At 35.7% G+C, this 72089-nt stretch overlaps 1 pseudogene; it reads right to left on the reverse strand.

Annotated features, from left to right (window-relative positions):
* Positions 1-12035: 12035 nt before the first annotated feature.
* Positions 12036-51149, reverse strand: LOC122210588 (annotated as a pseudogene).
* Between the last annotated feature and the right edge of the window lie 20940 nt (positions 51150-72089).

Here is a 72089-nt window from a genome sequence, read left to right on the forward strand (position 1 = left end):
TGCAGATTTGAAGGGGCACATGCACACCCCAATGTTTATAGCAGCATTATCAATAATAGCCAAATTATGGAAAGAGCCCAAATGTCCATCACCTGATGAATATATAAAGAAGATGTGCTGTATATGTGTACAATGGAATGTTACTCAGCCATCAAAAGAATGAAATCTTGCCATTTGCAGTGCTGTGGATGGAACTAGAGTGCATTATGCTAAGTGAAACAAATCAGGGAAAGACAAATACCATATGATTTCTCTTATATGTGGAATTTAAGAAACAAAACAGATGAACATAGAGGAAGGGAAAAAAAGAGAGGGAAACAAGTCATAAGAGTTTCTTAACTATAGACAACAAACTGAAGGTTGATGGAAGGAGGTGGTTGGGTGATAGGTTAAATGGGTGGTAGGTATTAAGGAAGGTACTTGTGTTGAGCACTGGGTGTTAGATGCAAGTGATGAATCACTAAATTCTACTCCTGAAACCAAAATTACACTATATGTTAACTAACTAGAATTTCAATAAAAATTTGAAAAAGAGAAAAAAATACACTGTGGTATATATGTACCATTCAATATTTTCAGCACCCACACAAAAATGGAACAACTGTAATTTGAGTGGGTGTCAAAAGCATTATGCTGACTGAAAATGACAATCTCAGGAATTCATATACCTATGGAGAGGAGCACTCATTTATACAACATTCTTGAGATGGCAAAATTGTAGAGATTAGAAACACATTAGTGGTTGCTGGAGTTGTGATGGAGACACGTGATAGATGTGACTAAAGAGGTGTAGAATGAGGGAGATCTTGGTTGGGATGGAAGAGTTTGTTATCTCAGTTGTGGTAAGGATTACAAAAACTACATATGAGATAAATTCACATAGGACTACACACACACCCACACCCACCCCCCCCCCCCCCCCACACACACACACTAAACCAATATTAATTTCTTGTAAAACATTTTTGAGTATAATTGACATATATTACATCAGTTTTAAGTATACAACATAGTGATTGAGTATTTCCATACATTATACTGTGCTTATCACAAGTATATAGCCATCTGTAACCATACAACACTATTACAATACTATTGACTATATTCTCTATGCTGTGCCTTTTGTTCCCGTCACTTATCCATTCTATAACTTGGAAACCGGTATCTCCCTCTCGCCTTTACCCATTTTTCTCATCCCTTTATCCCCTCCCCTGTAGCAGCCATTAGTTCTCTGTTTATAGATCTGATTCTGCTTTTTGTTTATTTATTCATTTGTTTTTTAGATGTAAATATAAATTAAATCATATGGTATTTGTCTTTCTCTATTTTGCTTAGCATAATACCCTCTAGATCCATCCATGTTGTCACAAATGGCAAGATCTCATCCTGTTTTGTGACTGCATAGTATTCTTCTGTGTGTGTGTGTGTGTGTGTGTGTGTGTGTGTGTGTGTCTACACATTACATTTTCTTTACCTTAGGCTGCTTCTATATCTTGGCAAATGTAAATAGTGGTACAGTAAACTTGAGGTACATGTATTTTTTTTCAAATAAATGTTTTCATTTTCTCTTACATTTAGGTCTTTAATGTATTTTGAGTTTGTATTTGTGTGTGGTGTTGAAAAGTGGTCCAGTTTCATTCTTTTGCATGGTGTCATCCAATTTTCCCGGTACCGTTTATTAGAGAGACTTTTTTCCTATTGTATATTCTTGCCTCCTTAGTCATAGATTAATTGACTATATGAGCATCAGTTTATTTCTGGGCTTTTTGCTCTGGTCCATTGACCTATGTTTGTTTTGGTGCTAGTACCATACTGTTTTGATTACTACTACAGCTTTGTAGGATATCTTGAAATCTGGAATTGTGATAGCTCAGCTTTTTTTCCTCAAGATTGCTTAGCTCTGCAGTGTCTTTTGTGGTTCCATGCAAATTTTAGGATTATTTGTTCTAGTTTTGTGAAAAAATGTTGTTGGTATTTTGATAGGGATTGCATTGAATCTGTAGATTATTTTAGGTAGTATGGACATTTTAACACTATTAACTTTTCCAATCCATGAGCATGGAATATCTTTCCATTTGTTTGTGTCATCTTCAGTTTAAAAGTCATCATCAGTGACAGTTTCATCAATGTTTATAGTTTTCAGAGTACTTTTACAGCACTGCACTGTAAAAAACCCACGTATAATTGGACCTTCACAGTTCAAAACTGTGTTTTTCAAGGATCAACCATATAATGAAAACATGCTTACAATTTTAGATAGTACTTTATAAAGTAATATTAACATTGAAAAAATGCAGTTTGTTTTTGGTTAGCAATGCTCATTAGAATTCTATATTTTTTGTTTGGGTTTTGGTATGATAATCAAATGAAACTCTTACAACAGTCACTGTTTAGTAGAATTAAAATACTATAGCAAGTGAAATGAGTTTCAGAAGAAAGGTATTTTTAAGTTCTCCCAGGAGAAAAGAAATCCTTCCAAATTTTGACTTGGATAATACTCTAATGGATTCTCACATAAAATAGAATATTTGGAATATTTCCAGTTATAATCTCTAATTCACTTAATGGAACATAAAATGTTTTATCCTTATTTTAGAGGTATGGTATGGACAGTGACTAGTTCCCTATTATACATACTTGCATCTTTCTCTCTCCACACTTATGATTTTGAAGGAATGAGACACTGTTATAGCCCAAGTCAATTCAATTTGCAGAATGTTTTTTGAATCTGTTATTGTACTACATCAGTAACATCAATATCATTTTGGAATGATACACATAAGAATTTTTTCCTTGTGTCATATCTATATATGAAATACATGATTATGAATATTTTATATAATATACAAGAAATAATGAAAAGTATGAAAAAGTTTTAGGACAATTCACTCCCCATCTAAGATTTATTTTTGCCTCAGAAATACTTCCTTGAGAGCTTTAACATGTTGCCTCACTTATGATTTAAGAATATAATATATATAAAATGTATTTTATATATATAAGAATATAATATATAATATATTTATAATAATAAAGTTTCGTTGAGAATGTTATGAGACTATTCCATGCTATCAGTTTCTGCCTAAGTTACTATTAAGAGGACACTAAATTTATTCTTTAAAGAGTATTATATAATCTTCTATTGTCACTAATGTCATCAATGATAAAGCAAAGATAAAATCCATTTTTAATTTTGTTTTAATGTTTATTCATTTTTGAGAGCCAAAGACAAAGCACGAGTGGGGGGAGGGGCAGAGAGAGAGGGACACAGAATCTGAAGCAGGCTCCAGGTTTTGAGCTGTCAGCATAAAGCCCAATGTGGGGCCCAAACTCATGAACCATGAGAGCATGACCTGAATCGAAGTCAGATGCTTAACCAACTGAGCCACCCAGGTGCCCCGATAAAATCCATTTTGAAGCAGAAATCTGATCATAGATTTTTTCCTGCATAAAACATCTTATCTTTATCTTTCTATTATTTTAATATAATATTCTCAATTCCAGGCCTTTCATGCTTTGGCTTCTACTGGCCCTTAGACATACTGGACTGCAGAAATGAAAAATTAGAAACCCCTAATGCAACCATTATTATGGAATTTTGATGGGAATTACGGTTGAAGAGAATTAGAAAGCAAAACAGAGAAAGTATATCAGACAAGAGATTTAAAAGTATTGCAAATAGTTGTAAGATTTCCCTTTCTTTGCCTTTCTCAAAGTAAGATGTATCTTTGTTTCTCCAGATGTCTGTAACTATAGAAATATCCTAAGGCATTTCAACCAATGTACTTTTCCCATATCCTTGGACCTAAAGAAGCTAGAATAACTCAGGTAAGACTATGGCTGCCATCGTTTAGCTATGAAGTGGATATTGTTTGGAATGTTTTCCTAAACAATATGTCTATTTAATTACTAACACAGACACTAACCAGGGAATACCCCTTGGAATCATATTTTTATATGTTAAAATTGAAATACTAAAAACTATTTTTATGTATACCGTTTTAACGAATGTTTTACAAAACAAGACGTATACAATGTATGATTAACTTCTATTAAAGTATGCCAGAGTCTAGGGGCGCCTGGGTGGCTCAGTTGGTTAAGCGTCCAACTTCGGCTCAGGTCATGATCTCATGGCTTGTGAGTTTGAGCACTGCATCAGTCTCTGTGCTGACAGCTCAGAGCCTGGAGCCTCTTCAGATTCTGTGTCTTTCTCTCTCTCTGCCCCTCTCCACTCACACTCTATCTCTCTCTGTCTCTCAAAAGTAAATGAACATTTAAAAAAATTTTAAATATGCCAGAGTCTAAAAATATTTAAAACAATTGTGGCTGCCAATATGAAATGATTAAATTAGGGCAAAAAAACCCGAAAAAAGTGGAGAGATGAGTAAAGAAAGCAAAAGGATGAGGAAGGAGTAGAAGGTACATTGATCTGCATGTAGCTGCTGCATGTACTTGTGATATTTTAGGTCCTAGGGAGATTTTCTAAAACCTGGCTCTGAGCTCCCTCGTGTTTGCCTAATATAGTATTCCCTTATTTTTCTCAAGTTAATTTTAAATAAAATGTAGTATAACCAATTTTTTAACATAGCAAATTGATAAAACCGAAGGTCAACTTAGAGTAATTCAATATAATCCAATTTTTAAAATTAACCCAGGATTTGATAGTTTCTTCAACTCTCATAAAGTGATACTGCCTGAAATCATCTCATTAATATAAGTGTTATTATGCTATTTGAGCAAAACTATGGAGACAAGAGAAAGGATGAAGTAACCATGCAATGATGTGGATAACTTAAATATATGATTTATAGATTCAAATTCATTGCCTTAAAGTCACACCTCTCTCCATATATAACATTTGTTATCAACAAATAAAGCAGAAACTCATATTGAATCTTAAATAGTGATAAATGTAATTGCTATTATACTGCTTGGCAATTAACTCTCAATATGTAAGCAGCTCATGGAGATGACAGCAATTATTAGTGTCACCAAACATAATTTCAGTTCCTCTGGCTTTAACTTAACTTGTTAGCTCCCTGTATCTGTAATCAGGTGAATGCTATTTTCTCTCACTAGAGGAATATTCTGAGAAAAAGTCAAAAGATAAATTTAGATTTCTAATAGGAATGGTCACCTAGCTCTAGTCTTTCTTGCCTTATAGCCTAAGAATTCTTGAACATTACCTAATAAATAGGTCATTACCTATGGAATCCTTTTTTAAACCTACTGTTCCTGACACTCCCTTGTTCTCTATTGCTCCCTATTTGAGGATGTGTAAATATAAAAATTTTTAAGAGAGTTACTGTTCAGTGTCCCATGTTTCCAATGTGTCCTTTGAAGTAGGATAAATATTCTAGTCATAGAATTATGGATAATTTGCCTGTGTGTTTTGGCAATATTGAGGGTTAGAGGTGGGATGGAGACCTTGTCACTGTAGGAAACACAGCATGTCTGCATAGTAAAAATGAATGAGAGTGGGAAGACTCAGATCGTTAATGGCTGATCAAATGAGGAAAAAGCAGGTTAGTATTTGATTCTAAATATGTTGCATCTGGATTGTGGTGAAAAATTGATGGAGAGGTACACATATTCATAAGTAAAGAGCAGGACAGAGTTTTGGCTTAACAAGATAGGAAAGTACACTAAGTTTCTGTTTGTTTGTTTGTTTTCAATTTCCATCATTCTGAAATAACATCTGCCCAAGTGTGATTAGTGGCTTTAAGGGAATTGAAATCTATCTGCTATACCCAGAATTCACATAAGTTTCAGTTAAATTTTAAAGTTTAACAAACCATCCAAATCATGTATTTAGCCTACAATTTGCAGACCAGTAATTTGGGGTGACATGGGCTGCTCTTTGAGCCTGGGCAAGTTGACTCATCAACTTGCAGTCAGCTGGTGATGGTTTATGAAGGATTTGGCTTGGATAATTATAGAACAGGGCCTCTCCACTTAGTCTCTAATCTTCCAGGAGGGTAACTCAGGCTTGTGTATGTATATGTATATGTATATGTATATGTGTATGTGTATGTGTATGTATATGTGTATAGTGGCAACATTTCAAGAGTAGCATGAGAAGACAAGCCCAGATGTACAACTACTTTTGAAGGTTCTGCTTTTGTCATGTTTGCTACTACATCATTAGTCAAAGCAAAGCATGAAACCAGCCTGAATTCAAAGGATGAGAGGAGATACTACTTTTTTGATGAGAAGAAATTCATTTGCTAGTATGGCTAGCAAGAGGAGGAAGTTTTATGGGCACTTTTGCAATCTATCAAAATATCATAGAGACCTCTGGTTAAACTTGGGTGAGCAATTAAATTTGACCTGTTCTCTTCCTCTAATGCTATGCATAAAACCAAAACTCCTTTATCATAAAGGTCAATCTTACATGAATATTACTTCAGGAGTACTGAGAGAGCAGATTAGCCATAGAAAATTTCCTCCATTTGCTTACTTCTTTGTCAAAAGTTAAATCATTTTGATCTATAATTAGATAAAATAGTAAACATAAAATAGGAATAAATGGAGGAGGGAGAATCAATTATTGTTGATATATCCCTCAAAAATAATTAACATTTTTTAGGGAAGTTACAAGCAAAATTGTAATACTTTGGCAAACTCCTTAGAACCATCAAGAAAATAACTTGCAAGAACATTATAAAGGCAGTTTCCCAGACAGATTTCCCATTCAGTAGAGGAACATAAAAAAGGGGGGAAAAGATACCTACCCTTACAAGACAGAACAAATTCCTTTGAACTGTGCACTTGTTTTATTAGAAATGTTAACCTAACTGTGCATCTAAGCAAATAAATTGCCTACTTTTCCTCTTGCACTCATAGTCCCAGGACACCTAGGCAAAGTTTTGTTGTTGTTGTTGTTTTTACACCAACTTCAAAAATGTTCTTGTTCTGGGGCGCCTGGGTGGCTCAGTCGGTTAAGCGGCCGACTTCGGCTCAGGTCATGATCTCACGGTCTGTGAGTTCGAGCCCTGCGTCGGGCTCTGTGCTGACGGCTCAGAGCCTGGAGCCTGTTTCGGATTCTGTGTCTCCCTCTCTCTGACCCTCCCCTGTTCGTGCTCTGTCTCTCCCTGTCTCAAAAATAAATAAAAATGTTAAAATAAAAAAAAATGGCCTTGTTCTAAGCCAGTTCTACAAGTCAGAAATCTTATATACAAAGCAGAAATTGGAGGTAGTTCCAAAGCTGGAATATCACCAATATATTATAAGTATATTGTATCTTTTAATTCCAAAATAATCTTCCAACTAGGCGAGAGGAAAAGAGAGTGAACACATGTAACCTGACTATTGGCAATAGATTTAAACACTTCTGATGATTGAAAGGAATGCATTACTCATTCCAAGAAATGTTTGCTTATGTTTTTAATTCTGTTAACTACAGACGGCCCATATGAACCAAACTTTGGCAAATCGGCTGAGGCAGAGAGTGACTCATAAATATCCACTTCTATGACTTTGTTTTCTCTAGATATAATCCTTTATTTCACTGGATTTGATGAAAATTTGTTTAGACATTTTTAGACAACTTTCCCTTAGACAGAATTTTGGGAGAAAGATCTGAGTATTTTTCTACTCAAGGGGAATTTTTTTTTTTCTGAGAAAAAATTACTCTTGAAGAATAAATAAAAGACCCTATAAGTCATTTACATCTTATTGATAGTTACTCTAAGTTGCTTTATTTCTTGAACCTATGTCTCTGGAGGCTGGCTGGGTTAACTGTGTTTCTACTCATTTGAAATAACTATCATTAAAGTAAAATGTCTAATCTCAGAACCAAATGATAAGCCAACTACACAATGTACATGGCATCATGGCTGACATCATTTCTGGTGCAATGGGAAATGCTAAGGCAGTGAGGAGCCAAAAATCCTCAGAAGATGCCTACCAGACTGACTGATCCTGTCCCTTACCATGCTCAGTATAAGTGTGTATGAGATGCCAATATAAACACCAGCTCTAGTGCTATTCTGTATCTTTTCAAATCTCATTTAGACAAGTGTCTTCAGGGTTTTGTTAAATAAGTATTTCCCAAAGTATAAGACAGTACACTGATATTATTGGACATTAAATGGAAAATAAGTTTACTGTTGTCATATTTTTGGAGCGTAGCAGGATTCTCACTCAGAGAGACAGGACACTAAGGCTTTTCTGTCCAGGAAGCAACTTGATTCATCGTGCCGGGCATGGGCTCAGCGGGTTCATACCTGAAAAATTGAGCATCGAGCGCAGCAGGATGTAGTCTGTTATGCAATTTCTACTCCTTTGTCTCCCATATATGATGACATATAGTCTGATTGGACACAGTCCAAGTTAGAGTCATGTCAGAGCTATATATACATATATAGGAGTTGATTGGGCCATGTGGCCTTCTTTTGTCTGCGGAAGCCTCCACTACATTCCTTAGGGAAGGGCTCTACCACATTACCCCCTTAATGCTCTGACCTCAACCCCCCCACCCCCGCTTCCTTTGGGTCAAAGAGCTTCATCTTGATTTAGAGGTTTATATTTCCATAACATCACATGTGTGGCCATTTTCCTTTCGACCATTGCCTCAAGGAGGCTGGAGACAGACCGTATAACCAGGGGAGCTAGGCAAGGTAGGATTAAGCAAGCCCCCCAAATCAAGAGAATAATACCTGTGAGGTTTTGAATCCCCTGAGAATTACAACCATCCTCCAAATAACTCTCCAGGGTCCCAACATTTCCAGGTCCGGACTGGGACACCAGCAACCTTTCTCATTCAATCTGTGATCTCCTGTATGACTTTTCCCTCATCATCCATCTGTAGGCAGCATTTGCTCAGGTTAAACTTTCCACAGACTCCTTCCTCTGGAGCAAGCAAATAATCTAAAGCTAAGCAATTTTGATAGATAGCATTGTGCATTTTGTTTTGCTGCTTGGCTAGTAAGTTAAGAGCTCTGTCAGTTTCATTGGTTATAACTGTTTGCAGCCTGATTATCCAGTTTTGTATGTAAATGGGAGTGCTATAGCCCCAGGACCCATCCTCTGCCCAGGTGGCAGGGTCATAATATTGGATTATACACTCAGGAGGCCATTCATCATCTTTCCAATTGCCAATTTGTGGAGCACATCGTTTCCTTTGAGATATTATCCTTTGGTTCATTTTGCCCTCACGTGGAGGGTGGCTCTGAACTTCTAGCCATTCCTCGCTTGGGAAGTATTGTGGGTTAAACAGTATATTGATTCTCTCATTGGGAGATAGAATAAGTGGTATTATTGGTCCCCAGGATCTTTTCCTGGCATGAGAAGTGGGTATGGTACAATAAGTTCCAAGCGATTCCCTGGCCTGACCTGGTTATGCAAACACATGGGTCACATGATGGAGAATCAAGGTCTACAGAAGGGGTCCAGATTATAAGCAGCCAATACGAACAAAGCACCCTATCCACAAAAGGAAAGTGAGTGCTAACGGAAACCTCTCACCACGCTTCCAGCTGGCTGGGGCAGCCTCTGCCAATCCTATGGTGAAAAGTGGAGCAAGAATCACAATAATAGCAAGGAATACGTGGTGACAGAGTGCATCACAGTAAGGAAACAGATATAGAAAATAAGGACAGTCTCTTTGTTCCACCAGATTGTTTATTCCTCAAGCTTCTGCTGTGCATAGATTAGTCAGTTTCCTGAGTGACTAAAGCAGGGCTACAGTCTCCTAGAGCCTCTGGAGTTGCAGATTTCTTCTTTCATATGGTCAGCTTACATAACATTGATGGATCAGGAATGCACTCCCAGTTTCAAGATGCCAGCCTCGCTCTGCTGTGATGAATTCAGGGACCCACTTCAGCTACCTTTACTTCAGTAGGGGTGCACAAAATGAGAGAGGGAGACACAGAACCTGAAGCAGGCTCCAGGCTCTGAGCTGTCAGCACAGAACCGATGCTGGGCTTGAACCCACAAACTGTGAGATCATGACCTGAACTGAAGTTGGACGCTTAACCGACTGAGCCACCCAGGTGCCCCAGAGTCTGTGTATATATTAACATGTAATCTTGGCACCAGTTGGAGGGCAGGGTTAGCACAATGAGCTCTGCCTTCTGTGCCGAAGTCCCCTTTGGCAGGGGTTTGGCCTCAATGACAGAAGTAAGGGTCACCACAGAGTACCCTGCAAGCATTCTCCCTCTTTCACAAAACTGCTACTGTTGGTGAAATACTCAGCATCAGGGTCCTTGAGGGGCTGGTCCCTCAAATCTGTTCCACTGGAGAACACCTCATCCATGACTTCACTGCAGTCATGATCTGGTTGACCTGGACCGACAGGCAGTAGGGTTGCAGGGTTTAGGGTCCACACTACTTCTAGATGAATATGCAGGTTTTCACATAGCATCCCCTGATATGTGATCCCGGTCAGGGCTTGATACTGAACCCACCAATGCTAAGAGGTGCCTGAAATATCTCTGAGAGGAGAATGGCTGGAAGCAGAAGCCGGGCACCGCTATAGGCTGGTTCAAGACCTGTGCCTTGTCCCCTGTACTCCATTAATGTCAATACTGAATGTGGCACTTGGACTGTCAGTTCTTGTCCCATAGTTAACTTGTTGTAGTTAACTCTCAGATACTAAGAGGGCCATGGCTACAAGTGCCCAAAGGCAGGGTGGTCAGCCTTGGGCCACAGAGTCAAGCTACTTGAAGAGATATGCTACCAGGGTATGCCATGACCCCCACATCTGGGTGAGGACTCCCATCTTGATGCCAGTACATTTATGAATGTACAAGAAGGGCTTGGACATGTCTGGGAGCCCCAGACCAGGCACGTTGGTGAGGGCCCTTCAAAGGCCCTTTGTTGTACTTGCTCCCGTAATACAGGTTCCCACTCTCCCTACTTTGTGGCCTCATAAAGGGGTTTTGCCGAGACTGAGAAGTTAGGTATCCAGATTCTACAGAAACCTGCAGCTCCGAGAAACTCCTGAACCTGATGTTGGGTCAGTGGGACCGGAATCCAACAAACGTCCTGTTTTCTCTCCCAGCCAAGTTGGCACAGCCCCTGGGAGAGGAGAAAGCTAAGGTACTTGACTTTCTTTTTCCAATTTGGGCCTTTTTCCTTGAGACCTTATAGCCACTTTCCCATAGGAGGGTAAGGAGCTGCTGGGTTCTTTCCATGCAATCTTCCCAAGACATTCCAGCCAGCAGTAAATCATCTATGTACTGAAGGGCACAGCCATGTTGATCTGCTGGGAAGTCTCTTAGGTCTGAGGCTACTGCAGTGTTGAAAATAGTTGGGGAGTTTGTAAACCCCTGAGGCAAACAGGTCCAAGTCAAAATGGCCCTTGTCACCATTTTCAGGATTCTCCCACTGGAAGGCGAAGATCAGTTGACTCTGGGAGGCTAGGTGGATGCAGAAAAAGGCATCCTTGAGGACTAAGCATGGAAAAAAGGCAGCTTTGGCAGAGATAAGACCAAAGAGAGTGTATGAGTTTGAGACCACTGGGTGCAGGGTGACAGTGGCCTGGTTTACTGTGCACAGGTCTTGAACCAGCCTATAGCAGTGCCCGGCTTCTGCTTCCAGCCATTCTCCTCTCAGAGATATGTCGGGCACCTCTTAGCATTGGTGGGTTCAGTATCAAGCCCTGACCAGGATCAGACCCCCGAGGAAGTCTGACGCTGCCCTAAGCTGTACGAGGTCACCACAGAACAGTGAATCAGGACTGAACATTCACTTCAGCCCATTGGTCAGGTTGGAAGCTTTCTGCTGTCTCATTCACACACAGTCACACAGCGACTCTAACCCACTGCCCAATGCCCAGAACCCTGGAATTGTGGTTTCATTCCTGATGAAACTACTCAGGCAACTCTGGGAGGTGATCAGGCTCCCCTTCTGCCTCTTAGGGGCAGGTCTACCAAAACAAACCCGGGTTCTTACCAGTCTGATGGGTGGTACTCCCAGAGCTGGTTCCCGGGCCTCACCAGGTTCCTTTGTGCATCCGAGGTCCTTGCTCCCAGCCTGCCAGGAGGGGCTAGTCTCCTACGGATCAAGCGGTCTGCTGGCACCAGGCAAAGTCACTTCTCCAGGTCCTCCAAGGTTCGCACCCCGATGACAAAGGTGGAAATGCACTTTCCCTGAATCCTGGACAAGCCCCCCACAAAATTAACAGGAATCTCGCACAAAGACAGAACACCAAGGCTTTTCTGTCCAGGAAACAACTTTATTCGTCGTGCCAGCACGGGCTCAATGGGTTCATACCCAAAAAACTGAGCCCTGAGGACAGCAGGGTATAGTCTTTTATGCAATTTCTACTTCTTTGTCTCCCATACCTGGTGACATATAGTCTGATTGGACACAGTCCAAGTTACAGAATCTTGTCAGAGCTATGTGTATGTGTTAGGTGTTGATTGGGCCACATTACCTTCCTTTGTCTTGCAGAGGCCTCCACCACATTCCTTAGGGAAGGGCTTTACCACAGGAGGATGACTTGTTACTGCCAAATTTATCAGTAAAAATGATTTAATGGATGATATATAATTTTGAAATGGGAAAATTACAGCCAAAAGTAAAGCTATCAAAGCCTTTAGTTTAGCTCCTCTTCTCACCATCCCCAACCATGCAGTATTTCTAGGCACAAAGAGACCATATGGCAAAGACCTTTAAAATTTAACATTTGTAACATCTATGGCTAAACTACAATCTGGGAAACTGTGGTATATAAATTAATATAGCCTATTGTTAAAAATAAAAAGATACGGAAATTTAAGTTAGTGTATATCGATACTGTCCAATAGAACTCTTACTAATGATACAAATGACATGAATATATGTATATATGAATACAATGTCATAATTTTAAACAGTTTTCCTTCATAGTTATATGCTTAGTATCTTCAGTAGTTCTCTTGTATTCATAGAATCAACAGACTGCAAGCATCAATATGAAACCATTTCTATTCAGACTCTTATTTTTATTTTTTTAAATGTCTATTTTTGAGAGAGAGAAGGAGAGTGTGTGTGAGGACACACAAGCAGGGGAGGGACAGAGAAAGAGGGAGACAGAGGATCTGAAGCAGACTTCGTGCTGACAGCAGAGACCCCAATGTGGGGTTTGAACTCATGAACCATGAGATCAGAACCTGAGTCAAAGTTGGATGCTTAACTGACTGAGCCACCCAGGCACTCCTATTCAGACTCTTATTTTTAAGTCACTATATAGTTTTATAGAAAAAAATAAATGAAAATAATCCTTACATTTGACTTGATATTCCTAGTTACCTCTAGAAAATCTCAGGAATCACCATTTCCAGTATTTGCCTGGCACATATTAGGTATTCAATCAATATACAGATTTCCCCTGAGCTTTGAAAGTAGAGAGTTCCTATGAAACCTTTTGTAAACCTACATGGCATAAAGCAAAGAAACAATTAATTGTTAACTTATATGGAAAATTTTTTGAGTACTTGGAGGTGCCCAGGAGCTTCCAAGTTTAGTGAAATATGACTTTGAAAAGTTTGTATAAAGCATTCAACAAAAAAGCTTTCAGATGTTCTCATTCTTTCTGAGTGCACAATTCAACCATAGACCAATTGACTTTAGGGGGGAAAACCACTAATACTGCTCTTATCAAGCCTTGAAATATGAGCGCTGGCTAACCATTTCCTGGTTATTCACAAGCCGGAGAGCCTGGGAAAATTTTGGCCATCTGTTTCCTCTGTGAGGATTTCTTTCTTTCTTTCTTTTTTCTTGCGCCCTCTAGGGGGCCATCTGACTTGTTTAATAACTACAGTATAATTGTGGGAGGGAAGAAAACCCCTTTGCAGCCCATCAAGGTCTTCGAGTAGGGTTGTGAATGGCCAAGTAAACCAATTTCAAAATAGATAGATTTTATTTACTCGTCTTCCTCTGAGTCTTCAAGCCACTCTAATCATATTTTCCCTTCCATTTCTCTAATTAATCATCACTGGTAACAAAAAGTTCTCTATTCTTGACATTTTTTTCTCAAGTTTACTTGGTCTGTATAAACTATTCCACATTGTCATTCGCTTACTGTATTTACCATTATTTTGCCTTTGTGTCCCTGACATGGCCCTCTTGTTTTCAGCCCAACCCTTTGTTCACTCTCAATCTCGTTTCAGTATTATTTTCCTCTAATTTTTGTGTAAATTGTTGAATAAGTGTTAGAGCTTTTTTTTTTTCTTGTCAGTCCGTAGCTTCTCCTTAAGTATGTTGCCCAATGTATATGATGTCATATATTGCCTTATTAAGATGATTTTCATGTTTATATTTTCATCCTGATTTCTTCTCTGATATACAGACCTTTAAACTAGCTTCTCAGGTAACATTTTGAATAGGTTGACTGAAAATCACCTTATAATGAATAAGTTCCCAGGAAAAGTTCGTATTTCTTCCCAAACATAAATTTTTACTTGTGTTCTCCAATCCTGTGAATGCCACCAGCATCCATCCAATCATTCAAAGCAAAGAGTAAAGAATCACCCTTGATACCCCTTGTACGACCACTCTCCATTTTTAATCTCTGACAGGTTTACCTCTCATTGACTTCTTTATGTTTTCTCCAACATAACTTTCTATTAAATGACATCACTATTTTTCCATATAGATCCAGTAGCTTCTTACCCACCTTCCTGGACATGCTTTCCAGGAAAGACATGCTTTCCTTTAATCTTTTTGTCATGTAGCATGAAGGCTAATTTTTGATATTGTAAATCTGATCATGTTAGCTCCTTTAAGTATTTAGTGGTTTCCAGTAGCCATAAGGTGATACAGACATTTAAAATTAACTACAAATTCTGCAGAATCTGGTCATTACCTTCTTACTTGGGGTTATTTTGTACTGTCAGGCTTTTAAACAGACTGTATAACCCATTCTGAATCATGTTCTAGAGGAACTGCTAACATTGTATTTGTCCTAACTGGTATGTTTCCTAAACATAGAATACCCATGTTCTGAGAGTACCTTGCCCAAGATTGGAGCTAGGAAAGAGAGGATAAGTAATTGAAATCACTTCCTTCTTTCTTAACAAAACTCAGTTGGCCTTTGTTTGTTTGTTTGTTTAGGAAGTTTGAAGTTGAATGCCAAGGTTTTTTTTTTTTTTAATGTTTATTTATTTTTGAGAGAGAGAAACAGAGCACAAGTGGGGAAGGGGCAGAGAGGGAGACACAGAATCTGAAATAGGCTCTGGTCTCTGAGCTGTCTGTACAGAGCCCGATGGAGGACTCAAACCCATGTACTGTGAGATCATAACCTGAGACGAAGTTGGATGCTTAGCCAACTGAGCCACCTAGGTGCCCCTGAAGTTGAATGCCAAGTTTGACTTAATTATGTCTTGATTAAGCTATGTTGAAAACTGAGAAATGACTGGAAAATGTAGTTTTAACAGAGGGCAGGTTCTGATTTCCAAGAGGCATTGGAAACTACAACCAGCGTGATCTAGGTCCAATCCTTAGGTTTGTAAGCTCTGGTGCTAATTTTTTTGACTAAAACACAACCCAGGTTAAATCCAGCTATTAACCTATTGTATGCCACAAGTGCATGGCTAAATGTGGCTGGAGAAGGATAATTAGCTACATGATTTTTAAATTCATTCCCACTAACTTTGAGGGTGAACTTTTAATGTTGCCCAGAAACCATTTAATATATATCCACTGCAACCTTTCTTCCACCTTCCCTTATCTCATCACTTCTCAAATTCCTAACACCTCCTTCCTCCCTTCAGTAGTCAACCTCTTTGTTGATTACGTTTTCTATTTCTCTGAGAAAAGAAGAAACAGGCTAACATCACCAAGCAGCATTTGTGACATATATTCTCCCCCTAACTCATTGCTATATAAGTGGCTTCGGCTCCTATGTAAGGCCAAGTTTTTGTGCACTAGATTCTGTCTGGTCTCATCTACTCAAGAATGCTGCTCCAGCAATTCTTCTCTATCTCTCTGCATCCTTCTCTGTTTATTTTTCTCAGTGATACATTTATTTGCAAATGCTATGGAAAAATGCATTCAAATTAATCCAGAATTCAGCCACTGCTCACCACTACCATGACCACCACCCTCGTATAAGCCTTCATCATCCTCTATCATCTGGATGATAAAAACACACTACTTAATTATATCCCCGCTTCAGCCCTCATCAGTTTAATCTCAAAACAGAGCCCGATTCTTTTAAAATGTAAGTCAAATGATGTTAAACCTGTTGGCAAAATCCTCTAATGGTTTTCTAACTCATTCAAAGAATCTCACAGTGATAATGCCCAACATTATTTGTTTCCTTGTTGACTCTCGAGATTCATATCCTGTTATTCATATTGTCTCCATACTTTTTTCATAACCATTAGCCTCTCTGCTGTTTCTGAAACATGCCAAGAATTCTTTCACCCTAAGGACATTTAATTTGCTATTCCCTCTTTCTATAAATCCCTTAGCTCACTTTCTTACCTCCTTCGGGTCTTTATATATATTCTACTTTCTCAATGAGATATTCTGTGCATTCCTCTTTAAAATTGCAGCCTCTACTCCTTAATATTCAGTATCCCCTTACCTACATAATTTTTCCTCTAGCAGTCATTGCCATCTACTGTAGTTAATATCTTACTTGTTTTTACATTGTCCACTTTCTTTGACTAGAGTGCAAATTCTAGGAAAGTAGGGATTTGTTTTTTTTCTTTTGTTTACTAGAGTCCCTAGTACTTAGAATAATGGTTGGTGCATAGAAAGTGCTAATAAAAGTATGTTAAACAAAAACATACTTTTTATGAATTTATTTAAATTATCTCTAGTCAATTTAAGATACAATATTCAGCCAAAAGTCACTTAGTCTTTAGTAAATCCCACCTTTTACATTCTCCTGAGATAGGATAGGAAACTTTAATCTCTACACTCTAAGTCAAATACAGACTAAAATTGCAAACTGCAATTCTTGGCCACATGTGTTACATTTGAACCTCAGCCCTCCCTCCAAACGAACTAGGAATAAATGCCTCTTGTCCTTCTTACAATAAATTTCTTATTTGCAGTCGCAGATGACAAACTAGACGTGGAAATATTGTGTTTGGCTTTTGTCTCTAGGTATGCTCCTCCAGGCCAGACTAAGAAATACTGGTTGTAAAGGTAGTACTACTTTAGCTACAGCTGTATTTGTTTTAGAGATAATTAGTTTTCCATCTGGCATTTGAGAGAGTGTTACATTTGCTTTAGGGAGAAAACAGAGAAACTATCACAATTGTGTAGCCAAGCAAATTCTTCCAGTGTGCACAGTGTAGCAATGACATATAGCACTTACTGTATATAGTCTTGGCAGTTAAAGTGATAAATGGGTAAACTAACTCTGTTTATATGTGCAAAGATCTGTGCAGAAAAGTCTCAGTAAACAACTATTACTGTAGTTGGCAACCTGCTTCATTGTGCATTAATTTACTCTGCTTATCAATTGGATGATTCCTGAATTCAATTTGAAAACTAATTTAACACGTATGAATTTATAATGAACAACTTAAAGTGATAAGATGCTTACCTATTTAGGTGGAAGTAAGAGCTCTAGGAAATTAAAGGCATAAATTCTAATCACATCTTTCAAGAATAAAATGCAGTATAGCTTGCAAAGTCATTAAGCCACACATATGTAAATGCACCAGCAAATGTATGCAAGAAGGCTGTGATACTCATGGTACTCTTGTTACAAATAAAGCTGTTAATAATTGCCTATGAAAAATGTATCTAGGTGAGAATAGCAATAATGTTATCAAAGTTATTGAGAAACCCTTGTACGAGGAAAAGGCCAGATAACAAAGGCTGTCAGTGTTGGCAGATGGAACATTATTATATGCTGCAATAGGTTTATCTTTCCTGCCTGTTTCATCATGTGGCATTTCAATAACTCACTACCAAAAGAAAGCTTTTCTATGTATCTTCAGTCAGACATTCTCATAATAACTGAAGCAGTAAGTATGCACCCTAATGTTGAATCTAGCTTGTTCCAGCTGATATTTCAAAACAAGGTTCTTAGACATCCCCAAATGGAGGCAAACAAGAAAAGGTAATAAATCCATAACCATCACTTCTGTTTGAATAATCATGATACATTTCAGAACCATTAGTTAGAAATACAGACAAGAAAATTTCAACCTGGGAGCTTTCTTTTGATGTTTCGGTTTCAGGTTTCAGTTCTGAATTGCATAGCCAATAATGCTTTGAAGGATTGTCACACAAATCCTAAAGTGAAACAAAGAGTAGGCAAACAGGAGTAGAGAATAATGGTAGAGTAACATAACAAAAAAGATCACTGTATATATTTTCCATTACTCATTCATTTAGAGGTAATAGTTCTAGTACTTTTTATCAGAATAAATCTGAACCATTCACCTGACATTTTGATGACTTCTGTTAAATTAATTTTCAATACTTAAGGAGAAATCTAAAGAGCTTTGAAAATGTCTAATCATAAAATAAAGGCTCAAATAAAAATATTATAACCCAAAATAATGTGACATTTTGTACTTTCACATAAATACATTAATGCAGTATTGCCAGAAATGCACTTCTTGCATTCCAAATGATGAATAACCACATGATTCTCAATTCAGTAAATATACTCAAGACATAGAAGGATCAGTGAGGGAGCACTATGCATGCTGGGGCAATCTAAGTCTTTCATTTACTTCTCAAGTACTGTTTTACAAAAATTAACATTCATTCTGCTACATGGTTGGCAGTTTTGATGTTTTCTTTTCCGAAACTTCTGAACTTGAAAATATGTCTATGCTCAGTAAAAAAATCAATAGCATATGTTTCCGTTTGGTTCAGTTATTAAGTGCAAAATAGGATAAGTGTCCTGCATAATGTTAGATTAATTAGAGAGTAAGTGGAAAATTAGGCCATAAAATTTTAATAAAAATTATCACACTGATTTTAATGAGGAAGGCATTCCATAGTCCTAACAAAAGTTCTTAAATTATTTGAATTTCATTAAAAATATTCTTACTCATTTAGTAGCCTAATTCAATTATTCCAAAATAATTTAATCTTTGTTTTTAGTGAAATGAAATTCTAAAATCTGGTTTCTGAAAACTTTTTCTATTTAGTTGTCACTTTCCTGAAGACAGACTGTTTTGTTAACCTGGTAACAGCAAATTATGGAGAGATACGAAGTCTTTGTTGCAATTTCAAAAGTCTAATCATGACTAAGTAATGTAATTGCTTCACAATGTTATTTCACAGGAGGAAGGGCACTCTACACAGCTAAAAAGTGGTCACATTTTCTGTAATTGGATAAATCTTTTTAAATTCAGTATATCAAAATTTTTTCTGTTACTCTTTTCCCATTGCAATTAAATCTTTATACCTTGTCACTTCTTTTTGTCTCAGAAATCATTTCTCCCTTGCCCAAGTGAGAAAAACCTACTACTTCATCACATCATTTTCTTTCTAATTTATCTATTGTCCACTTCTTTATAGACACTGCATCTACTTTTGTGCAGACCATTGGCTGGCTCATCATTTCTCCTTTAGGTGGCTGTTATGGTCACCGAAATGTTTTCATTTGCTGTTAATCTCTAACCAGAGCCAACTTTACAAAGCACAAATATAAGACTTCCTATGCTAATTAAAAATCTTTAATGGCTCCACATTCAACTCAGGATAAAATCAGAAGTCCGTAGGGTAACACATAAGCAAACGTTCACCTGTTTTCTCCCAAATCTCTATTGTCACCAGTTAGCAATGCTGCCTAACACTATACCTCCCAGACATTTAAATTATTTGCTGTTGTCCAAATAAGTTAACTTTCTTTACTCCGGGCCTTTATATCTGTTGTTCTCTTTTTCTGGAAAGAGAATATTTTCATTTTATTAGTGCTCAGTGTTTGGACATCAGTAGCTTTCCCAGGGAGCAGTTTTGTCCCTCCAGAGATGAATCAGATCCCCTTGGAAAATTTAAATATAGTAATCCATATATGACTTATATTGTAGTTGTGTTTTGACCTGTTTTTTTTTTTCCTTAAATTGTTAACTCTTTCAAGGAATAAGTGTTGTGTTGTTCCATTAACTAGCATATTACAGTTTCCTAATACCTGTTTACTGAACAATGTGGGGTAGTTTCATCCACTAATACTGGCTCCCATTTATTTAGAGCTATTATGTATATTGCTTCTAGCATTTTAAAGCCATCAGTCCATACATTAAGGTTTACCCATGATTTGGTATCATTTGTCTTTTGTCTACTACAACTGTGTGATGTTAAAATTACTTACTTTGCTCTTTGTACAGATGAGTAAAAGTTTAGGGAGTGTGCATAATATGCTGAAATTAGAGAGCTACTAAGTAACAAAATCAGAAAGTCCTTCAGGTTATATAATTTTACATACTAAGAAATTTCTCTGGTTGTATCTTTAGTCTTTACAATATCCCATTAACTTTGTACTGCAGAAGAGTTTAGATACTTACAGAATTTTGAATATTTTTCATATGGTAAATACATAGTTGGATGAATGAATGAGAAAATTCACCGCATTTAAACTATATTCTGCTCATATATCCTAATCATTATATCAGCTTTAAAGGAGATAATTCTAAACAGCGTTTCAGAATTGCATCTTCTTACTATCTGAAGTAGAAGCTACTGTTAGAATAAAATTTTTTTCTGTGAACCAACTTCTTCCATGACAACATTTTATATGGTTGCAAATTTATTTTCATGGGAAGCCAATTTATTTTGTTATAATTAATTGGGAATTATATGCAGGAGTTGTTGAAAATTACAGTGTCATTTTGTCAAAGCAAATGGGGAACCAGATTATATATAAATGTGTGGGTTTTTTAAAACGTATATTTCCACTTAAGTATAAAATATGCATTCATGTTTATATTTATGTGATCACATCTGCTTAAATACAGTTTTGAATTTCACTTTTAATTTTTTTGTATGTAAATGTTAATTTTAAAGTGTTTCAAGTATACATTTGCATAAAGTAATTAAACCTATGATAGGGAGAAAAAAAATAAAACAGGTTAAATAAACAGAACAGGAAATCTGTGCAGAATAGAATCACTACCTGGCATTCAAGCAGCATATTAAAAACTAGGTTACCTGGTTAAGGCATCTGGGTGATATAATTCCTCCCAATTCTTCTGTCTATGTTCATAAAATTTAAGAATGCTGTCTAGCTGACAAAAATCACACAGCTTGGCATTTAATTTACAAAAACAAATGGTAGGTGATAAAATATAGCATGGAGATGGCATGTTAAATAGAAAGAAATTAAATGTAAATGGAAAAACAAAACTGTACCAAAGTTAGAATTTTCTCTGTTGAACCCTAAGAAATCGTATTCCTCAATGCACACCTCCCAGAAAGTACACATGCAAATAATAAAATCTTCTGATACTTAAATAAACACAACAAATGTAAGAGATGCCATAGTGTTTGAATACTTTAAACTACTGTAGATCTTCTAATTTGTAATGTAAAGTTCTCAATCAGATTTTTGAAGAATGAGTGAGAATCCAATAAAATCTCAAAATGTTAGGACTGAGCAAATCTCCATAGAAGATCTCATCCTCTTAACACACACACACACACACACACACACACACACACACACACTCACAAACACACATACCCAACAGCACAACAAAGGACATGAGGAAACTCTGGAAAGTGTTGGATATGTCTAGTCCCTTGATTGTGGTGATGGTTTCTCTGGTGTTTGCATATGTGAAGTTCTTTGTGTATTAATTATACTTCAATAAAACTATTTAATTTTAGCAGAAAAATGAAGTCCTTTAGCGATACAAATGTTCTTATATTTGTTCAGTAAAATTTAAGTGGGTATCTACTTTGGGAAAGACGCTGTGCTGATTTCTACAGGTGTGTGGTAGGGCCCATGCGTCTGCTTTATGATTAGCAATTCGATACATAAAGATATATTTGAATATGCACCTCACTTGTTCTAATTTTTATTCTTTCAGAGGCTCTCATTATAATATTATATCGAATGTAGCTAACAAGGCCAGAGCCTATACTAAACATAGAGCAAGATATCTTGATGTGACATTTATGTGCAGACACCATTAAATGAAGTGGCCAAAAAGTCAAGAAAAGAGTGCAGTCAGAGCGGTTGATGCTTGTAAATGCATGGAGGTGAAGCAAAAGGAGGGGAGAGAAGAGATTCCTTGTATTACATAAATATTCAGTCCCAGATAATTTTGGAGTTACTGATTCAGTACATAAATTGGCTGTAAGGAAGTAGCTTTCCTTTCTCATTGCTGGGGGACCAGTGCAAACACTAGACTGCCAGAGAGTGCATCTCCCAGTATTATTTGGTTCTGTCTTCACATTGGTAGCTTGCCATCACCACTGTGGGGGTATTTACATCACAGAAATTTACAGTTGCTATAAATTAGGACTCTCTGTGTTTCCCCTGGAGATGCTTCATTCAATTTTGCCTGCACACCACTGATCCTTCCTCTAATGACTTGATTGCTACATATGCATATTGTGTGCATGTGTGCATGTATAGTTATTTTTGCCTATTTTTGAAATATATAGAAATGTATAGAAATGATAATCTGAGAATTGCTGAAATCACTTGAATGCTGATATTTAACTGCATCTAAGTTATTTTATTCAACTCTATTTAGTCATCACTGTTCTCTAATGTTCTGTTATATGGATGTATCGCAATTAATTTCTTAGTTATCTAGTCTATGATATTTAGATTGTCTCCTGTTTTTCATTACTGTTAACAATGCTATACAAATTTTTGTACAGATTTCTTGCTTTGAATATACAACATTTTCTCTTGCATGTATAACCACAAGTAGAATGACTCCTAATAATTATGAATTTCTTCAGTAATGCCAATTTTTGTACAAAGCAGTTCTAATAATATAGATGCCCATCATAAAGAAATGGACTAATGTTCTTCCTATTCTTTCTATATTTTGATCACAACATAGACCTTAATTCTTCCAGGGGATGCAAGCTGGCTGGATCTGTGGGACGCAGAGTGGGTCCCACAGGACCAGCCAAGTGTGTTCCTGGCTTTGCACAGGATAGAAATCAAATGATAAATGGATAAAGAAATTGTGGTTTATATACACAATGGAATACTACTTGGCAATGAGAAAGAATGAAATATGGCCTTTTGTAGCAATGTGGATGGAGCTGGAGAGTGTTATGCTAAGTGAAATAAGTCATACAGAGAAAGACAGATGTCCTATATTTTCACTCTTATGTGGATCCTGAGAAACTTAACAGAAGACCATGGGGGGGGGGGAAGGAAAAAAAAAGAGGTTAGAGAGGGAGGGAGCCAAAACATAAGAGACTCTCAAAAACTGAGAATAAACTGAGGGTTGATGGGGGGTGGGATGGAGGAGAAAGTGGGTGATGGGCATTGAGGAGGGCACTTGTTGGGAGGAGCACTGGGTGTTGTATGGAAACCAATTTGACAATAAATTTCATATTAAAAAAAAGAAATCAAACATGAGCCAAGAAAAAGAGCAGAGTATAGCAGACGTCTGGGAGATTCAGAAAGGGAAGGAGAAAGAGTCTTGTCTTTGCTTGGGGTCTGTACTTTTTATTGAGGACAGTAGTCTGGTATATGTGTCCTCTCAGGCATCCAGGAAAGGGTCAAAATAAGGACGAGTGCTCAGGTGTCTTCATCCTCCATGTGTCACTTATGCCCTGGAGCCAGGGGTCATTGATGTCAACATGTCTGTAGTCAGTGGTCTCAGAAAACCATCATGCTGACCTCGTCTGTTCACAATTTAGATGTTATCTATTGTGCTAGAAGACTCCAAAGAAATCATTAATTCCTTTTTTTTTTAAATTTTTTTAATGTTTTATTTATTTTTGAGACAGAGAGAGACAGAGCATGAACGGGGGAGGGGCAGAGAGAGAGGGAGACACAGAATCTGAAGCAGGCTCCAGGCTCTGAGCCATCAGCCCAGAGCCCGACGCGGGGCTCGGACTCACGGACTGCGAGATCGTGACCTGAGCCGAAGTCGGCCGCTTAACCGACTGAGCCACCCAGGCGCCCCAAGAAATCATTAATTCCTTGATCTTTACAGGAGGATATACATTAGGGCATGTGTAAGGCAGAGGTGTAGGCCCTAGCAAGAATAGAGGCAGCAAAAGAGCAGTCTTTTATGGAGTCACTTCCAGTTTCGCTGTCTCACAGATACATGGGCAGAAAGTCTCATTTTGATCAAAATTTTTATTTTTTAATTCGTGACTTATTTGGGCTTCACTTTGTGTGTGTGTGTGTGTGCGTGTGTGTGTGTGCGCACGTGATATTTAAAGCCATATGTACTTATTTTCTATGAATTGTCAAATCGTCATTTGCCATTTTTCTATAGATGGTTTCATTTTTTTATTTACTTGGTAGGAGTTATTTATATATTCTTGATGCTACTATTTTGTTAACTATGTGCAGCTGATATGATCAAGTATGTACATACTGATTGTTTATAAGCACTTTCCATCCTTATAGATACATGTGTATGCTTTGTTGGTTCCTAAAATGTTTGAATACTAATCATAGAGCATACATTACAGTTAACTTCTGCCTAGTTTATAGCTTCTCTTCAACTTACTTGAGATGTCTTTTGATAAACAGAATTTCTCAATTTAGATGGATTTGAATTCATATACTTATATACGTATATGTATATGTTGATTATATTACGTTGACATGTTGGTGGAGAGGCTGTTAAATCCTTTCCTACTTCAAGATTGTAAATGTATTTACCTATTCTTTATTCTAAGAGGTTTGGACATATTTCCTTTCTTCTCTCTCCTTCTCTCTTCCTCCTTCTCATTCTTCCTTCCTCCTTTCTTTCTTTTTTTATAAGCATAAACATTTCTCCTCTAGCCTAATTGTTCAGTCTATTTTATTCTTGACAGTGTTTTCCTATCTTTGTCAAATATCAACATTTCCTCTATATTCATGTCTATTTCAGAACTTGTATTTTATTGCCTTCAATTTGCCTTTTCTTACACTAGAGCAACACTGTTGTGTTTGTTATAGATTTATAATAAATCTTGATAATATTTTAGAGTAATCCCCTCCTCTTTTTCTTCAGAGTCTTGGATAATCTTTGATCTTTGGGCTCCTATATTCAATTTAGAATTAACTAGGAAAGGCCATAAAAACTCTATTTGAAGTTTTATTAGAATACCATTAAAGTTCTAGAACTATTTTGAGAGGATGACATCCTTATGGCAGTAAATTTTTCTATGCGTTGACTTTATATATTAAATTAAATATTTTGGTGCTTTTTAATATCTTTCACTGTAGTTTCCTAAGCTTTAATGCATAGGTTTCACACAAATTTTTGTTGGCTGTTTCTCAATTACCTTGCAGTTCTGTAACCAAACCAACTTGAGTTTGCTTCTTGGAGAGTCACAGATGCACCCAGTGGAGGTGTTACACAAAGTAAACTTTATTTGCAGCAAATATGGAAATCACGGGGAATAACTTCCAAAGCCTTGACTCCCCAAGCAAGGATGGATACGTTGCTTTTATTTAGGGTTAGGATGAATATTTAAAAAAAAGGATCCTTGTCACTGTATATAGAGAGGGGCATAAGGTTGCACATGTACCTTAAGGAAACATGCCTATAAATACATCATTGTATGTTATGTAAATGAGTTTTGTGGGGCGCCTGGGTGGCTCAGTCGGTTAAGCGTCTGACTTCAGCTCAGGTCATGATCTTACAGTCCGTGAGTTCAAGCCCTGCATCGGACTCTGCGCTGACAGCTCAGAGCCTGGAGCCTGCTTTGGATTCTGTTGTCTCCCCCTCTCCCTCTGCTCCTCCCCCGCTCATGCTCTGTCTCTCTCACTCTCAAAAATGAATAAATGTTAAAAAAAAATTTAAAAAAAATGAGTCTTGTGATCCTCTTTGAATGGAGATTTTAATGTTATAATGAGGTAAAGGTAATTGTTGATCATTCTGGAGGTCAATCCATGGTCCATCTGCACAGAAGCAAGCAAGAAAAGGAGTGTTATGCTCACACTGGTCTGGGTGCTGTGGGCCAGCGAGATGTCTTGTCAGGGCAGTTGCTATCACTTCAAGTGTGGTTTTGCTTTCCATTTCCCTGAGTTAAGAGATAAGCTAGAAAGAAGAGCCTAAGGAAAAACATGGGACAAAGGTTTGTGAGTCAGGTCTGGTGGTCTAGCCGGTGAGAATTTTATTTAAACTTAAATAAACTTATTTTTATGTTTCTATTTCTTGATTGTGTATAGACAGACAACATATGTATACTGATCTTTTTACAGCCACTTTGCTAAACTTGCAAATTTTATTAATTTCTTAACAAATTCATTCGGATTTTCTGTGGAGACAGTCATATTATGTACTAATAATTACATTTTCACTTTATCCTTTTTATTCCGATAACCTATTATTAATGTATGTTAAGTAGTTCTGTGCAACTTTAAAACCTTGCCTGGAGGGAGTAATTTAGAATCACTTAAAAAGTATAGGTTTTATAATCTAAAACAGTTCTAAAATTTTAGTGTGCATTTGCCCCAACTAGAAAGTTTTTTAAAATACAGATTACTTCATCTTACCCTCCATGTTTTTGATTCTGATAGGTTAGTTCTGAAGTGATGCTCACAGATTTGCATTCATTGTTTTCACATGTTGCTGAGGATTCTGTCAAGTTTCTAGATGATGCAGATGATTCTGGTCTAGGGATCACCATCGGAGAACATTGGTCTAAAGATTCAGAGTGGAAGGTCAAATATATCACTTAGAAATTCTGTGTCTTGGGGTGCCTGGGTGGCTCAGTCGATTAAGCGTCTGACTGCGTTCGGTTCAGGTCATGATCTCACGGTTTGTGAGTTCAAGCCCCGCGTTGGGCTCTGTGCTGACAGCTCAGAGCTTGGAGCCTGCTTTGGATTCTGTGTCTCCTTCTCTCTCTGTCCCTCCCCCACTTATGCTCTGTCTCTCAAAAATAAATAAATGTAAAAAAAATTAAAAAAACAGAAATTCTGTGTCTTTATTGAAGTAACTTCACATACCAGATACTCAGTTGCCTATACTATAAAATAAGGATAATATTTTATATTTGTGGTTTCTATAAAGATTTAATATTGGAACATTATGAAATAGTTATCCTAGTATTTTGTACAAAATACATTGTGCCTGTAAGAATTACCAAATAAGCTAAATGAATTGCAGAGATGGTTCTACAGAGCATTCTACAGGGATTCTAGAGGAATTCTAAATTGAGTTGAGGGTTATGATCTCTGATATGAAAATGCATTCTAACCTGACCTTAGCTAAAACAAGTTTTTTCCATAAAGTCTTGGGGGTGGATGAGAGTAAGAGCTAACCCAATCTTTCATTGGTTACATCCATATTAATCAAAGGATTAATGTACAATTTTTGTGTGATTATTTATATTAAAGCTAACAAAAGAGGACATCAGCTATCTCCATTTTGACCTCAAACTTTCTAGTTGGATTCTTCTTTCCAGCTTATCTCTTGGCTAAGGCAGAAGACTGAGGGAAAGCATCCTATTATAGAAACCAAAACAATCCCTTCAAACAATAAGGACTGCCTTGAGCCAGCAAAATCCTGCCCAAGAAAATGATCCATTTAACCTTCACTGCCTACCTGGACCTACCTACCCACCTTTGCCCCGCATTTTTCTTATGTAAACCTGGAAGTATTTTCAACATTTTAGAGGCAATGTTTGAGACACTAATCCATTGTCTTCCAGGTGTTGAACTCACTGAAATAAAATCCATTTTTTTTTTTTTTTTTTTTTTTTTTTTTTTTTTTTTTTTTTTTTTTTTTTTTTTTTTACCACCACCCATCTCCTTTGGATTTTGTCAGTGGTTAGTGGCCGAACCTGGTCTGTTTGGGATGCTCCGGAGCCAGGTGCTCTTCATCCTGTACACTGGCTACACTAAGTCACAATTACCTGGGGAAAAATCCTAAAACCATGGATAACCTTAAAATGATGAATTTAAACACATAGATTGCCAGTGGTGTTGCAACAGCTTACTTTATCATTTCTCATCAGCCCCCAAATCCACTAAAAACATATTGAAAATAGCTTACAGGTTATGCACAGGCTATTGCATGTTTTCCAATAGAAATCACCAGATTTAAAATCATATGAAATACAAGTTTTGCCTAATTTGCCTCTTGAGATTGGAAAGTATAACTGGCCAATTTATCAAAAACATCAAGAGAACTGATTGACTAAACAAACAAACAAACAAAACCTAGATCCATATATCTTTCTAAAGGAGATGAAAAGGACTTCATTTTTATATCATCAAAGTATGCGTATGGATAGACAGGCTAGAATCACCCTATTGCCTTTTGAAACTTGTCTAATTAAATTTTAGCCCTCTTACTTGAGGATTTTTTGCTTGCTCATTCTGCTTATATAGGTGGTAAATCATCAAGCTAAGAGAATAACACACCATTGGAAAATATCTCTTCTATTCTGTTTATTGGATTAGAGCAAATACTATAAATGTGATTAAATTGCTATATATTTCAGAAGGTATTAATTATAAAGATAATAAAAATAATGCCACTATCATGGTACTCCATTGATGTATACTCATTTATCTTGAGAAAACATTATGCTTTTTATTGGACTGGATCACCCAGGAACTTGATCTGAGAATATTCTTTGATTCAATAAAAAGTAAGAATTGTTATCTGTAGTAATACCATTATGAGAGCTTCTTGCATGAAAAATACTTTAATTCACTATATTCATAATGTATCCTGCTCCTCAGGAATTCCTGAAAAACTATACTAACATACATTTCAATTGTAAGATGCATAGCATTTAATAAGAAATGAATCAAGATGTCTTAACAACAGAAAATGTTATGCTAAGAAGGCAGCAAAACTTTCCAGGAAATCTTTCTTTCCTTGATGTATGTATAATAATATTTTAAAGAAAAGAAGTTAAAAAATATGTTCTCTTTTATTTCTCCCTCTTATCTTCCCTTTATTTAAAACATTAAAATATTATCTAGATATGTCTGACCCTGACCTCATATCACAGTTTGAGGAAAAGATAAATGCTTGAAAAGAAAAACCCTTTGCTGGATCTATCTTGCCTTGTCTTGCCTTACCTTGCCTGGCCTGGCCTGGCCTTTTTCTCTTTTTTCTTTTCTTTTCTTTCTTTCTTTCCTTTTTTTTTTTTTGGCGGGGGAGAGCAGAGGCAACTAGAGATTTTTATAGTTGACATGCGTATTTGTTTGTGTTTCTACCCATCCACCACCTTTGTTATAAACTTTCTTTTCTTCAAAGTACATTAGTTATTCTTGCCTTTTCTCATTTCATACACACCCAGAAATGTGACATAATCATAAAAATAATAATGAGTTAGAAAGCTATCATTGGCCTGTAGTCACAGATTTATATTAAAAAGATCCATATTATCTGGGAGGCTCCAATTAGGAATAAGATGCTAGAAATTTTCCTTAGACTGTGATTTATTTTTAACCTTGAGTATTTGATCAGACTATGATTTTATGTTTAACTTTGAGTCTTTGATCTCAGTATCATAAAGAAGCTGAGCACTGAAGTTTTAGATAATATTTCATATTCAAATGATCAATGAAATTATAGAATGAGATCTGTCTTATCAAAGGTTAAAAATCAAGGCAGTTATTTTTCATTTTGCTTAGAAAACATGTAAAATAAATGATTAAATTTATTTAAAACTTAAATTTATTTGAAAAAAGAAGTTTTGCTGCCTTCTTAGCATAACATTTGTTGTTTCTTTGTTAAGACATCTTGATTCGTTTCTTATTAAAATTTAAATTCTAATGATCTCAAATAATTAGGTTCACATTAAAATTAAATATGCCATGAATAGCAAGCAATAAATTAGTAAAAATCAACAAGTATTTGCCTGTTTTTGTGCTATGTTCACATTCAAAATAAAGATGAGTTTTATTAATTGTGTTAGTATTTTATGCTCTTTAAAAAAATCAAGGGACATTCTGTCATACCAGTCATGATAAGTAGTTTATACACAAAATTACTTTTTTTATAAAAACTGTATTATATGTAAGTACTCTGGAAGACTGATTATTTAGATAAATAATAAGGTGAATCTGTATTTAATAAGATGCTTGTCATACAAATGATTGAATTCTTTTCAGATTTTTTGTACTTTAAAAGTGATGATATGCTAATAGCTTCCTGTGAGCATTACCCCAAATAGGTGAGCTACAGAGACAAAATCTAATTTGTTTCCTTTTAGACATTAGCTCTGTGCCTATCTCTATGGTAACAAGAAGGTGTTGCTGGTACCTAGAGAACTAGAACATTAGAAGCATCAACTTAATCCTGGAAGGGGTCCATCCCTGTTCTAAGCAGCCTATATTAAGGAAAACTTATGGAAAAACAAGATCTTTCTGAGATTCAAAGGAATTCTAAAATAGTCATGTCAGCATGAATTTTTCTTTTTTGACAGAAGAACAAAGGTGACAATAGAAGCAACCACTGCCTGAACTAACACAAAGCCTAAATTTTATGATGTCTGCATTCTGACATCCTGCATTAGAGTCTCTAGAAGAAGGGGTGAGAGAGAGACTTTGATTGCTAGTACCTGGCATAGAGCCATCCATCGGATGGGCACTTTATGTTGGCAGTTGTGATAAGGAAACTGAAGATCTCGATGAAGAGAGCAGACTGTTTTAATCTGCTCCTACCTTTATTTCTAGCTCTATCCTCTCACCTTTACCTGTCCCTTTCAGTTATTCCCTCTTCTTTATTCTTTTCCTCTTTCTTCCTATTCCCTTTTCTTCTTTTCCTCTATTATTTTGTATGCATTCACTAATCTGTGCATTCTTTTCACCTGGGCTCTGTCAGAGAACAAAGCAAACGAAATGTAAATCCCTACCTTTTTGGAGCTTTCATGATAGTGGAGGAAAATAAACAATAAAAAAAACATAAATAAGGGTATTATATTGTATGTTAAACATGACAAGTGGTTTAAAAAAAAAATCTTCCCAAAGATGACATTTGACCAAACACCTGAAGCAGGCATGTTAGCTATTTGTGTATCTTTTGAGTGGCCTCAGTTGAAGAAATGGACAATCCAAAAGCCCTAATGAGGAAGACTGTCCAGAGTCTTAAGAATGGCAAATATACAAGAATTCCAGAATAGCTAGAACGGACTAAAAGCTCTAGGAAAAGAAGAGAGGTAAGAGAAAGTGAAGGATGTAAAGTTAGAAGTGAAGGATGGGGCAGATTGCCTAAAAACTTACAGACCATTGTGGAAATTTCAGTTTTTGTTCTGAGAGAGATCAAAGTCTCTGGAGATGTGTGTGTGTGTGTGTGTGTGTGTGTGTGTGTTTATGTATATGTGAGTTTTTGCATTTGTATATGCGTGTGGACTGTGTGTATGAATGTGTGTGCATGTGTGTGCGTGTGCGTGTGAATGTGAGCACTCTCAGCCTGTATGATAGAAAATTTGAAAGACTGTCTGCTAGGGCACAACTTCATCACTTCCCTCCAAAACTCAGAGCCTAAAATACCTATCTTGAGTCAAGAAAATTACTGAGGGATTATGAATGGAGGACTATAAGCACTTTGGCTGTAGCTACCTGGAAATCACTAGAGTACGTGCACATTTTCCCAGGAAACTTTTGCTGTTTTGTCACCATGTAAGTCACAAAACTATTGTTAAGGCAATGAGCCTGAAAAGAGTGGAAGAAACATGGAAGAATACAGTTTTCAGAAAATGTTACATAGATTCATTTTAAATGGGATGAAATTAGAAATCGTAAGTTGTCATTTTGTCTGATGTTCCTTCCCTACTGTATCCCACACGTCTTTTCCATATGAGTACTCCTAATTTTATATAGGTTTTGCAGGGATCACAAAAAGCTATGCTTACACATGATGAGGGGCACAATGGATGTGTTAACAAATTTTTATCTGATTGTCAGTGCCTTCTTTCCTGGTACATTTGTCACAGATTTGTTCCCTCCACTAGGGAAGCTGATGCAGATAGAAAAATATAGCAGGGAACACTTAATTGCGTGTTCACTTTTTATTTTCTTATCTTTGTCATCTTTAGTTTATCCATAGTATATTAAATATAAATTGCAATTGCTAAATTAGCTTGATAGAGAAAAGACAAGCTGCATCAATAAAACCCAAAGGAAAATTTTAGTCATGTGGGCTAATGTGGTGAAGTCTAAATTAAGGTCTGCTCTCTCCCTTGAGAACAAGGAATTTGTGCATTCATTTTGGGTGTTGGGCTCTGTAGGATGCTATATGAGTGGAGAAGTCTTGACTGGATGAAAAAAGTGACCCCTTCAATTGGTACTTTAAAAGATCTCTAATTGAAATACCATGAAAGAAAAAGATACTTTTTTATGTTCTATAAATTTTTGGAGCACATTGCCTAGAGGGTCATTAAATTAAAAGCTATTTCTACAAAAAGAACCATCTATAAATTAGTACAGTTCTTATCCTTGCTAAGCCTCAATATTTTCATTTGTGAATTTTAAGTATAAAATAAATAGTTGGGAAATGTGATATTTTATTTTGATGAGTTTAAATCACTGCCCTTTTAAATGCTATTTTCTCTCCTAAAGCTACCTAGAAAGTATCTTTTTAAGAAAACAAAAGAGAATAGGAAAAAAAATTGGAACATAAGCCTTAGTCATGATAGGAAAGTATTTTAATATTCAGATGTGTAATGACCTAATTTTTTCTGAAATATTCGTAAGAATCTAGATTGCTCATATTTTTGAAATGCTGTATTCCTCAATTTCACTCATTGGGGTATACTTTTAGCATTATATTGCCAAGGACAGCAAATAATTCAGTGATTTTTTTACATTTATTATTGTTTCATTAAATGTCCAAACACAATGAGTACATTTCATGGGCATTTGCTGTTTGGATCCTACCATATTTACATGTTAAAAAAAATTTGTTTTCATTTAACAACGTTTAAAAAATCTTATTTAGTCATATTTTTTTGTCTCCATGTCTTTGTAGCTTTGAAGATATTATAGGTTTCCCTGAGAAGAATATAAAATATGAAAAGTTTTATACAGGCAATCCACAAATTAAAAATATGTTATCTCCTAAGATTTTATTGATAATTTAATATAATTCAGAGAAGTGTTTATGAGTATCAAGTACTTTTGGGTCCTAAGTAATTTGCAACTCATTAGAAAGTACTTTGACTGCCTTCATTAAAATTTCTCCAATTTAACACCCCCATCCTCATAAAAACAATTGCCTCCATCTGTTTCCCTCTATTTGGATGTTTTCTTTTCAAATGTATTAAAGGAGTTTTTAAAAATTAATCATTCAGTTCCTTAATCCTTTATGATCTAATTTTCATTCCCAGTGCTCCATTTGATTTGCTCTTTGTAGGCTCATCAGTGTCTTGATATTTTCAAAATCCAACAGTAATTACACCAGCTAACATCTGCCCCTTTGACACTGTGGATTCTTTTATTGGAAAATCTCTCCTGGCTTTGTTTTCTGTGATAATATTCTTCCCATCTACTTCTCTTGTTACTTGTTCCAGTTTCTTTTGCTAGAATGACTCTGTCTCTGGCATTTATCTTCTTCTATTTTTTTTTTGTCTCATTTTTTACTTTATATGCTTATTGGCTTCAAGCATTGCTTATGTCTTTCTGATTATAAATCTATTTTTGGCCTTCTCCCCAAGGTGTACCATTGGCATTTCAATCTTAGTATTTTCAAGATCAAAATCAGTGCCATTGAATAACTCTCTAATTCTACCTTACTCTTCATTCTTATTTTATTGTGATTTCCCCAGTATCTTGCCCATACTACTAAATTTAACCTTCACCTTGCTGAAACTGTTATGCTTCTAAAAGATAGATGAGCTTTGCAAACTCTTGTTTATTTACATTATTTTTTGATGAATCTTTACTACAAAGTCATCCTATTCAAATGACTAACTATGACATTCAAGTTGTATACAACATTATTCCAATCTAACTTTTTTCTTACCATTTTTTAGCCATGCTCCATGTTTTTGACTTGTCCTTTGAGTACCTTGAACTTTTAGCTCTTTATCCATGATGTTCATGCTTCTGGAATGTATTTATAACTCTCTTTGCTTGGAAATTTGGAATATGTGAGTTAAATAGCTCTATGTGTTTAGAAAAGTTCCTGGTGCATAATACATGCTCATTAAATGCCAGCAAGTATTATTGTTGTTACTCATAGTTGTAGCCATGGCCATAATAGTAATAACAGTTCAATGTCCACTTTATTAATAATCACTTTTATTGAAGCTTACCTACCACCTTTCATCCCCTTTTTTCTTCCTTGTAATGAGAATTATTTGCTCTTTTCTTATTTTCTCTAGTTAGACAAAGTTGCCTCATTATTACTTCTAGTGCAAATGACTATATTAATATACCATTTGTAAATTTCATATATATCTAAGATATAATTTGAGTGATATATGTGCATGTGTTAATAAGATATATATCACCCAAGAAGAGATAGTTTAAGAATAAGATACACACACACACACACACACACACACACACACGATATAGGAAAACAGAAAAATATCTTTTATATGTATAGGTATATATACATATATCCAAGAAGAAATAACATATGTATATATCTTAGTCTTAAATTATTTCTTCTTGGATAAAGTATGTTTATAACATCTGTATAAAAGAAGAATGATATGGATAGAAAACTGTTGCTTCTTAGATTTGTCAGAGATATTATGTCATTTTAAATAAGACTATTAAATTTAAATCAGGGAACACTGGGATAGGTATGCTTATAGTCATTTGAATTCATATGTTACAAAGATAATTAATTTTCCAGCAGGGACTCCTTTTAGGCCAGAGTGCTTTAAGCACACCCATTTTTATGAAAACCTTTGTTTTGATTTCTAGCTTGCAAGAAAAGTCTTCTAATATTCAAATAAAACACAGGTATAAAGACTCTATGTTTGGAATTTCAAATTAAATGGAGGGTGGAAAATACTTACCTGTGGGCTTATTGTACTTTTTAGAGTTAGAACAGGGAGAAGGAGGGAAGCAAATTATTCTCTGCTCAGCACTGAAAAGACCTGCTTAGTCAGAATATGCAGATGCCAATTATTCAAGGACTAAGAGGCAAGACTCCAGAGAGCCTCCTACAGCCTCCTAAAAGGATGACAGTTAAATTCGATAAATGGGTTCAATTCCTGGTGGATCTTAATGTCTTTCAGAAAGAAAGCCAAATGGCAGCAGAATGAAAAAGAAATAGAATTCAGCTTTATATAATTATAGATAGGCACTGCAGTTAGTGGAGAATATTTAATTTAGAATTAGTGATAAAAGCAGTGGGTGGGACAGAGTTGCTAAAACTAAGAAAAGTTTCATATGATCAAAAACACAAATGAATTTGAGTTTTAATCTAAATGAGATATCAGAAGACATAGAAATAAGGACCTCCCATGCAAGATTGTATGTACTACCTAATAATAATATTAATAATTAATACTTCAGCAGTAGATACTATCTCTCAGGCATCCTATTAACTGATTTAACTGTCATAATGTTACCAGAGACTAGGGGAGTTCTCAGGTCTTGAGATTTCAACCATCAGCTGGTGCCAGATTCTTGACTGCACTGAGAGAAATAATTCCAAGACAAGCCAGAGTAAAGCATAGCAGAAATTTTATTGAAAAGAGAGAGTATACTTTCAAGATATGAGAGCAGATAAGCTCAAGGGAGAGCTGTTCCCACTGGGGTTTGGGTTTCTATCTTTTATTGACACTTGTTAACAAAGGGGTGGGATATTCATTACTTGAGGCATGTATTTCTTGGAAGCAGGGTTACATGCTTTTTCTTCCTTATTTGGTCAAGGATTTCCTGTCATGGTACCAGGAGGGGGAGGGGTTTTAGTATGTTAATGTGGTATAATGAAGGAATAATGTGAACTTTGGCCTACTTTATCAGCCATCTTGGGCCTGTCTGGTTTGATTTGGTTTCTTGTTGCTTTGTTTTGGACTGCTGCCAGGACAGGTTTCTAACTTCCTCATAGTTAACCATGAGTTCCTCTTTGCTGGCCTCCAGGCCTTCTGTTAGAACCTAACTAACTGCCTACTTTAATAATAATAACCTATAATTTAGGTACTACTAAGATGTGAGTGCTGGTATCATCTACCCAAAGAGCTAATTTAGTATGTTTGGACCCATATTCACCTTGGGGGCCAAAATCACTGTTGAATACCCAGAAGAGTGGAAATAGGTGGAAAGGATGTATGTATGTAACAGTTTTACAAATGAATTTTCTCACTTACGTTGACTTCCTTCTGCCGCTACAGCTTTCTGGTTCTTTTTTAAAAAATTAATCTGTTGCATTCATTATCCAAGAAACATTTTTCAAAAAGGACACATTAGAATTTAGAAGAATTGAAAGTTGGAACATTGCTAACAAAACTGTTTCCCTGTATCACTATTACCAACCTCAGAGACCTTACCTATCACAAATAGCCACTAACAGTAAGTGAGTGCATATAATTTCAAATGTCTTACTATACTTCTTAAAAATATTCATCTGCTACATATATATTGATTTCGGTATAGGTACAAGTAAACGGAGAGGTATGTGTATATCCATTCTACTAGCTTTATAACACTTCCTTAACAAATTATCAGAAATGTAGTGGATTAAAACAGCACAATTATTATTTTATAGCTTTTTAGCTCAGAAATCTGGCACCAGTCTCACTGGGCTAAAATTAGTGTGTCCACAGAACTGCATTATTTCATAGAGGCTCTAGGGGAGAATCCATTTTCTTGCTCTCTCCGGCCTCTGGAGATTGCTCACAGTCCTTGGCTCGTGATTCTCTTCCTCCTTCTTCAAAACCAGGAACATTATTTCTTTCTATCTAGTTGTTCTACATTAGTTCCATCAGCCTTGAACCTCAGAATGTAAAGATTGAGTCTACCTGGATAATCTCTCCTTCTCAAATTCCATAAATTAATCTCATCTACCAAGTATATTTTGCCATGTAAGATAATGTATTCACAGCTTGTGATGATCAGGAGGTGGGTATCTCTTAGATGTTATTCTGTTACCACACACAAACATGCTACTACTTTAAATTAAGTGACAGGACTCATATGTGGAATTTGAGAAACTTAACAGAAGACCATAGGGAAGGGAAGGGGAAAAATAGTTTCAAACAGAGAGGGAGGCAAACCATAAGAGGCTCTTAAATACAGAGAACAAACTAAGGGTTGATGGGGGTGGGGTGGGATGGAGGGGAAAATGGGTGATTGGGCATTGAGGAGGGCACTAGTTGGGATGAGCACTGGGTGTTGTATGTAAGCGATGAATCATGGGAATCTACTCCTGAAACCAAGAGTACACTGTAAACACTGTATGTTTGCTAACTTAACAATAAATTATACTGGGGCGCCTGGCTGGCTCAGTCGGTTGAGTGTCCAACTTCGGCTCAGGTCATGATCTCGTCCTCCGTGAGTTCGAGCCCCGCGTTGGGCTCTGTGCTGACAGCTCGGAGCCTGGAGCCTGCTTCAGATTCTGTGTTTCCCTCTGTCTCGGCCCCTCCCCCCGCTCAAGCTCTGTCTTTGTCTCTCTCTCTCTGTCAAAAATGAATAAAAATTTAAAAAAAACCCAATAAATTATACTTAGAAAAAAAACAATAAAGTACTTAGGAATAAGCTTAAAAAATAAAGTTCATCTGAAAGAAAAAAGTAAATTAGGTGAGAGGAAATATCATTGCAAGTGTCATAGCTTCTGTTTTTTTGTTTGTTTTTCTGTGAAGAAGTTAACATCACCTGCTCATCATGTAAGGAACTATTGAGGAAGCAGTCTGGAAGAGAATTGAGTATTGTCTGTATGTGTGTGTATATGTAAGAGATGGAGGTTATGGTGGGGGATTATATGCAGGCCTCAGTGAAAGGGATTGGGATGGGGATAAAGGCTATGTTTGGAAAGACATCTTGCCATTCTCCTGAAGAATAGGAGGATGAAAGCAAAAAAACAAACAAATAAACAAACAAACCCAAAAAACTCATAAGGATTGAGAATGCAAGGAAACATTTATTTGGTGACTTAGGATTGTGATTTGAATGAGCTCAGTGTTCTCAAACATACCACTTTTTTTGTTCTCAAAAATCATTTCAGTGCCAAAAGTGCTTCTTGTTTGACCCATAATGAATACTGCTAAGGCATTTTGTAGATGGCACCAGAGCATAGATTATGTCTCTCTGCTGAAATCAAGTGCAAATTATTTTTCTCTCAGTGAGCTTTTTTTTTTTTTTGTAATGTTTACTTAGAAAAGATTAGTAAAATGTGTTTATTCAAAACAAAAAGACTTTGCTATCCTAGAAAACTAGGTATATTTTATATCACTTAATATTAACTTTTTAGATTAGAGAAACTTTATTATTATTATTATTATTATTATTATTATTATTATTATTTCTAAAACTAAAGGCATTTCTAGGATTTCACTCACTGATCTGTGATGGATCGATAAAAGAAATAATATTAAAGTATTTTGGACACATTGTGGCACAAATAAACGTGCCATGTCTTTCCCAATTATTTTGTTTACTGTGATACTGGCTCATTTCCATAAGTTATGTCTTATCCTAATATTTTGGAGTTAATATCCTTGAAAACATTAGTGATGAAACAATGTAACTAAATAGCTCAGTACGGGTATAAACGGGTATAAGTACCATCTCTCCTAAACATGGATAATAGTTCATTACAAGACTAGTTTTTAAAAATTTGAATCCTAAAGAAGCGTCTGGATGGCTCAATTGGTTAACCATCTGATTCTTGATTTCAGCTCAGGTCATGATCCCAGGGTCATAGGATCAAACCCCTATTGGGCTCTGCACTGAGCATGGAGCCTGCTTAAGATTCTCTCTTTCCGCCTTCCTCTCTTCTCTCTCTCTAAAAGATAGATAGATAGGTAGATAGATAGATAGATAGATAGATAGATAGATAGATAGACAGACTTAAAAAAATTGTGAGTCCTGAAGCGACATGACAAATTTTAATGTTGTTGAATTTTACCTATATGCTGAGTGTTTAATTTGACTTTATATATCACAAGTGATGAGCTATGTTGAATTCCCTACATTTTCCAATAATACCTATTTTTTAATCTTTAAAATTGTTTACTTATGCTTTATTTCAAGTGCTCCGTTATTATATTTTATGGCATCTTATTTTTGGAAATCAAACATGTGTGTCTAATCTGACAGGGCACCTTAAAATGCAATGTTTAGAACCTAATAAATCGAAATAATTGATTTCTAAGTTGAAAATGAGTCAGGTCTAAGCCCAACTTAATTAAGCTACTTCAGAGAAAGCCCATAGTAACAAGGGAGAATAGCCAATTATAATACATCATTTAGTATCATGCCTATCACTCTTTCTGATCCAAGTAATATTTATTTGCACTGAGTGATTTCAGTTACATGATACAGTTAGAGTTGAATTCTTTTGCTAGTCTAACTTGGCAATGCACGTTCTAGAAAGATATATGGTGTAGTGAAAGAAGATGATTTAGTAAGACAAGACATTTTTCCTCTCTGGACTTTTTGCTACATAAAAGCCTTGTCAGTTTGACATTTGCTACTTTTGCTTTATGATCTTGTTCTATTTTCTCTTCTTCCCATGCCATCTTTATCAAACTACTAAAACACATTTTGCTAAATACTCCAGATGGGGCAATGGCATACTTGGCTTCTGGATAGAAACTAGGAAAATTGCCAAGCTTCTATTCTTTTTATAGTCCCACATTTTGACCATATTGCATAATTCTACTTTTACACGTAACTATATTATTATTACTAATTATTTATGGATTTTTTTCCTGAAATTCCCAATCCCACAATTGAGCTATGTCAAATGCATGGTAGAACAGTAGATACTAAAAATTCATCTGCTGAATGATGAATATTTGTTTTTACTTTCAGTGTATCAGAAGAGGATACTTTTATTTTGATACAGAAAATATACTATGCATGTATGGGATGTGCATAGATGAAAACAAACTCAAAGTGAGTCTTTTGCTTTTAGCATGCTATGAATTAATCATACACGTAGATAGAATCTCAATAAATAAAGAATGAAAGAATGCACATATATGTTGTTTAATAGGCCTTACTGCTTTAGAATGAAAGGGACGCTGACTGTAGAGTAACTCCCAACAATTCAGTTTTGATTAGTTATAAACATGCTAGAGACTTCAACTTTGATTAATGGCAGACATGATGCTTTGCAGAAGCTCTCTCATTCAGAACACCTAGAACACATGAAAGAGGTATCAGTGTTGTAAAACATCACCCAGCCAAGGACTAAAATTGGACATATAAGGTGAGCCAGGACAGAAAGCTTAACAGATAAGAGGATGAATACTTTTGACAGCTTTGCAGGAATGGAAGTATAAAAATTCAATTGTAGGGCTTGAGGGGGTGGGAAAAGGGAAGGGTAGCCGAGTAAAGCATCTGCATTTTAATTTGGGACCATGAAATACTGCAGCTAAAATAAAAATGAAGTGGAAGTAGGGGCACCTGAGTGTCTCAGTCGGTTGAATGTCCGGCTTCGGCTCAGGTCATGATCTCAGTTTGTGAGTTCAAACTCCGCGTCGGGCTCTGTGCTGACAACTCGGATCCTGGATCCTGCTTCGGATTCTGTGTCTCCTTCTGTCTCTGCCCCTCCCTGCTTGTGCGCTCTCCCTCTCTCTCTCTCTCAAAAATAAATAAAATGTAAAAACAAACAAAAAAAGAACTGGAGGTAGACTGTCACTTGTCTACTTAGAAGGAAAATAAAGAGACATAACAAATAATTGCACTGTAGTGTCTTGGATTAGACCCTGAAACTGAAAAAGGCATTAGTGGAAAAGCTAGAGAAATTGAAATAAAATCTGTAATTTAGTTAACGATATTGTACCAGTGTTAAATTCTTAATTGTATAATTGTACCATGGCTGTAAAAGATGCCATTATTTTGTTAACTGGGCGGTATGGAATTCTCTATACTAACAGTACAATCATTTAACAAATTATAGTTTGTGTAACTTACCCAGAACTGACACAAGGAGAAAGAGAAAAATTGAAGTCTTATTGTTATTAAATGAATCTAAACACATAACTATCTATAATTATTAACTATCTTTAATTAACATCCATCATAAACTAAATTCCAAAGTATGAAAAAAACATTATAAAACAAGGAAAATTTATGGTCTCAGTCACAGATATATAATCAAAGATTATAAATAAAATGTAAGAAAAATGAGTACAGCATCTTAAAGGGACAAAACCTCCTCATTTCAGTGATAAAAATTTTAATACAGAAAGCTTACAAGAAATTTCTAAATCTGCCGAGTAACAATGATATTACTAGTGGAAGATATCATATATAAAAAGATATCATATATATATATTACAAACTTTTCTTTTGAAGTAGATAGTAAGGAAAATGTGGCCACTTTTAACACTTCTAATTCACAGATCTTAATCATTATAATACCAAAGGGCAAATTTAATTTTTGTAATACATTTGAAAAACATATTTTTGAAACAATCTCTCCCATTCATTTTGCACAATCTTGCAAAACCTTAAAACTGACCCAACTATACGTGATAGATGTTCTCCTGTCCTTCAGACTGATAGGATTTTGCAGCAACTGTAAACAATGGAATACAGTGATAGTGATATTTTATGAATCCTAACACTAGGTCAGGAAAAAAGCTGTGATTTTTTTCCTTGTTGTTTTGGATGCTCACTCTTGGAAGCCAGCCATGAGTAAGTTCAAGTAGCCCCTGGAAAAGACTACGTGAGGAGGAAGCAAGACTTCTAAACTGCCGCTTCTCCTGTTTGCAGCTGAGTCCAGCACCAAGTTGCTAGGTTTCAATGAGGCACTTTGAAAATGGATCCTTCAGTTGCCACATACTGAGAACTTCCTCAGCGTGGTATATATGCATTGACAAAAGAAACACCATGAGGCCCTGATACAATTTGAGATATGGCCAAAACATAATATTGTTTTAATTTATTATTTCTTGTGTAGCTTTTTATGCAGGAATGGATAACTTCTATGACAAATATTAAAATTCATAAATATTGAAGACGTTTTAATATTGCCTATTTTAAACTTTGAGATAATAATTGACTTCAACACAAATTCTATTTGTAAAAAAGGACTCAAATTTTAATCAGGCAGTTTTAGATTACTTATAACAATTATTTTCTTTGTGTTTAACCACATTATAGTAATCTATAGTATCTATTTACTTATAAAATAGAAGTCCCAGAGGACACAGATATTCACATTCACATTTGTGACCCTAGATAAATTGTCTAGATGAATTGAAGAATATAAAATAAAAGTGGGAGAACTCATGATATATTGCTGACCATAAAACCCTTGGATATGTGGAAACAGAGTTTTGTTACCACTCATAGCCTGGGGGATATCAAATTGAAATCCCATAATAAATCTCTGCAAAGTATGTTTTCATTGCTAACCCTACAACTTAATAATTCCCAACATTCTGACTGTGATAGATCACCCCTATGATTGCCAGCTTTGAATCCTAGCCTTTAGGGGATATTAAATTATTATTCAGTGATGTTTTGGAAAGATGCTTTCTCTCGATACAGTTATCATGATATTATTTAATGTTATTTTTTGTATGAATTAAATGAGGTTTGTATGAGGGAAAATGTGGGTCAGTAAAATAAGCAATTTTGATATCAAATAAGCCTAAATTTAAATCCCTGATTTTCAAGGTATGTTACTTTAATACTATTATTACTATATTTGGAACCAGGACAAAGTTTGAGTTAATAATTTTTCTTACTTCCTGGCAAAATAGTGTTACTCCATGCAAAATCCAATTTTATTACCCTACTGATGCATTTCCTTTTCTTTTCTCCCCATACTCCACTCTCATCCCACCCTATTGCCCATAGGAAATAGTTCTAGGCTGCTGGATATGGACTTTTGAGATTGTATGTAGCTTTTTCAAACATATATTCTATGAAAATGTATTTATTGTTAATTTACACAAATTTATATAGATTTACACAGTTGTCTCTAAATGTTTCCGCTAACCACTATTTTTAGGTCCTATGCAGCCCACTGCGTATACCTAAGTTTATTGTTTTTAACTCTTTTTTATGGTATAGATCTGCCTCATTATATTTATCCATTCAAAACCTAGATTTTCTCCAATAATCTGATACAATATGATTCAATTATTGCTATAATGAACATCTTCACACATATTGCATGGTCCTTAATGAGAATTCCCATATGAGTATTTCTCTAAAATATCAACTCAGGAGTTTATTATTGGATCACCTGACATGTGGAAATTCAGTTTGATTGAACACTGTCAGATTGGGTTCAAGAATGGATATATAAATGATCTTTCCCACTATTGTAATTGAGGAATCCTATTCTCACATTTCCACCAATTTTGCCATTATGGTACTGAAAGATAAAATATAATCCAAAGGCATTTTTCCTCCCAATTGCCTAAACTATACCCTTAGAAGACAAATACACGGAGTTAATCATTACCATAAGAAACAATTTTAACAATTAATTTACCATTATAGATCTATTTCTAACCTCCCAACCTGAAATAGAGTACATTGTTAGGTTACCCAAGTCTAGATTAATCACCTATTTTGTATTTGTTAGCAGTCTTTCATTGGCAAGCATAAGAATACAAGATTTACACTGGCTTTAAGACTATGCAAAAATTGGGGCTTCTGGGTGGCTCAGTCGTTTAAGCACCAAACTTCAGCTCAGGTCATGATCTTACAGTTCATGGGTTCAGGCACCATGCTGGGCTCTGTGCTGACAGCTCAGAGTCTGGAGACTCCTGCTTTGGTTTCTGTTTCCCTCATTCTCGGCCCCTCCCCCGCTTGAGTGTGCATGCAAGTGTGCTCTCCCAAAAATAAGCGTTAAAAAAAATTTAAAACAAAAAAAAGAGTATGCAAAAATTGTTCTAGAGTTAGGATGAACTTCAGAAAGGTTGATCTAATGATTTATTCCTACTGTCATCCAAGACCTATTTTATTTGTGTCTTATTTGTCTATCTTTTTTTTTTAATATATGAAATTTGTTGTTAAATTGGTTTCCTTACAACACCCAGCGCTCATCCCAAAAGATGCCCTCCTCAATACCCATCACCTACCCTCCCTTCCCTCCCACCCCCCATCAACCCTCAGTTTGTTCTCAGTTTTTAAGAGTCTCTTATGCTTTGGCTCTCTCCCACTCTAACCTCTCTTTTCTTTTTTTTTTTTTTCCTTCCCCTCCCCTTGGGTTTCTGTCAAGTTTCTCAGGATCCACATAAGAGTGAAAACATACGGTATCTGTCTTTTTCTGTATGGCTTATTTCACTTAGCACCACACTCTCCAGTTCCATCCACGTTGCTACAAAGGGCAATATTTCATTCTTTCTCATTGCCACGTAGTACTCCATTGTATATATAAACCACAATTTCTTTATCCATTCATCAGTTGATGGACATTTAGGCTCTTTCCATAATTTGGCTATTTTTAATAATTTGGCTATTTGGTCTATTTTTAATTTTTTGAGGAACCTCCACACTGTTTTCCAGAGTGGCTGCACCAGTTTGCATTCCCACCAACAGTGCAAGACGGTTCCCGTTTCTCCACATCTTTGCCAGCATCTATAGTCTCCTGATTTGTTCATTTTGGCCACTCTGACTGGCGTGAGGTGATATCTGAGTGTGGTTTTGATTTGTATTTCCCTGATGAGGAGCGATGTTGAGCATCTTTTCATGTGCCTGTTGGCCATCCGGATGTCTTCTTTAGAGAAGTGTCTATTCATGTTTTCTGCCCATTTCTTCACTGGATTATTTGTTTTTAGGGTGTGGAGTTTGGTGAGCTCTTTATAGATTTGGGTTACTAGCCCTTTGCCCAATATGTCATTTGCAAATATCTTTTCCCATTCCATCGGTTGCCTTTTAGTTTTATTGATTGTTTCCTTTGCAGTGCAGAAGCTTTTTATCTTCATGAGGTCCCAATAATTCATTTTTGCTTTTAATTCCCTTGCCTTTGGGGATGTGTCAAGTAAGAAATTGCTGTGGCTGAGGTCAAAGAGGTCTTTTCCTGCTTTCTCCTCTAGTGTTTAGATGGTTTCCTGTCTCACATTCAGGACTTAATCCATTTTGAGTTTATTTTTGTGAATGGTGTGAGAAAGTGGTCTAGTTTCAACCTCTTGCATGTTGCTGTCCAGTTCTCCCAGCACCATTTGTTAGAGACTGTCTTTTTACCATTGGATATTCTTCCTGCTTTGTCAAAGATTAGTTGGCCATACTTTTCTGGGTCTAGTTCTGGGGTTTCTATTCTATTCCATTGGTTTATGTGTCTGTTTTTGTGCCAATACCATGCTGTCTTGATGATGACAGCTTTGTAGTAGAGGCTAAAGTCTGGGATTGTGATGCCTCCTGCTTTGGTCTTCTTCAAAATTACTTTGGCTATTCGGGGCCTTTTGTGGTTCCATATGAATTTTAGGATTGCTTGTTCTAGCTTCGAGAAGAATGCTGGTGCAATTTTGATTGGGATTGCATTGAATGTGTAGATAGCTTTGGGTAGCATTGACATTTTAACAATATTCATTCTTCCAACCCATGAGCACGGAATGTTTTTCCATTTCTTTATATCTTCTTCAATTTCCTTCAAAGCTTTCTATAGTTTTCAGCATACAGATCTTGTACATCTTTGGTTAGATTTATCCCTAGGTATTTTATGCTTCTTGGTGCAATTGTGAATGGGATCAGTTTCTTTATTTGTCTTTCTGTTACTTCATTGTTAGTGTATAAGAATGCAACTGATTTCTGTACATTGATTTTGTATTCTGCAACTTTGCTAAATTCATGTATCAGTTCTAGCAGACTTCTGGTGGAGTCTATCAGATTTTCCATGTATAATATCATGTCATCTGCAAAAAGTGAAAGCTTGACTTCATCATTGCCAATTCTGATGCCTTTGATTTCCTTTTGTTGTCTGATTGCTGATGCTAGCACTTCCAACACTATGTTAAACAACAGCGGTGAGAGTGGACATCCCTGTCGTGCTCCTGATCTCAGGGGGAAAGCACTGAGTTTTTCCCCATTGAGGATGATATTAGCTGTGGGCTTTTCATAAATGGGTTTTATGATGTTTAAGTATGTTCCTTCTATCCCGACTTTCTCAAGGGTTTTTATTAAGAAAGTTTGCTGAATTTTGTCAAATGCTTTTTCTGCATCGATTGACAGGATCCTATGGTTCTTATCTTTCTTGTATTAATGTGATGTATCACGTTGATTGATTTGCGAATGTTGAACCAGCCCTGCATCCCAGGAATGAATCCCACTTGATCATGGTGAATAATTCTTTTTATAAGCTGCTGAATTCGATTTGCTAGTATCTTATTGAGAATTTTTGCATCCATATTCATCAGGGATATTGGCCTGTAGTTCTCTTTTTTTGCTGGGTCTCTGTCTGGTTTAGGAATCAAAGTAATACTGGCTTCATAGAATGAGTCTGGAAGTTTTCCTTCCCTTTCTATTTTTGGAATAGCTTGAGAAGGATAGGTATTATCTCTGCTTTAAATGTCTGGTAGAATTCCCCCGGGAAGCCATCTGGTCCTGGACTCTTATTTGTTGGGAGGTTTTTGATAACTGATTCAATTTCTTTGCTGGTATGGGTCTGTTCAAGCTTTCTATTTCCTCCTGTTTGAGTTTTGGAAGCGTGTGGGTGTTTAGGAATTTGTCCATTTCTTCCAGGTTGTCCAGTTTGTTGGCATATAAATTTTCATAGTATTCCCTGATAATTGCTTGTATCTCTGAGGGATTGGTTGTAATAATTCCATTTTCATTCCTGATTTTATCTATTTGGGTCATCTCCCTTTTCTTTTTGAGAAGCATGGCTAGAGGTTTATCAATTTTGTTTATTTTTTCAAAAAACCAACTCTTGGTTTCATTGATCTGCTCTACAGTTTTTTTTAGATTCTATATTGTTTATTTCTGCTCTGATCTTTATTATTTCTCTTCTTCTGCTGGGTTTAGGCTGCCTTTGCTGTTCTGCTTCTATTTCCTTTAGGTGTGCTGTTAGATTTTGTATTTGGGATTTTTCTTGTTTCTTGGGATAGGCCTGGATTGCAGGCCGATCTTGGGATAGGCCTGGACTGCCTTCGCTGCATCCCAAAGCGTTTGGATTGTTGTATTTTCATTTTCTTTTTTTCAATATACTTTTTTTTTTTAATTTTTTTTTTCAACGTTTTTTATTTATTTTTGGGACAGAGAGAGACAGAGCATGAACGGGGGAGGGGCAGAGAGAGAGGGAGACACAGAATCGGAAACAGGCTCCAGGCTCCGAGCCATCAGCCCAGAGCCTGACGCGGGGCTCGAACTCACGGACCGCGAGATCGTGACCTGGCTGAAGTCGGACGCTTAACCGACTGCGCCACCCAGGCGCCCCTCAATATACTTTTTAATTTCTTCTCTAATTGCCTGGTTGACCTATTCATTCTTTAGAAGGGTATTCTTTAACCTCCATGCTTTTGGAGGTTTTCCAGACTTCTTCCTGTGGTTGATTTCAAGCTTCATAGCATTGTGGTCTGAAAGTAGGCATGGTATGATCTTAATTCTTGTATACTTATGAAGGGCTGTTTTGTGACCCAGTATGTGATCTATCTTGGAGAATGTTCCATGTGCATTCGAGAAGTAAGTATATTCTGTTGCTTTGGGATGCAGAGTTCTAAATATATCTGTCAAGTCTATCTGATCCAATGTATCATTTCGGGCCCTTGTTTCTTTATTGACCATGTGTCTAGATGATCTATCCATTGTTGTGAGCGGGGTATTAAACTCCCCTGCAATTACCACATTCTTGTCAATAAGGTTGCTTATGTTTGTGAGTAATTGTTTTATATATTTGGGGGCTCCCATATTTGGCACATAGACATTTATAATTGTTAGCTCTTCCTGATGGATAGACCCTGTAATTACTATATAATGCCCTTCTTCATCTCTTGTTACAACCTTTAATTTAAAGTCTAGTTTGTCTGATGTAAGTATGGCTACTCCAGCTTTCTTTTGACTTCCAGTAGCATGATAGATAGTTCTCCATCTCCTCACTTTCAATCTGAAAGTGTCCTCAGGTCTAAAATGAGTCTCTTGTAGACAACAAATAGATGGGTCTTTTTATTTTTATCCATTCTGATACCCTATGTCTTTTGGTTGGAGCATTTAGTCCATTTACATTCAGTGTTATTATAGAAAGATACGGGTTTAGAATCATTGTGATGTCTGTAGGTTTCATGCTTGTAGGGATGTCTCTGGTACTTTGTCTTACAGGATCCCCCTTAGGATCTCTTGTAGGGCTGGTTTAGTGGTGATGAATTCCTTCAGTTTTTGTTTGTTTGGGAAGACCTTTATCTCTCCTTCTATTCTAAATGACAGATTGGCTGGATAGAGGATTCTCGGCTGCATATTTTTTTCTGATCATCACATTGAAGATTTCCTGCCATTCCTTTCTGGCCTGTCAAGTTTCAGTAGAGAGATCCGTCACTAGTCTTATTGGTCTCCCTTTATATGTTAGAGCATGTTTATCCCTAGCTGCTTTCAGAATTTTCTCTTTATCCTTGTATTTTGCCAGTTTCACTATGATATGTCGTGCAGAAGATCGATTCAAGTTACGTCTGAAGGGAGTTCTCTGTGCCTGTTGGCTTTCAATGGCTTTTTCCTTACCCGGATCAGGGAAGTTCTCAGCTATGATTTCTTCAAGTACACCTTCAGCACCTTTCCCTCTCTCTTCCTCCTCTGGAATACCAATTATGTGTAGATTATTTCTCTTTAGTGCATCACTTAGTTCTCTAATTCTCCCCTCATACTCCTGGATTTTTTTATCTCTCTTTTTCTCAGCTTCTTCTTTTTCCATAATTTTATCTTCTAGTTCACCTATTCTCTCTTCTGCCTCTTCATTCCGAGGCGGTCATCTCCATTTTATTCTGCACCTCATTTATAGCAATTTTTAGCTCCTCCTGGCTGTTCCTTAGTCCTTTGATCTCTGTAATAATAGATTCTCTGATGTCCTTTATACTGTTTTCAAGCCCAGCGATTAATTTTGTGAGTATTATTTTAAATTCACTGTCTGTTATATTGTTTAAATCGTTTTTTGATCAATTTGTTAGCTGTCGTTATTTCATGGAGGTTTTTTTGAGGGGAATTCTTCTGTTTCGTCATTTTGGATCGTCCCTGGAGTGGTGAGGAACTGCAGGGCACTTCCCCTGTGCTGTCTTGAATAACTTGCCTTGGTGGGCGGGGCCACAGTCAGACCTGATGTCTACCCCAGCCCACCACTGGGGCCACAGTCAGACTGGTGTGTACCTTCTCTTCCCCTCTCCTAGGGGTAGGATTCACTGTGGGGTGGGGTGGCCCATCTTGGCTACTTGCACACTGCCAGGCTTGTGGTGCTGGGTATCTGGAGTATTCGCTGGGGTGGATTGGCAAGGTGCATGGGGAGCTGAGGGGTAGCCTCAGCTCGCTTTTCCTTCGGAGATCCGCTTCGGGAGGGGCCCTGCAGCACCAGGAGGGAGTCAGACCCGCTGGAGGGATGGGTCCGCAGAAGAACAGCATTGGGTGTTTGCGTGGTGCAAGCAAGTTCCCTGACAGGAATTTTGGCTGGGGGATGGGCGAGGGAGATGGCGCTGGCGAGTGCCTTTGTTCCCCGCCAAGCTGTGCTCTGTTGTCGGGGCTCAACAACTCTCCCTCCCGTTGTCCTCCAGCCTTCCTGCTCTCTGAGCAGAGCTGTTAGCTTATAACCTTCCAGATGTTAAGTCCCACTTGCTCTCCGAACACACTCCATCTGGCCCCTCTGCTTTTGCAAGCCAGACTCGGGGGCTCTGCTTTGCTGGCGGGCCGCCCTTCTGCCCCAGCCCCCTCCCGCCAGTCTGTGTAGCCCGCACCGCCTTTCTGCCCTTCCTACCCTCTTCTGTGGACCTCTCGTCTATGCTTGGCTCTGGAGAATCCGTTTTGCTATTCTTCTGGCGATTTTCTGGGTTATTTAGGCAGGTGTGGGTGCAATCTAAGTGAACCGCAGGACGCGGTGAGCCCAGCATCCTCCTACGCCGCCATCTTGCCACTATTTGTCTATGGTTTTAAAGAATTTTACAAATTTAATGTGAAATAAAAAAATACAAATAGGAAGAAGTCCATGTTCTTTAATTATGTACAAAATAGTATGAGAAGAACCAAAAGTAAATTAAACATTATCACATTTGTTTTCACCATTCTCTATTTCTTCATATTAACTCACTATTCAAATGACAGAAAGTAGGTAGCAATTTAGGGATTGGGAAAGAGATAAAAAAAAACCAACAACTTTTTCTACCATGTTTTTTCTATACTGTATAGCTGTGCTCATAGAGACAACTTCTTTTACTTTTACACTGTGTGGAAATCCAATTGTATATAAAATGAACCTGCTCAGAAACGGAGGGAGACTAGAAATGATGGGTCCATAACCTAGAGCACTATTGTACAGTTTAAACAATGGTGCAGCTACCAGCTTGTAATTTTTAGGGACTGCAAACAAGGCTTTCTCTTGAGGTTGAACCAAAACAGCTCCATCACGTTCCTTAGGTTTTCTAATATGTGGAAGAATATATGAATACTAAGGAGGTTCAAAATTTTGCCTCCACCCGTTACCAATGCAGTCATCAATGACCCCACTTGCAGGACTACATTTTGATAACCCGGTATCCTTGTCATTAAGCATTTGAGTTCTTCAACTTCATCTTCTCCTGGGTTAAGTTCACCACCAGGTAATGTGAAGAAAGTTTTTGCCAGCGGTAGCAGGAACACGTGCAGTAGCAGGTGTTCGTGTACAATCAGGGCCCCTTCTATAGTCCTTCTCATTCGATTTTATCAGATTCCTCCCTCATGTGCTGAAATGTGGCTGCGACGGAGCTGGCCTTCTCATACAGGGACTCCTTTGTACCAAAAATACAATTGATAAGAGGGTACATGTTGATGGTGAACTCCAGGGTGAGGGGCTTGGTCTGTTGGACGGACTTGTTGCCAAACTTGTTGATCCCACCCCCCTATGCCAGCCAATTTGTGAACATTTGGGTGGCACCATGGACATGCTGGTGAACTCCAGCACTGGCAGGGAGAGGATATGGGGCAGGCAGGAAGGTTTTCCTGTGCCAGCAGCAGTTATTTGCATCCCCCTCAGCAGATGCTACTGACCATTAGCATGAGAACACAAGAGGAGACTTAATTTGTCTGCCTTAAGGGAGTATAATTTTTCTTGTTGTTGATTTTTCTCAAACTCATAAAATAGCTTCCAGGAAAACCCATGATCTAAAAACCCTGCTTTACATCACACAGAAAGAGAAAGTATCTCCCAGAAACACTTGAAGCGTGGGAAGTTATGTTTCAGTATGCCCAAATATGTTTTATATATCTCCTTTGTTTGAAATGCGCTTCTTACATCAATCACCCTAAAGTAAGCCAGCTAGGGACTAATCCTGAAGTTGCTAGTGATGTCTACTTTTCTAAAGTATATGAGCTTTGGAAGAGTGGTAAATACAGAATTTACAATCAGGATAAAACAATAGAAAAGAAGGGTAAATGGATGTGGAGAGTGGAAAGAGCAAACATTTTCATAAACTAGAACAACTGTGTACCTTGATACAAAACAATTTAGTCATTTATGAGCAATTATAATTTTCATAAAACTTTGACTAATCTTTAAAAAATTTAGTTTTGCTAAGGGCTCCTGAGTGGCTCAGTCTGTTAAGCATCCACTTCGGCTCAGGTCGTGATCTCATGGCTTATGAGTTTGAGCCCCATGTCTGGCTCTGTGCTGACAGCTCAGAGCCTGGAGCATGCTTTGGATTCTGTGTCTCCCTATCTCTCTTACCTCCTCCTCTCATGCTCTCTTTCTCTCTCTTGCTTTAAAAATGAATAAAAATTAAAAAAAAGACTTTGTTAATATTTTCACTACCATTATTAGTTATTAAAAATGAAATGTATGCTGTATCAGGTTAAATAATTTTGAGATTCATAGAGGTTATAGTTTTGTGCCTTAATTGTCTTACTGCCATATGTGTGCTTGTGTAAACGTGTTTCATAATATAAACAAATTTTGTGAGAACAGTTTATTAACACAGACTTTCATAATTTCACAAAGTAAACATCCTTCTGTAGCATTATTTTGTTTTCATGAAATGATATTTTGTGAACTTTTCTCCATTGTCAATGCATAGGGATTTAAGTCATTAATTTAAAAAAATGTATAATTGTCTTTTTTTTGCCTCAAGGGCTGGAATTATACATTTTAGAAGGAGCATGTGCTAAAAGAAAATAGATTTTTGTTTTTTGGTTTTTTTTAAGTTGACAGTAGGGGAAGGGGCAAAGAGTAATGATCACCCTTTATAGATTCCAAGAAATTAGTAAATCCCCAAACCCAGGAAGTGCCTATCAATTACCGCAATTGCAGATGATTAACAAAAGCCCACGTGGAACTTGCTTCATGCTTCACATCTGTTCAGCTATTTATCTCTAACAGCAGAGAATAATGGTTTCCTTTTCTCTTTTCCTTTAAATATTACACAAGTGCTTTTCATTGTGGAATCTAAATGAGAACTCTGTTCCCGGAGATATAGTTAAAAGTTGACAAGGTTGGAGAAAAAGATAAGTATCACTAGAGAGTAAACAGTTCAATATGTTCCATATATTAGTAGTGTAGTTTATCCACCCATTCCTGTACTGATGGACATTCAGATTACCTATTGTTCTTTGTTAAATTAACAGGATACTCAAAATAAGCATTAATTTATATACCATTAATTTAATTGGGCCAAATGATGTTACTTTTCTACTCCAGTATGTATTTCACAAAACACAGAGATTTAAATAGACATGCTATTAAGTGAAACTTACTGTGTAGTAGAATTAGTTATTAATTTTTGAATTACCTTGTGCAGACTGAAATAAATTAGCACATATGAAAACTCTGCACTGCAATGCTATATTTATTTGACAAGAAGTTGTATTTTTTCCAAAGAAACACTTAAAAATTTTAAAAATATGTATAGAAATATTCAAGAGAGTGCATATTCCTTTCTTTATTTTGTAATATCAGAATAATTTAATATTCTGTTATAATAAACTGAATCTGGCTAATCACTTGTAGCCTTCATTTTTTGCAACAGCTCAGGAGTCTGTCTATTCCTTTGATCAATGTAAATTGTCACATTTCTTGTTATCATGGGTCTACCTCTAGGAGACTATTGTGTTTACATAGTCTCATCAAATTTCCTACGTTAAATTTTCCAGAAACTCATACAAAAGATTCTGTATTGTACAAAGTAAACGGCATTCTGATTGCAAAAAATAAGGACTTTAATGCCAAAATATGGAGACACTTTTTTCCTGCTGGGTTTCAGAGGACTGACCACCCTAGGGAGCATGCAGGTTGCTATTATTTATAGAGAGAGGAAGTAACAGTAGTACAATGCTGACTAGGAAATAGAAACAAAACACATAATCTTTCTAAATAAATAATGATTCTAAACTAGTGAAAAGTTCCACAAATCAAATGAACCTTGGAAAGTTGTTTGTTGTTGTTTGTTGGTTTATGCTATTCTTATTTTTAGATATGAGTGTTTTGACACATGTCTCAAACTTTAAAATGATACCATCTGGCAAAAGAAATGAAAGTGCGTCCCCTGGTGTATTTGCACTTTTATTAAGTAAAATAGTGTAAAAGTGTTCATTCTCTTATTTGAAAACAACAATAACTCTGGTAACAATAAAACAGTTTTGAAAATTTTACACATTCTTCAATTGTAAACATTTTATGTTCATAGTTTACTCAAATCACCAGAGGGTAATATTCTAGGAGTATTGTATTGTTGAAAGAGTGTGGGATATAGTCTTGAGACCTGACTTTGCATTCTGGTTCTCCGATTCACAAGTTATGAATTTATCATTAAACTTTTATAATCTTTATTTTGTCACTTCTGAAATGTGAATAATAATACCGATGCAAAGTGCTGTGGAAATGAAATGAGATATTATTAGCGAAAAAAATGCATATGGACTATAATGGACCAAGTCATTTATCATGCCCTAAAAATGTTTCATAAAATTCGTACTACTTTATTTACGATATTCTAAATTCAAAACAACATATCTATCTATCTATCTATCTATCTATCTAAGTTATCCTACACCCAACATGAGACTTGAACTCATGACCCCAAGATCAAGAGTCTCATGCTCTTCCAATGAGCCAGCCAGGTGCCCCTCAAAACAACTTTTAGAACAATATGCTAAAGGGGCATCTGGATATCTCGATGACTCAGTCAGTTAAGTGTCTGACTCTTAATTTTGGCTCAGGTCATGATCTTGCATTTCATGAGATTGATAATGGAGCCTGCTTGAGGTTCTCTCTCTCTCTCTCTCTCTGTCTCTCTCTCTCTCTGTCTCTGTCCCTCCCCCTCCTTTCTCTCTCTCAAAATAAATAAATAAATTAAAAAAAATAGAACGAGATGCTAAAAGTGATGGTATAAAATACACACAAGCATGCACACACACATGCTTGCACATACACACACACACACACACACACACACACACACACACACACACTGGAATATTACTCAGCCATAAAAAAGAACAAAATCTTATTTGCATCATCACAGATGGATCTAGAGGATATAATGCTAAGTGAAATAAATTAGAGAAATAAAAATACCATATGACCTTACTCATATACATAATTTAAGAAACAACAAGCAAACAAAGAAAAAATGAGATTAAAAAAAAAAAGACTGAAATATAGAGAATAAATTGGTGGTTGTGTTGCCAGAAGGTGTGTAGGAGGGATGGATGAAAAAGGTGAAGGGGATTAAGACCACATTTGTGATGAGCACTGAGTAATGTATAGAATTGTTGAATCATTGTATTATATATCTGAAATTAATATAACACTATATATTAATTATCCTTGAATAAAAAATATTTATTCAGATTGACTAGGAAAAAAGGTAAATGACTCTAATTACTAAAATCAGAAAAGACAGGAACATTTTACTGAATTTAAAGGCATAGAAAGGATTGTAGGAAAATACTATGAGCAACTATATGCCAACAAATTGGAGAAGCTAGAGTAAATGGTTCAATTCTGATAAATACACAAACTCCAAAACTGTCTCAAAAAGATAAAGATAATCATAATAGATCTCTAACAAGTAAGCAGATTGAATCAATAATTAAAAATTCAAAGAAATACCTCCCAACAAAGAAAAGCAGACAACTGCTGGTGAATTAATCACTGGTAGATTCATACCAATTCTTCATAACCTCTTCTAAAATGAAGAGAGATTAATACTTCCTAACTTATTCTATGAGGTTAGCATTACCCTAAAAACAAAGCCAGACAAAGGTACTACAAGAAAAGAAAATTACAGCAATATCCCTTGTCTATGATATTGATGCAAAAAGTTTCAACAAAGTACTACTAATGTGATTTCAGCAGTATATTAAATGGACTATAAAGATTACCAAGTGGGCTTTACACAAAGAAAGCAAGGATGGTTCAACATATAAAAATCTGTCTATGTATTATACTACATTAATGTAATAAAGGAAAAATGCCTGCATGATAACTTTAAATGATGCATAAAAGTATAATTTGTCACATCCATCATGATAAAAACACTCAAAAATGTTTAGAAGAAATCTTTCTCTACATGGTAGAGGTCCACAACTAACCTCATACATAATGGTAAATGACTAAAAGCTTTTACTCTAAGATAAGGAACAAGACAAGGATATCTGCTTTCACCACTGTTATCTGACATAATTATCTGATGTTCTTGCCAGAGTAATTAGGCAAGAAATGTAAAGAAAAGGCATACAGATTGAAAAGAAGAAGTAAAATTATTTCTGTTCATAGATGACATGATCTTGTATGTAGAAAACTTGAATCCACAAAATATTTCTACATCGAATTTTAAAATTCAGGAAATTTGATAGATGAAAAATGAACTTGCAAAAATGATCTGTATTTCTTATATTAGCAACAAACAATCTGAAAAGGAAATTAAGTAAACAATTTCATTTTCAATAATATCAAAAAGAATAAACTATTAGGAATAAATGTAACCAATGAGGTACAAGACCTGTACATTGAAATCTATAAAACATTGATGAAAGAAATTAATGGAATAAATTTAATATTAATTAAATATATGCAAGACTTAATATTGTTAAGATGACACCACAAAAATACAGAATCAATGCAATTCCTGTCAAAATGTCAGAGATGTTTTGCATTAAGATGGAAAAACCCTTATAAATTTAATATGGAATTTTAAGGCACCTTGAGTAGTCAAGCCAATCTTGAAAGAGAATAACAAAGTTAAGCTCATACTTCACAATTTCCAACTTACAAAGGTATAATAATCAAAATCATGTGGTAAGGATATCCATATGCACCACTGTAGTAAAATTGACACCACAGAAATATATATATTGCAACTGACATTAGTCAAGGATGCTACAATCTTTCAGTGGGGAGAGTATAGTTTCTTCAACCACTGGTGCTGGGGAAACTGAATATTACATGCAAATAATTAAGATAGACCCTCATCTTATACCGTGTATAAAAACAAATAAAAATGGATCAAAAGACATAAATTTAAAGCTAAAACTATAATCTCGTAGAAGAAAATATAAGGATGAATCTTCATTACCTTGGACTTAGCAATGATTTTTTAAATATGGCCCTAAAAGCATAGGCCAAGGACACTATCAATAGAGTAAAATGACAACCAGAGAAACAGAAAAAAATATTTGCAAATCACATTTTTGTGGTAAGGTTTTGGTATATAGAATATGTAAAGAACTCTTACAAGTCAACAACAACAACAAAAGCAAACACTATTATAAAATGGGCAAAGAACCAGACATTTATTCAAAGAAAATGGGAAAATGACCAATAAGCATATGAGAAGATGCTCAGCATCATCAGTCATGAGGGAAATGTTAATCAAAACCACAATGAGATTTCATGTCATACCTCCTAGGATGGATATAACACACAAAAAAGGTAAAATAATAAATGCTGGTGAAGATGTGGAGAAATTGGGACCCTTGTATATCCCTGGTAGGAAAGTAAAATGGCATTGCTACTGTGGAAGATAGTTTGAGAATTCCTCAAAGCATTAAACATAGGATTACCATATGACTCAATAATTTCATTCTTAGGTATATATCCAAAAGAATTAAAAATAGGGATTCAAACTGGTATGTGTATACAAACAATCATAGTAGCATAATTTACAATAGTCAAAAGGTGGAAACAAACCAGGTGTCTTATCAACCAATGAATAGATAAACAAAATGTGGGATAAACAATATACATTATTATTCAGCCATAAAAATGGATTATGATACAGGCTACAACATGGATGACTCTTGAAAATATTATGCTAAATGAAATAAGCCAGTTATAAAAGAACAGATATTGCATAACTGCACAAATGGGCAAATTCAAAGAGTCAGAAAGTAGATTAGAGGTTACCAGGAGTGGGGTAAAGGGAAGATGGAATTATTGCTTAATGGGTACAGATTTTCATTTGGAGCGATGACATTGTGAATGTAATTAATGCCACTATAATTTACACTAAAAATAGTTAAATACATATACACACCACTATATATAAAATATATAATTAGAGTTACTCCATTTAAGCTTTAATAAGTTAGATTTCTCAAGTTATTTAAAAATGAAAATGGTAGGGTTTTTTTTTTCTTTGCATTCCAGCAGTTTCAAAACCATTATTACAGTTGGTAACCAGTTCATAAAACTACTTTAAAGGAGCACTATTTACTTTTGTTTTCATTATTTTCATTCCTAAAATCTCAATTCAGTTTTAATACATCAGTGTGTTGCTAAATGTGAAGGCTATTGTAGAAATACTTTTTAACACATAACTTTACTGCCCTTGAAATAGGAAATGTGTTGCATTGTAATAAAAAGGTAACTTTTCAATTTCAAGAGCAATAGTATCTCAAGGGTCATTTTCTCCATTTGGTTTCATACCCTCATACTGTTGACTTGAACAAGGAATTTCCATTGATTTCAAAAGGGCTGTATACAGAGATGGGCTGTAAAAGGGTCTAGAGCCCATATGAAAACAGGATCGAGTTTTGAGACGATCTGGAATCTGCTTTTGTGGACTCACTCAATCAGAATATGGTTATAGTAATATGTAAAATAAGGTTTATTTTCTCATATGCAAACTGTACCATGATGTCCTGCAAAACAATAAAAGTTTAAAAAAAATGATTTTCTTAACAGATAGTGAAGTTAAACCTAGCAGTTATTAGGCTATTCTGCTGTCTCCATATAAGTTTCTTGATTAAAATTAAGTTCAGTAAATACCCTTAATTTTTACATTATGCCTTTATTTCATTCACTAAACTACTTAATGCAGTCACTGAAATGCAAAAGTAAATAAACTATATGGACATACATGGTATAGAACTTAGGTTGAACTACTATGAATATATAATTTATTATTGTATAAGTTTACATTATTTTTATTTACCTTAAAATTTAAAAGTAGTTATTATGAGTTCCACTGCATATTTGTTTCTCAACATTTTTGTGGATAGTTACTTTAGGGAATAAAAGTTGATGAGTAAATGACTTTACCAAACTTGCATGATACAAGATCCTGTCATCTGCAAATGTAGTTTTACTTCTTCTCTTCTAATCCCAATGCATTTTATTTTCCCTCCCATCATAGGCCAGATTCTTCTATTACAGTACTGTAGTAGAGATGATGTTGAACAATCCTTTCATTGTTTCTGATCATAGAAGGAAAGCATTCAGTCTTTACCATTAAGTATGATGTTAGCTGTAGGTTTTTCCATAGATACCTTTCGTGAAGATGAAGAGGTATCCTTCTATTTCTAGTTTTCTGAATGTTCTTATCAGGAATGTATATTAAATTTTACCAAATTCTTTTTCTGTGTCCATTGAGATGAATGTTTTGTTTTTGTTTTGGTTTAGTTTATTATTTGTCAATATGGTGAATTACAAATGGTTGATTTTTGAATATGAAACCAATTTTGTAATCCTGACATAAATCCCATTTAGTTATGATGTGTTATCCTATGTATTGTTGCATTTTACTTGTTAATATTTATTAAGAATTTCTACTTCTATTTATGAGGGATATTAGTCCTGTTCCTTCACTCCCCTCAGCTCCCTCTCCCCTCCCCTTCTTTTCCTCCTCTCCCCTCCACCTCCCTCCCCCTCCCCTCCCCTGCACTCCCCCTTTCCTTCCTTTCCCCTCCCTTCCCCTCCCTCCCTTTTCCTTTCCTTGTAATGTCTTTGTTGATTTTTTGTATCAGAGTGATGCTGACTTCACAGAATGATCATAAACTTTTCTCTCTTGAATTTGTTGGAAAAGTTTGCATAAAATTGGTGTTATTTCCTCTTAAATTTTTGATAAATTTCATTAGTGAGGCCATCTGGTCCTGGGGTTTTCTTCCTGTGAAGGTTTATTGTTTTGTTTTGTTTAAGTATTTTATTTTTTGTTTTAATAAGAAAGAGAGAGAGAGAGTGTGAGCGGGGGAAAGAGGGGCGGAGGAGGAGGAGGAGGAGGAGGAGGAGGAGGAGGAGGAGGAGGAGAAAGAATCATAAGCAGGCTCCATGCTCAGCATGGATCCCAGGCAGGGCTGGATCCCATTACCCTGGAATCATAACCTGAGCTGAAATTGAGAGTCAGAAGCTCAACCCACTAAGCCAGTCAAGCATCCCTCCTATGAAGGTTTTTAACCACAAATTCAATTTCATTAATAGATATGGAGCTATTTAGGTTATCTATTTTTTATGGATGCTCTTTGGTTATTTCTGTCTCACAAGGATTTTGTCTATTTTATCTGAATTGACAAATTTATTGACCTAAATTTGTTTTTAATATGCCCTTATTATCTAAGTAGTATCTGTAGAAGCAGTAGAGATACTTTATCTTATTTTTATATTAGAAATTTTTTTCATATCAGTTTATTATCAGTTTGAGTAGAGTTGTTGATTTCATTGATCTAAAAACAATGTTTGATACTATTGGTTTTCTCTGTTTTGTTTTCTTTTGTTTTCCTCTTTGATTTTTATTGATCTATTTTCATTGTTTTGTGGATTAATCTTTTTCTAATGTCTCACAGTGGTAACTGAGGTCACTAAAGTGGCATCTTTTTTTTCTAATATAGGTGTTTAATATTATAAATTTCCCTCTAAATATGTTTTATATGCATCCCAGTAATTTCTATTTATATATGAATGTAATTCAAAGTACCTTTTCTTTCTTTCCCTTTCTTTCACACATAATTTTAATATAAGGGAGTGTTTAGTTTTCAGTTATTTGGGGATATTTCAGGTATCTCCCCATAGTTGTTTTCTAACTTAATCCCATTATAGCTAGAAAAATATGTTGTCTGACTTGAACCCTTTCAATCTTATGAAGCATGTGTTATGACCAAGAAAATGCTTTAACTTGGATTTTTGTTTCTCCATGCACTTCAAATAATATGCATTCTGCTTTTGTTGGGTAGAATGTTTTAGAAAGTTTATTAAACCAAGTTGTTTGATAATGTTTTTAAAATCTGATATAGTGATACCGATTTTCTGTCTACTTGTTATGTCCCTTATTGAGAGAGGTATACTGAAATCCTCTTAGAATTTTACATTTGTCTGTTTCTCCTTGTACTACAACAGATTCTGCTTCATGAATTTGCTGCTTGTTTTTAGGGGCATATATGATTACGATAGTTTTGTTTTCTTGATAAATTCATACCTGATTTTGATAACATTACCTTATTTTTCTCTGATAATGTGATTTGCCAAAAGTTGTATTTTTTCTAGCATCAGATAGCCACTTCAACCTTGGCATGGAATACTTTTTTTTTATACATTGATTTTTTTTTATTGTAGTAAAATATACATAACAAAATTTACCATTGTAACTATTTTTAACTGTAAAATTAAGTACATTCACAGTGTTTTATAAACATTATCAGCATTCATTTATAGACCTTTTTCATCATATCAAACTGAAACTCTGTACTCATTAAAAAATAACTCCCCATTCTCCACTCCCTCAGCCTTTGGCAAAGCACTGTTCTATTTTTTGTCTTTGTCCATTAATTTTTGACCTATTTGTGTCTTTATATATAAAGGGGATTTTATGAAGGAAGTATAGATTTAAGTCTTACTTTGTTAATGCAATATGATAATCTCTGCCTTTCAATTTGAGTGTTTTTACCTCTAAATTTAATATGATTGTAGATATCCTTAGGTTTAAATGTATCATTTTGCTAATTGTCATCTCATGTGTTCTTTATTACCCATTTTAATTTTTCTGTCCTTTTTCAGATTGAGTGTTTATATGATTCCATTTTATATTATTTGTTGGATCTTAAACAGAAAAGTGACTTATAGTTTTTAAAAGATCACTCTGGCTACGGGGAAAGGATTGATTATGGACAGCAAGAGTGGAAAGAAAGGAAATTAGTAAATGCTTACTCTGAGATGGTTTGGATGAAGTCGTTTCTTTACTTGCTATTTTGTTTGTTTGTTTGTTTAAATAGTGGAAATAAGAGCTCTGTTTAGGTCATATGATCTCTGAAGTAATGGCCAGGAAGCCAAATGAAATAACTAATTCTATATACACATCTGATGATAGAACTTAATGCAAAAGTCACTGTTAGAAATGTACAATTGATGTCAACAAATATATAGATAGCAATGAATTCTATTTAAATCCATAGGACTGATTATACGATCTTGGGACAGTAAAGAGAAAAGATAAAGTCTCTGACCTAATCTGGGCAACTATAACATTTATATTTCATCACATAAGGAGATTTAAGAGGAGCAACCAGCAAGTTGAAGAAACCACAGATGAATATGGTGTCATCAATGACAAGGAAAGCTGCATTTTTAAAAAGGAGAAAGTGTTCAATTGTGAAAAATTCTGCCTAGAGGTCAATTAAAATGAGGACATAGAAACAACTATGGATAACATATATTAGACCACTGGTGATGTGATAAGATTACTATCAGTAGAGTAATTTGGACAAAATCAGTTTTGAGTGGGATGAGGAAATTGGGAGTTAAAGAAGTGTAATTTAGTGACTATAGATAATGGGTAAGTCTAACAAGAGATTATCTATAGTTACTATAGATGATGGGTAAGTCTAACAAGGGAAATAGTGTTGCACAGAGGGTAATGTGTGGTGAATGGAAGTTGTGGCCCTGATCGTAGTTTTCTTAGTTTTTTTGTGTGTTTGTAATGCGTGAGCACAAGAGCATAGTTATATTCAAGAAAGAGAAATAAATTAATAATTCATAAGGAGAAGTGAATATTACAATAGCAGGTACTTGTGAGGTACAAACATGTGGGATCTAGGGTATAGGTGGAAGAACTAGCCTTTAGTGGGAGAGGAGCTACCTTGACCACTGTAATTGGAAGAAATGCAGGTGGACCCAGGTTAGATAAACATATAGGTGCATTGGTATGAAAATATAGGGGTTCGTGATTGATTGCTTTGGTATTCGTAAGGAAGTTTGAGACAATCCTTTTACCTCTTGCAGGTGAGGAGTCACAGTGAGTAGAATTGGTAGTTGGAGGTGTGAAGAGAAGATACCAAGCAGTTGCTTTGGAAATGAGACAAAGAACATGCTAGCAAAGTGTGGGAGAGATTCTGGGTACTGTTGAGAGCCTACCTATATGAACTGAAAGAGAGACCATGGCCATGTGATTTTTCTCAGACAATATTCAACATCTAACCTGGCTCAAGCACTATATAGTTAACAATTCAATTAGAAACATCTTTGGATTTTGCTACTTTATATACAGAGAGGAGTAAGAAGGGACAAGGTTTTAAGAGAGCTTGTGATGGGTTAATTATACTAATGGTACAGTTAGTATATTCAAGGTCCCAAAGAGGCACATAGTCAGATGTCCTTCCCTTTTAGTTATTTGATGATGGATATTTATAGAGTGATGAGAGAACTTTTGCATTGATGGCTGAAATTGACAATCCGGTCTAGTGGAAAATATAGTATACTGGTAGTCATAGTATTAATAGGAGCAAATACAATAAAAATAATAGCTAATATTTATTTAACACTTCTATGTGCAAAGTATTACACTAAGCCCTTTACCCACTAAATTTCTAAATTTGTTTATCCATATTATTTTCACAAAATCTCATGATGTATTATTATTGTTACTCTTGTTTTTTTGTTTTTGTTGTTTTTTGGTTCTCTTTCTTTTTTTAATAGGAAAACTAAGACTGAAAGGGATGAAATGACTTGCTGACGGTCAAAAAGTCTGTAAAATACAGATTAAATTAGAAAAGACTCTCAATCTGGGGACCATGAATACTTTGCTATTCTGTTGCCAGAGAGCTGGGTTACAACTGTGGCTCTGTTATTGCTTGGTTTTGTGAGTCTGAGGTCACATTACTTTGTTTCCATTTTCTCATTTGTATTGTACTAAATGCTATATCACTTTGTCTCTAATTTGATCTTTAGTTTTTGGGATGTTGTCCTAAAAAATTTCTAACTAAGGGCATTAAAAAAATCCATCTGACTTCTTTGGCTTATGCAGGTGACACTTTAGTTAATGTTTTGTGATTACTCTTTAAAATCACTATTAGATCTCATATTTCACTACAATTATTGATAATACAAATCGTGTACCTGTGTAAAGGTATGATTCTTTACTATCATAAACATGTTTTCCCCTCATTTTAATAGGATACTATGCCTAGTACTCTCACCCAAAAATAATTTGTATAATCATTACAAATAATGAAGAGCTATTTAAATTATCGTGGCTAAGTTTACACTCAAAATACTTACTGATTTCAACATAGTTTTGGATAAGACACAATTCATATAATAATAAATCAGCATAATGTTTGCATAATATGAGGTTGGTTGGTGCCCAAAGTTCTTGAATTACATATGTAGTGTGTTATATAATTTGTTGTGTGACACACAAAAGCACTAGATTTTGGGTCAGAAATTAATTAGAAATGCTGAACAATTGTAGAAGCAAGGGCAGTGATTTGTTCTAGAGAAAGCATCATAAATAAAACCAATCACATGCATTTCTAAATCTTCTTATACAACTCCAGTCCTGATTATTATATATAAATATTATTATATAAGTTAATATCAATATTTTCATATTAGCATTATATATACATTTTCCCCCTTCTGCTTTGATCATTACTAAACATGCCAGGAACTCAGTGCAGCTCACAGTGCCTTTTAACTCTCCAAGTTATAGTAGAAAGTACATAAACTTAGGTTATTGTATTTATTCACACTTTGATTCCCCAGAAATTGTCATAATATTGTGTGTGAAGGAATAAATGTCTTGCCTCTCAATTGCATGAGGTTCATGATTTGGGGTTATAACTTACTACTTTGGCACATCTGCTCACTTTTAAAACAGAGTCATGAAGACTAGAATCTCTACAAATTGTGCATTGCTAATGTCCTTCAAACAAAAATGGACTTGGAAGAGTAAATTATCTTTACCTTGGTTAAAGTTTCTAATAAATGTTATTAATAGAATGTCAGGGCTACATATTCAGGTAAAATACTTATGTCAAGGGGCGCCTGGGTGGCGCAGTCGGTTAAGCGTCCGACTTCAGCCAGGTCACGATCTCACGGTCCGTGAGTTCGAGCCCCGCGTCAGGCTCTGAGGCCCGCGTCAGGCGCTGGGCTGATGGCTCGGAGCCTGGAGCCTGTTTCCGATTCTGTGTCTCCCTCTCTCTCTCTGCCCCTCCACCGTTCATGCTCTGTCTCTCTCTGTCCCAAAAATAAAAAAAAAAAAAAAAAAACGTTGGAAGAAAAAAAAAAATTAAAAAAAAAATACTTATGTCAAGTGGAATGTATGTGAGTGCAACAGAGCTTAGGTGTGACTGAGATTCTCCATTTCCTCCTTATGTCTCTGAAATATGTTTTGGCCTGCAAATCATATAGAAAGTCTCAATAGCTAGGTAGCTAGATAAATAATAGGTACACTTTAGAAAGGTGTGATTATTCCATTCAAATTGATTTCAGTAAATCATAAAACATTAAATTTAATTACTAAAATTTATTGTCTTCTCAGAGGTAAAAGCGATGTGTTTAATTTGTACCCACATTGACATTAAACTGTGCCCAAGATGACCTACTATGCAGAATTTGAATACAAAAATATAAATTATGAATTAATAGCTTTATTGCTAGATCATATGTATAGTATTATATAAATATATGTATATATGTGCGTATGTATCTATGCACACTTGGGTGTGATGTATCAGTTTTGTGAGTTTTCATGATATAGAGACTATAAAGTTTGTCAGACAGTGTGAATCTCATTTAATCATGTATACTAGGAAATACATTTTTTTTTAATTTTTTTTTTAACGTTTATTTATTTTTGAGACAGAGAGAGACAGAGCATGAACGGGGGAGGGTCACAGAGAGAGGGAGACACAGAATCCGAAACAGGCTCCAGGCTCTGAGCTGTCAGCACAGAGCCCGACACGGGGCTCGAACCCACGGACCGTGAGATCATGACCTGAGCCGAAGTCGGACACTTAACCGACTGAGCCACCCAGGCACCCCGAAATAAATTTTTTAAAATGACTTATTTTTACATTGTTCTGGTTTAGAGAAAATTGTCCAAAGTGATTTGTGAGTATAGTTATATTTAAAGACAAATTCTACATATTTCATAGAGCTCTAAATTCCAGAATGTTAATTTGTTATCAAAGAGCAAGAGAGTGTATGGAGAATTCTATCTGGAAAGAAAAGATGAGGCTAACTGATGTTACGGCTCAACTTACTTAATCAGATCTAAGTAACATTAGTATTTGTAACTTTGACATATCTAATACTGGTGGTGATTTCACGACTATACATAGCATAACACTCATAATTTTGAATAACCATAGAACTCAAGAGAACTTGAGAAATTATTTTGTTCCACTTTCCTTCAGGAAATTATTTATCATTCAAGAATCATATTTACCTTCACCTTTTCTTTTAGGACTGTCTCCAAGGTCTCTTAGAATTTATTACAGAATGTAAAAATCCTTATTACATATGCAAGTATATTTCTTATATCTTGAATAATTTTTAACCATATCAAGAATTTTGGAAGAATCCAGCTGGAAATATATCTAATGTATTTCACTAAACAATATGAAAATTACTTCCAGCACTAAATACCTAGATGAGAAAAAGGTTTTATTTAGATACCAGCTAACTTTTGAAGTACATACTCGGGATAGTCCAGCACTACCACCTTATAAACCTTTGAATATTTATTTCATATTTTTTCAAATGTAAAAGATAAAATAAAATAATATAAAAGCAGCATAAATGTGATCAATTTTAATAAAGATGGTGACTAAAAAATAGATGTTTTCATTTCTAGGTGATTGTATGTTTAGCTAATATAGATAAATCAATTCATATGTCAAAAATTGCAAATCTCTGATATTCAGTGGAATGAATCTAGTGAATCAAAAATATTTATTAAAACTTTGTTTAAGTTTAGGAAAGTACCAGATTTCTTACCACAACCTAGGAACAATTGACCAGATATACTACAATCTGCGTAAATTGAAGACCCTGTGGTATGATCAATGCAGAAATCAGTCTCTTAAACTTGGAGTTGAGGGAAAATGCTGCTGTGTGATTTCAGCTTGGGGAATGTCACTGAGATCTATTCAGCCATTGCAGCTGAAGAAGCTGGCTGTAGAAATAATCAGCAGCAGCAAGGAAAGTGGGGGCAGAGAAAAGGAGCCTGACCACAAAGTGTGTTCTTTTTACTGTGTCTTAACCTCAGTGTGGGCATGATATTTAAAAAAAACCTACTTGGTAGCTGCATCTACTGCTCCATTACCTGGTCAAAGTCTGTTGCCATTTGAATGGGACAATTTTCCAAAATAGTGCATTTCAGGTTCAGGAACCCAAAACAATTTTAGAAAAGACTCTAGAGGGGTAAAAATACTAGATCATGGTTTTCCTGATTCCTATTCCTTTCTAGTTCTCTTTACGCCTCCTCCAGACAACTAGATATAAGTTGTCATTGTCTAGCTGTACAAATAAGTGTAAATTAAGTGCATACAAGGCAAACATGAAGCATAGTTAGAAGATCATGAGACTATCTCCACACTATTTTGGGGAAAATTACAGCCCTAGAAAAAGTTTCCCCTTAGGAGAAAAAAAGCAGAAAAGTATTTTTGGCTATTTATTCTAAAAGTCTATAGCAAAAAAAACAGGCAAGTAACCAGAAAAAGAAAATGTTATGGAACACCTACTATTTGGGGAAAAAAAAAAAAAAAGGGATTTAGAAAACCTTGGGATTTTTTTTTAATGTTTATTCATTTTGGAGAGACAGAGAGAGACAGAGTGTGAGCAGGGGAGGGGCAGAGAGAGAGGGAAACATAGAATCCAAAGCAGGCTCCAGGCTCCCAGCTGTCAGCACAGAGCCCAACTCGGGGCTCAAACTCAGAACCATGAGATCATGACCTGAGCCGAAGTTGGACTCTTAACCAACTGAGCCACTCAGGCACCCCGGGACTGTTTTATAAAAAATAAAATAAGAAGAAATCAGAATTAAGTAAACTAACAGAATTAAAAAAAAATTAATATAGAAAAATAAAATTAAAGACAAAATAGAAAGATCAGCTAGCAGAAGCAATGATACTAAAACTTAAGCAACAAACTAGAATACGGAAAAGATTCTAAGATTCCAGAGAGAGAGAGAGAGAAAGAGAGAGGAAAAACAAACAAGCCCCTTATAAAGAAATTAGAAGCAGAATGTTATATCAGAATTCTAATAGCTATTGATCTAATAGCTATTGATCTAATAGCTATTGATCTATTGATTGACAAAGGACAAGCTCTTCTAATTATGAGGGCAATTATTGGATATTCTTTCTCATCACTACATTTCAAACTCTGTAATATGGCAGATCTTTGTCAGTGATCTTAATTTTTATGGTCAATTTTATTTGTCAATAAACTATGTTTTTTTAGGTTTTAAGAAGCCTAATATAATCTAACATCAAAATTTCAATCTCTCATTCAGTTTAACATATTCCCCACTTTCTCAAATATCTGTCTCAAACATCAGTTTCCTCTCCAGCTCAAACCTGATCTAGACTCTGAAATTTATAGGAGGAAACATGGACACAAATAGTTTCTATCCTCCTTTTCATTCCATCTCCTTCTTTCCTCAGTAGGTACTATTTCAGTGTTCCTGAAAGATCAGTTTCACAAGGGACAGGAGGAAAGTAGAAAAGGCAAAATTTTTATGTAGCTGGTGCTGTAATTGTGTATACAGGGTTAGGATTAGGGTTTCCAGCTAACATCTTAATTTTTCTCCATGGTTCCCTTGAACACCATGTACAGGCTTTCTCTTAGGAAAGCAAATCAGCCTTTCTGATTTCCATTGGCAAGCAGATCTCTTCTAGAGAGTTTCTCAAAATACCTCGTGTATGATAGCCTTTGTGTTGCTTATTTTGCCATTGGGGAAAAGTTTGCATCTTAGCAAAACCAGAAACTAAAAATGCAGTATGCGTCCATCTCTCCTCCTCACTTTTTATTCTGACATGACAGACAGTCCTACCTGCCTCTTGTTTTTCACTTTTTTTTTCAGTCAGTATCAGACACCAAAATCTGTATTGTCTATTGCACAGACCATAGTGTAGGGAGCACACTCATCTCACCCAGTGGTTCTCTTAAACCCTCACTTAGATGAAGATTAAAGCAGCCATGGGTGTGGCAGGAAGTCTTCAGAGCACTGTGTTGAACGGGATTCACATTCACTGGTCATCTCTATATAATTGTTTGGCAGACTCTCATATTTAAAGTGAAATTGCATAATAGGCTATAAGGACTGCCAAACCCATTTTGAGCTGTCATTTTACATGTCTAGCAAAGATGATATAGTATTGTTCTTTAGGACTTTTTGTTTTCAATTTTGGACCTCAGTTGATACATCTGGGTAGGAGAAAATGAAATTTTACAGTTGTATTAATAAGTGTTGACATAGAAACATAGAGATGGACACTTTGTCAATCAAACTAGAATTCACAGCAACCGTAATGTCCTTACCATAATGGGTCTGCTAAGCAGGGACTCTGCATGTGGCTATGAAGATTTTGCACTGCACCATGGCAGACAATATTATTCATGTAGGTTACAATCTGATACAGTATGTCAGGTGGCAGTAAAAGCACTGTGACCACAGATGGCTGTGCTGTGGACTCCACATCTTTTAGAGAGGGAGCAGTTGCTCTCAGTAGATGTGGGCTTGATGGGTTGAAGCTCTTTACAAATGAAATATATCTTTGTTTGGTGTCTTTGAGCACAGGTAATGACAGATTTGTTGCAGGTTTCAAAACAAGTAGGAATTTGATCTTGGAAGCAGAAAAAAAGTGTCTTTATTTGGATAAAGGATAACTCTCCTGCTGATTTGAAATAAGAGTTAACTCTCCTATGTCCAGGGGTTTCACATTCCTTAGAAAGCCAGGGAAGTAAATACATGGCAGCTGATATAAAATGTGAGATTAAGTGGACATCAGTGAGCTTAAAGTGGGGAGAATTTTTACTTACATTGTCCATTTATTCTATTTTTTTATTCAGAAATACGTAATTTTTTATGTTTGACTTTGGGTCACAATAGTAGGTATATAAAATTTTGGCTGTGAATTGTTAAAAATAGACATTTTAGGTGACACCAGATCCCAAATTTTTGTCCTTGTTCTTTTTCTTCTTCTTCTTTTTTTTTTTTCTTTTTTTGACATGCTTTATGAAGAACACATTTGGGAGAGGTTTGAACTCAAATAGAGCATAGTTGTTGTATTCTAATCACTAGTGTCATTGTGATTTCAGAAATTCAGATAATAAATATGTGGTATAGTTTATAAAGACACAGAACTGAATGGAGAAGACCTATTTTATGAGGGAAGGCCATATTTTGGGACCAATTAAAGTGTAATCCATTTTTAAAATCTTTTAGAAAAGGTCTTGCATTTGGCATACTTTGAAACTAGAAATCAGGTTTTCTAAAAAACATCTCAAGGGGAAACAGTTGTAAAATCAAACACAAACAAAAAACTCCAGAGCAAAATGGATTTTGACTTTTTAACTCAGAATAAATGCTGAAGGAATAAAGGAATAGCTATAGATCTTGGTGTTCTGGCTAAACAGAAAATAAAATAAAATTGAAATAATAACTATCTAGATATTCTAAAAGGTTATGTTAGGAAAGAGGGCTAAAGTCACTATTACAAAAACATGGAAGTTGAGAAGGGTCCAAAAAGAGGTTATAGCAAGAAGAAAGGAATGGTTTGTGGATCTCTGAGGAACCTTAGATTCAAGAAATTATAGAGAGACCCTTATCCACGACATGGGGGTAAAAAGCTGATGATTGAGAAATCTATGCTGGGTGGTTACACAATAATTTAAACAGGTGTGGGGAGAGATTACCTATTAGATCACATTAAATTACTTAGGCAGTGTTAGATGAGTTTCAAGATGACATCATTATTTCAGGAGGAAGGAAGAACATGGCATGTTCCCTAAGAGAACATGTCTAAGAAACTTATGGAGTTAGGACTCTAAAGAAAGTTATAGTTGAGAAGAGAAAAAGCAAACGGGAGACAGGCAGGACAACAATAAATGTAATTCAGGCATGTGTTTGATTTTCTCTGATGGCATGGAAACAACTGTGTGTAATAATAAATCTACTCAGGTAGGTGAAGATGGAGAGGATCTGTTTGAATAATAGATTTTTTTTGACCTAGAAATTATTGACTTCTTATCTTACACTGTGAGTAACCTTACATGAAAAAGGAATGTATTCAGAAAGCAAAAAGTCTGAGTTTGAAATAAAGTGAAAACAAATGGTAGACACATGTAATTAAGGAAGTGAGGTTGGTTGCACAAGTATCAGAAAAATAAATGGATACACTTAACTAGGCTAAAAATGTTTAAACTCAGCAGCCTCTATTTGAGGAGAGTAGGGGAATAATGAGAACACATGAAGGAAGTGTATTGATCTTCAATGGATCACTGGGGTTATAGAATTTGAAGAAAGCTTTTTTCGTGTTTATAAGGAATAAAGCCTTATTCGTATTTCACTTTTTGTTGCATTGGGGAACACATTCTGAACAGCAATAATTATTAACAGTTACAGCATACTTCATTGCTGTTTTCTTAGTATTAGCATATCTCTGCCTTTTGAACCTTAAATATCATTTTGGCTATTTTTATGAGAAATATATTCCTCACTTAGCTACATAAGTACATATATGCTTTAATATTTTATGAGAATTTCTTTATTAATGTGGGTAATGGATTTAATTGAAAGTTTTTTTTTTAGTATTTGTTGAAATCATAAGTTCTATTGGTATTTCATGTTGATATTTATACAAAAATTAATCCTTAGGTATCCTAGGTTCTTGAGCCAAGGAAATAATATTTAAATATGGTAAATTCTTCTTTTAAGGGATTGTTCTTTTTTACATGCTAATACTTTATTTATGAATTTAATAAAAACATTCATATATGGGAATTTAAATATCAGGTTTTGTAAAATCCAGTGCCAGTGAACCATTATTCTTGAAAGTATTTGTCAAAAACAAGGCTTTGTAGTTAAGTAGATACTATAAATATGCTGCTTTATAAAATCTTTTTCAGAATATACTATGTATTCACAGATTAAAGCCTTTGGAAATTAATCCATGTAATCCCCCATTAAAGAATTCACTTATTTTGTCTATTTTTATCTATTTTTTTGATATTTGTCTAGCTTACTGTTTGAACACATCTCTCTCTTCTCTAAGATATGTATGTGTGCTAGTCAGAATTAGGATCCTCATGACTTTTGCCCCTTAGTCATGGCTCTGAATATGTTACATTACATGGAAACAGGGACTTTGTAGATATAGTTAAATTTAGTAATGATTT

This window comes from Panthera leo, chromosome F2 (assembly GCF_018350215.1).
Source record: "Panthera leo isolate Ple1 chromosome F2, P.leo_Ple1_pat1.1, whole genome shotgun sequence".
In the NCBI taxonomy this organism is placed as follows: Eukaryota; Metazoa; Chordata; class Mammalia; order Carnivora; family Felidae; genus Panthera; species Panthera leo.